Genomic DNA, 72,089 nt, shown 5'->3' with positions numbered 1-72,089 from the left:
ATTAGTCAGTCAGTTCGTGTTCCTTATACCATTTGCAGGTTAAATCTTACACAGACGTGATTTAGTAAATCCTACCCACGCTCTTTCCACCTTTTACCCATTACTGTAACAGAAACTCTTGTACAGGATAGGAATGGTCAAGGAAAAACTTCTTCAAATTGTTTGTGCATCCCTTTTTGTGCTAAAGACAAATCTGACGTGCAGTAATGAATATCTTTTTCCTTCCGATATTGTAACTATGTACGTCATTGTTCATTTCTAACTGCAGTAGATTATTTATAACAGGCATCATGGGGGAACAAGTATGCTCTGAAGCAGTAGTCAGAATGCCCAACTTCTTCAACAGCTGTCTACAAGTTTTCATGGCTGATATATATATATATATATATATATATATATATATATATATAAAATAAAAAATTCAATTCTTCTAGTTTTCTATTACACGGATGATTGTTTACTTACATGAGGAATAATAAGAACCTAAAATTGAGCCGTGGGGACTTCCTTACATGATTTCTGCTAAGTCACAGTAATATTGGTTGAATTACTAAGTATAATATTCTAAATTCTTTTGGTTAGAAATGACATTATCCATTGGCTGGCCATACAGTCATTCCTTTAGAACTTAAATTTACCTACGAGAATACTGTAACTCACGTAGTCAGACGCCTTAGACAGGTCGCAAAAAATAGCATCCAGCTCTATTTTATTCTTTAATCCGTGTAACATTTACTATATCCGAAATTAGGATACATCGAAATATCTGTCGCCAGGCGATGTTAAGAATATATACCTGTAATTTGGCAACTCAGTTCCTTACCCTTCTTGTATATGACACTCAGCTGCACTTTCTTTCACTTAGTTAGTTAGAATTTCTTGTATCTTTTGCTGGTTAAATCGTATATAGACGTCAGTAATTCCTACCAACCACCTTTCCACATTTTACGCATTACAGTAATAGAAGTTCTTATACGGAATATTCGGAAATAGTGGCGGGACAGCATAGTATAATTGTGCTTTGGTCGCTATGGTTTGATGATGTTCCGATTGGCGGTGGCGCTATACGTAGTATTCAAAATGTAAATGGCATTCTCAATAGAGCAACACTTCTGCAATTCAGACTGCGATTTGTTGAGGATATAATTGTTGTAGCTCTGGATTTTGCGCTGGGGAAGAGATTCGCAAACATTGGAAGCTAAGTAAGGGTCCAGTACCGTAAACAGCTCTTTGTAAAACTGAAATGTGGTCCCAACCGGACCTCTCGATTATTTGATTTCACCACTTTCAGCTACTTCTCAACGCTAAGGATTATTATTGCTAACATACCATCCATCTTCTTTTTCTGGTGTCTTCGTCCTGCATAATCACAGGATCGACGTAATTATTTTAAGGAAATAATTTAAGGGAAGGCCAGACGCCCTCTATCCCTGCACCCACTGGACGGGAATATCTATACGCCAGTTCCCTGAGTTCAGTGTTACTAGTGTGAAAATGACTTATTCTAAATCTTTACGAATCCTGTGACTGAGACAGGATTTGGATACCAGCCCGGTATCCACGTTCTAGGAGTGTGTGACAAATCTCCAAGGGGTATGTGGGAAATGGCCGGTAGACCGACTCTCGTCGTTCAAGCGCAGTGATGATTTGATCCGAGTCGGCCCGAATCCATGTCCCGGGAATGGTGCTCTAACACGCGCGGTTATCCTGACGGATTATTATGTCCACTCAAACGATGGTGTATCTGTACGATCCTCCTGCATTAATGATATCTTAGATGCTAAATTTAAAACTTCAGCTTTCTTTTTGCTGTCTTCTAATGCCACACCAGACTGATAGATGAGTGACCCACTCTCATGGGTTCTTGGTATTATCTTTCGCTCAAGGTTGATGCGTCGTGCTTTGATATTTTTACCGACGCTGCTAACTGTTGCCTGTGACGTTTCTAAGTTCATTTCTCACCTGAGAGTGCAATACTTTCTGTTTTGTTATTAAAACACGGTGGGTCTTTTCCGCCCTTAATCCGCTTACTCAGCACATACTTCTCCAGAGCACAATTTTCAGTAAGTTTAAACTTTGTCCCCAATTGCTCTACGTCCTTCATTTTCGAACTAAATAATTCTGTTCATTGTCTAAGTAGGACGTTAACAACTGTTTATCTGCTCTTTTCATAATAAATACTCTCTTTGTTCGTAGATTTATTAATTTTCTTGTAACATTGTTCGTTAATAAGGTATGAACACCAGTACAATTTCTTTAAATATAACTCTACGTTTTTTATACGGTAATATCTTCCTCTCTCTAAGTTTTTAATTTAACGGTTCGTCCGAGGGGCGCTCAATAAGTATCGCAACACAATTATTTCTCGGCCAGTTTGTGCTTCAGTTTCTATAGTTTCATGTAGTTCCGATGGGCGGCGGCGCTATACGTAGTCTTCAACATGGCGTCTGTAACGTTACACGCAGAGAGCTGTCACTGAGTTTCTTTTGGGGGCGAACAAGAGCATTTCAGATACTTATACACGCCTATGAATGTCTGCGGAGAACAAAAGCACGCTGAGTCGTTGGAAAGTTGCCTGTCGTCAGAACAAGGTCACACAAACCTGTCAGATCTCCCGCATGCCATCCGGCCGCACACAAATGTGACTCCTGCAATGTTGGAACGTGCGGGCACTCTCATTGGAGATGATCGACAGATCACAAACACCTCCGTGGCAAACTGGACGTCTCTGTTGATTTAGCTGACATATTCGTCCAGTAGTTTGGGTAATCAGAGATGTGTGCTGCTGCGTAGCTCGACTCTTAATACTGGTCCACAAAGAGTAACGAAGGACAATTTCTGCTGAGCTGCTTGCGTTTTTTGAGGTGTATCGTGACAATTTTTTGTCGGCCATCGTCACATCCGATGAAAAATAGGTTGATCACTTCAAACCGGAAACGACATGGGAATCCATGAAGTGGCACCACACCACATCTCCTCGAAAGAAAAAGTTAAAAGCCCCACTGTCAGCCGTAAAGTCATGGCGACAGCCTCCTGGGTCCTTGAAGGGATTATTCTGTTTGACGTCCTCCTTCAAGGTGCAACGATCAAGTCTGAGGTGAGCTGTGCTACCCTCAGGAAATCGAAGAAACGACTTCAGAGTGTTCGTCGCCACGCATATGAAAACGAACTTCTAATTTTCGATGACATTGCAAGGCCTCACACAACTCTACGCATCCGAGATGAGCTTTCTTGAACTGTTCTTCCTCATCCAGTAGAGTGTTATCTTTAACCAAAATAGTGGAGAATAATGTGATGTCTTCGGATCTCAAATAAAACCAACTTGCTTTCAGAAAAACAAAGTCTTGCATCACTTATTCAACATCCTTCATCGTTTACCATTCACGTAAATATGGCGTTATTAAAAACTTGCAAAACACAAAATTGTCTTTGACTGTGCTGTATATCACACAGGTCAAGTGTAGAAGCTAAGGTAATTTGACCACTTGCCGGAGTTGACAGTAACATGGAAATAAGTAAGATGCGTATGTTATTCAGTCACGTCTTTAGCTGAAAGTTCTCTGCCGTGGACTACGTTGAACTCACAAAACCTTCAGATGCAGATGGTTATCTGGACAAATGCTGTAAATTTTTTCTTGTTTTTCCATTTGTTTACGGTCAGCCCTAGGTAGTGGAAGAATTGCGTTACCCCAGGCACCTGCAGTGTGTCCTAGTACAGAAAAGCCTGTTTTGTGTTACGCTCTTAATACCGTCATGTTAACGTGGGAGATAAACTGAGATTTTACTGAACAGGTCTAGAGCAGAGAAAAAGGAGTACTGAATAAATAATGCAGTCTGCAGCTTCAAAATACGTACATACTGTTGCTCATATCTTCGTAACGAAGAAAGTTAGAACAATGTCAGTCGTCGTCGTCGTCGTGTCGTTGATGTCCGACTGACAGATTAACGACATTTGCTTCTTATACGTTTAAGATTGATCCTGGACAGAAAGTGATTGAGGTGGGGGCAGGGCTGTGAAGCCACATGGGATACTCTGTGTATATATTGCCTGACAAAAGAAGAGAAGCACACAGAAGACGCGGTCGGATGGTAAGGTAGCTGCACATATATGCACGCCATTGCTGCTTATGTAAATTGTTTTGTTGTCATTCTCTGTGACAGGTAGAACGCTCGCCAGGGTAAATTACTATTGGTTTTGTTTTGTAGTTTAACAGGCCTCGTAGGATATATAAGGACTTGAACAACGTCAGATGTTCAGTAAGTAAATCAAAGGACACAGAGACGAGACACATTCAAGTGAGACAGAGTTAGCAGCACAAAGAGTTTTAAGGGTCTCCATTTGGCTGTCTGGTCGAATAATTGACGATTCAGATTTGTGAGGCATTCAGATGTGAGAATGGTCCGATACTGGACTGCAGGCATAAACGTTATCAAGGTGTTGGTTGATGACGTCTGACCACGTTCTCCACAAATCACATCGTAACCCCTTCTTATCGGCCACTGTCATCTGAGAATAAGTGATGACTCCCTCTTTTGTATCATCCCCCGTCTTTGGACTGGGACAAGCAGCAGCTACACTAGGGAATTACCGTCGGTGTTATTGCAATGTGCTGACTAAGCAACTTTGATCTTTATTTGATCATTAAACATTGTCATGTGGTGTGAATTTCACATGTCCTAAACATGTAAATATTATGTCATCAATGACCTTGTATCTATAATGTCATCAGTGACCTTGACATATTCATTTGTAACATGATCAAAGACACTGAAAGAATTAAAGAGAGACAGAGATAGAGAAGGGGGAGGGACAGCAGGTTATTGTGGAGTATAAATCAGAGATTATAACGATGACAGTAATGCTCATTATGGTGATAATGGTACAGATATGGAAATATTGTATATAATTTTTCGACGTTGTATGGACACGTAAACTGTATCACCTTGCCTCAAATATGTGTCAACTTGCTCTCAAAACAGTATAAACGTGCTTCAAAGATCCGTCAGCTTGTCCTGTAAATGTTTTAACTTGTCCTTATCCGAAAATATATCAGTTTGGCCCTCCCCGCAAAAGACTATATCAACTTATCCAAAACTTGTTCCAACTGAGAGAGAAAATCAGTTTGCGTCTCTGTTGTGCATTACAACATAATTGGCACAGTGTTGCTTTACGAGGTTTCTGGATAGGTACTTTGGAACATGGCGCAGAAAACTCGATGCACTCAGGTACCTTTGAGCATTTTTTTTTATGTGGAAATATTGCAGTGTAATTGAATGTAACTCGAAAAACGCTGTGCTTTGATTGCATGTAAAATATTACCTGCAAACTCCATCTTGGCTGAAAACAATTGCCTTCTAGCACCATCCTTTAAATTTATAGTTATCCAACACCTTGGATTTTTTATTGTGACGTTATCTCCTGCCTGTAATTTTTATATTCCCCATTCAACATTTGTGACTTGTAAACACCCTGCTATCAGTCATCTTTAATTTTTTTTCTAAATTTTCTTCCATCAGCCTTCTTTTAATTGTAAAATTCCAACCATCCACTGTCTTCGAACAGCAGTCCCCACTAGCAGCGGGACAAGAAGCCCCATACATATAAAACACACATCAAAAAAAGTTTTGCATCATCCTGGTTCCCAGAAGTCCTGAAGATAGACGTTGACTGTGGATATTGTATCACAAACACAGCCCTTTGACTGTTCAGATCTGTCACTAAACTCGCCCAAAGATGTAAACAACCATGCAAGAGCAGCGACTATTAGACGGATGGGGTCCGACAGCCGATCAGTCCCTGTCATTCCATCGGGAAGGAGGTACGCGGCTCGTGTTGTCTGTAGTTCAATCATGCCTAGATGTCAATACCGCTGTTAGAGCACGTCCGCATTGTTAGTTTGTGCCAAGAAGGGCTCTCAACAAGGGAAGTGTCCAGGCATCTCGGAGTGAACCAAAGCGATGTTGTTCGGACATGAGAGAGATACAGAGAGACAGGAGCTGTCGATGACATGCCTCGCTCAGGCCACCCAAGGGCTACTACTGCAGTGGATGACCACTACCTACGGATTATGGCTCGCAGGAACTCTGACAGCAACGCCACGATGTTGAATAATGCTTTTCGTGCAGCCAAAGAATGTCTTGTTACGACTCAAACTGTGTGCAATAGGCTGCATGATGTGCAACTTCACTCCCGACGACCATAGCAGCAATGACACCATGCAGCGTGGTGCAGAAGGGTCCAACAACATGCCGAATGGACCGCTCACGATTGGTATCACGTTCTCCTCAGCGATGAGTGTCGCATATGTCTTGAGACAATCGTCCGAGACTTGTTTCGAAGCAACCGGTCAGGCTGAACGCCTTAGACACACTGGCTAGGAAGTGCAGCAAGGTGGAGGTGCAGCAAGGAGGACTTTTTCCGGGGGTGGCATTACGTGGGGCTGACGTACGACGCTGGTGGTTGTGGAAGGCGCCGTAACGGCTGTACGAAAAGTGAATGCTGTCATCCTACCAATAGTGCAACCATATAGGCAGCATATTGGAGAGGAATTCGTCTTCATGGAAGACAATTCGCGCCCTCATCGTGCACATCTTGTGAATGGCTTCCTTTAGAATAACGATATAGCTCAACTAGACTGGCCAGGATGCTCTCCAGACATGAACCGTATCTAACATGCCTGGGATTGATTGAGAAGAGCTGTGTACGGACGACGTGACGCACCAACCACTCTGTGGGGGAGCTACGCGGAATCGCCTTTGAGGAGTGGGACAATCTGGACCAACAGTACCTTGTGGATAATACGCCGCGACGAATACAGGCAAGCATCAATGCAAGCGGACTTGCTACTGGGTTCTATAGGTAGCGGTGTGTGCAGCAATCTGGATCTCCACCTCTGAAGGTCTCGCTCTGTGGTGTCACCACATGCAATGTGTGGCTTTCATGAGCAATAAAAAGGCCAGAAATGATGCTTACGTTGATCTCTATTTCAATTTTGTGTACAGGTTCCGGAACTCACGAACCGAGCTCAAGCAAACCTTTTTTTTTCATATGTAGTACCGTCTCATACATAGACTGCCATTAACACCACGACAGAGACGGCTTTGTTTGGAGTCGTGACTTGACTGGGAATCGTGCCGGCTGATAGAATCCTTCACACTGTGTCCAGAAATATTCTGTAATTATCCACTACAATGCGCGACCGTCGTTGACGAGTATGGTGAAGAGTTCGGGAGAGGTCCCATTCTTCCAGTTTTTGGGAGAGGCAGAGCAGTGATACTCCTTCCGGCGTGCTATGAAGTGGATCCGACTATAACTTCAGGTCAAGGCCGGTAGCAACTTAGGGAACTCCAGGATCCCTGACTGTAGGTTGGTGTGTCATGTGCCGCCATTGTCATCGTATTAACTCTCATGTGGCAGTACCGTGGTGCCATCTTTCAACACGACAATGCTCGTCCACACAAGGCATGTGTCTCTACCGTTTTTTTGATGCTGCGGTACACTCACTAACAGCAAGGTTCCTGGATCCATCCCCGATAGGTGTATGGCAAAAGCTCTGACATAAAGTCACTCGTAGTACCAGTACACTGCTCATCGTGGAGTAGTTACCGCAATTGATGGTCGGCTTGCCTCTGGACAGGGTACAAAGGTATTATGATACCTTTTCGCCACGATTCAGTGCACCTATCCAGGCAGGCCAGTTCAACGTCATAGACGTAAGTGGGCACCTAGTAAAAACTTTTTTTAAAAAATTTGAATTCTCTTTGTAATCACTGAAATAACATCAACAACCTCTCAAGTCGTGAAGTTCCATTTCGTTTCTTTCTCCCCTTCTGTGTGTTTCATATTCTTTGTTAGGCAGTATAATTTCGTTACTGGCTGCGTGTAGGATGACATGTTTTTCAAAACTAGTAGCGATACATTTTAATAAATTCAATAATTAACAATTCCTGCTTGTGGTTTTCACTTTAAGTACTGCCTTTTTCTTCCATGCCGATGTCAGTCGGCATCAAACGAACTGGCATTCTGCATGGAACTCAACTGAACTAGATTGAATTTTTCACTCTGCTGCTGCAAGTACTCTGTTTTAAAACATCCTGACGGACTAAAACTGTCTGCACAACCAAGATTCGAATACCGAACCTTTCATTTCGGGGGCATGGTCTTACGGAGTGAGATATCCTGGCGCTGCAAACCACCCACCCTTATTGCTTTACTTCCACCAGTTCCTCACCATTATTTCCTCAATCAGTATGAGGAGTCCCCACAAACGGCGAGTTTCTGGATTTAAGTACTGATGCACACATCTTTAATCGGCCAGGAAGTTTTAACTCCATTCAAAACTACAATATATTTATTTATGTTTGAATCTGGTGTTCAGCAGTAGTAGTATTTTAAATACTGTATGTGATGTCTGTCCTTTCGCTCATGCCACTAGGGGTTAACGCACAGAGGGATTATGGACATTGAACATTTTTGCCAGTCGTATATTCTAAACTGGGTCTTTTGCTTACTAGGCAGGCGCTCGGACCACTTTTTTTTAAATCTCATTTTGTTCACTTTTGTTCGTTGCATCTACTCAGGGCGGACATCGTAAGACATCCGTTTAAGTTCGTTTTTGATCGATTAACTCAGTTTTTTATTACAGAGGCAGCTAACCCTCTCACCGAACACGCTGAACTACCGTGCCGGCAATTTTACTCATTTTGTTCGATTTAGTTCGTTGCGTTTGGTCGGGGTGGACGTCACAAGACATCCGTTCAAATTAATCGTTGGTTCCTTAACGCAGTTTTTTTATTGCAGAGAGCACGCAGTCCTCTGACCGGACACGTTGTTCGTTTTTGTTAGTTGCTTCCGCTCGGGGCGGACGTCGTAAGACATCTGCTGATGTTCGTTGTTGATCGAGTAACTCAGTTTTTGTCTTACAGAGAGACGGCCGCTGTCCCTCTAACCGAACACGCTGAGCTACCATGCCGGCGACCACTAAACCATCCGGACACAGGAGTCACCGCAGCTGCACTGGTTGTAGTATCACGCCTCCCGTCAGCTCAATTTCTCAACTTACCTACACTCTACTACTGTCATGCCCCTTGCTCATTACCTTCACTACTTGCGGCATATCGTTAATTCCCGTAAGAGTTCGAGTCTGCTGTGTATTGGAAAATTTGATACAGCTGGCGCTATGAATTAAGACACAAAAGAATTAAAGGTATTGTCTGTGAGTGGGCGTTGATCCTAATCGATGATAAAAGTTGATTTTTTTTTGTCAAAACGGGATTGGAACCTGTGTCTCCTTCAGTGCAGATAATTGGAAATTTGTGGTAAGGACCGAACTGCTGAGGCCATTGGTCCCTAGGCTTACGCACTACCTGATCAACTTTAACTTACGCTAAGAACAATCGGCCGTTGTCTAGGGACGCCGGCACGGTAGCTCAGCGTGTTAGGCCGGAGGATTAGCTTCCCTCTCTAATAAAAAAACAGAGTTAATCGATCAACTACGAACTTAACCGGATGTCTTACGACGTTCGCCCCGAGCAGATGAAACGAACACAAGCGAACAAAATGAGATTAAAAAAAAGGGAGGGAGCGTCTTTGATTCATAATCAAAACGTCTTCGGTCCCGGGTTCGATCCCCGCCACTGCCTAAATTTTGATAAATAATCAGCATTGGCGGCCGAAGACTTCCGGCATAAGAAGTCAGCCTCATTCTGCCAACGGCCTTGTCAAAGAGGGCGGAGGAGCGGATAGAGGTTCAGGGCACTCTCTTGTCCTAGGGGTGGGAAATTGCCCCTAAAGGCGGGAGAATCAGCAATCATCAACGACATGAGGATGCAGAAGGCAATGGAAATCACTGCATTAAAGACACGTAACGTCAATCCGCAGCACATGTGGCCTGTAGTTGAAGAAGTGTCATGATGATCTCTCCATTGGCAAAAGATTCCGGAATAGTCCCCTATTCGGATCTCCGGGAGGGGACTGCCAAGGGGGAGGTTACCATGAGAAAAATTTTGAATAATCAACGAAAGGATAATGTTCTACGAGTCGGGGCGTGGAATATCAGAAGCTTAAACGTGGTAGGGAAACTAGAAAATCTGAAAAGGGAAATGCAAAAGCTCAATCTAGATATAGTAGGGATCAGTGAAGTGAAGTGGAAGGAAGACAAGGATTTATGGTCAGATGAGTATCGGGTAATATCAACAGCAGCAGAAAATGGTATAACAGGTGTAGGATTCGTTATGAATAGGAAGGTAGGGCAGTGGGTGTGTTACTGTGAACAGTTCAGTGACCGGGTTGTTCTAATCAGAATCGACAGCAGACCAACACCGACAACGATAGTTCAGGTATACATGCCGACGTCGCAAGCTGAAGATGAACAGATAGAGAAAGTGTATGAGGATATTGAAAGGGTAATGCAATATGTAAAGGGGGACGAAAATCTAATAGTCATGGGCGACTGGAATGCAGTTGTAGGGGAAGGAGTAGAAGAAAAGGTTACATGAGAATGTGGGCTTGGGACAAGGAATGAAAGAGGAAGAAGACTAATTGAGTACTGTAACAAGTTTCAGCTAGTAATAGCGAATACCCTGTTCAAGAATCACAAGAGGAGGAGTTATACTTGGAAAAGGCCGGGAGATACGGGAAGATTTCAATTAGATTACATCATGTTCAGACAGAGATTCCGAAATCAGATAGTGGATTATAAGGCGTACCCAGGAGCAGATATAGACTCAGATCACAATATAGTAATGAAGAAGAGTAGGCTGAAGTTCAAGACATTAGTCAGGAAGAATAAATACGTTAAGAAGTGGGATACGGAAGTTCTAAAGAATGACGAGATACGTTTGAAGTTCTCTAACGCTATAGATACAGCAATAAGGAATAGCGCAGTAGGCAACACAGTTGAAGAGGAATGGACGTCTCTAGAAAGGGCCATCACAGAAGTTGGGAAGGAAAACATAGGTACAAAGAAGGTAGCTGCGAAGAAACCATGGTTAACAGAAGAAATACTTCAGTTGATTGATGAAAGGAGGAAGTACAAACATGTTCCGGGAAAATCAGGAATACAGAAATACAAGTCGCTGAGGAATGAAATAAATAGGAAGTGTAGCGAAGCTAAGACGATATGGCTGCAGCAAAAATGTGAAGACATCGAAGAAGATATGATTGTCGGAAGGACAGACTCAACATACAGGAAAGTCAGAACAACCTTTGGTGACATTAAAAGCAATGGTGGTAACATTAAGAGTGCAACGGGAATTCCACTGTTAAATGCAGAGGAGAGAGCAGATAGGTGGAAAGAATACATTGAAAGCCTCTATGAGGGTGAAGATTTGTCTGATGTGATAGAAGAAGAAACAGGAGTCGATTTAGAAGAGATAGGGGATCCAGGATTAGAATCGGAATTTAAAAGAGCTTTGGAGGACTTACGGTCAAATAAGGCAGAAGGGATAGATAACATTCCATCATAATTTCTAAAATCATTAGGGGATGTGGCAACAAAACGACTATTCACGTTGGTGTGTAGAATATATGAGTCTGGCGACATACCATACGACTTTCGGAAAAGCATCATCCACTCAATTCCGAAGACGGCAAGAGCTGACAAGTGCGAGAATTATCGCACAAAGAGCTTAACAGCTCACGCATCGAAGCTGCTTACAAGAATAATATACAGAAGAATGGAAAAGAAAATTGAGAATGCGCTAGATGACGATCAGTTTGGCTTTAGGGAAAGTAAAGGCACGAGAGAGGGAATTCTGACGTTACGGCTAATAATGGAAGCAAGGCTAAAGAAAAATCAAGACACGTTCATAGGATTTGTCAACCTGGAAAAAGCGTTCGACAATATAAGATTGTGCAAGCTGTTCAAGATTCTGAAAAAAACTGGGGTAAGCTATAGGGAGAGACGGGTCATATACAATATGTACAACAACCAAGAGGGAATAATAAGAGTGGACGATCAAGAACGAAGTGCTCGTATGAAGAAGGGAGTAAGACAAGGCTGTAGCATTTCGCCCCTACTCTTCAATCTGTACATCGCGGAAGCAATGATGTAAATAAAAGAAAGCTTCAGGAGTTGAATTAAAATACAAGGTGAAAGGATATCAATGATTCGATTCGCTGATGACATAGCTACCCTGAGTGAGACTGAAGAAGAATTAAATGATCTGCTGAACGGAATGAACAGTCTAATGAGTACACAGTATGGTTTGAGAGTAAATCGGAGAAAGACGAAGGTAATGATAAGTAGTAGAAATGAGAACAGCGAGAAACTTAACATCAGGATTGATGGTCAGGAAGTCAATGAAGTTAAGCAATTCTGCTACCTAGGCAGTAAAATAAATGACGGACGGAGCAAGGAGGACATCAAAAGCAGACTCGCTATGGCAGACAAGGCATTTCTGGCCAAGAGAAGTCTACTAATATCAAATACCGGCCTTAAGTTGAGGAAGAAATTTCTGAGGCTGTACGTCTGGAGTACAGCATTGTATGGTAGTGAAACATCGACTCTGGGAAAACCGGAACAGAAGAGAATCGAAGCATTTGAGATGTGGTGCTATAGACGAATGTTGAAAATTAGGTGGACTGATAAGGTAAGGAATGAGGAGTTTCTACGCAGAACCGGAGAGGAAAGGAATCTGTGGAAAACACTGATAAGGAGAAGGGACAGGATGATAGGACATCTGCTAAGACATGAGGAAATGACTTCCGTGGTACTAGAGGGAGCTGTAGAGGGCAAAAAACTGTAGAGGAAGACAGAGATTGGAATACGTCAAGCAAATAATTGAGGACTTAGGTTGCAAGTGCTACTCTGAGATGAAGAGGTTAGCACAGGAAAGGAATTCGTGGCGGCCCTCATCAAACCAGTCAGTAGACTGATGACAAAAAAAAAAAAGGGCAACATACACCCATGGGCTATGGAGGACTCGAACCTCCGACAGGGGGAGCCGCGCAAACCGTGACAAGACGCCCAAGACCGCACGGCTACCCCGTGCGGCAGTGCAGATACACAAGAAACCCGAACTCTTACATCGTCGAAATGCGCAAGTAATGGGCACCACATCAGCAGTGTGTGGATAGGTCGAGAATTTGATTCTGACAGGAGGTAGGCGTAGGTTAGGGTAGCCTTTGCAGCTGCGATGACTACTGTTCGTGGATGAGTTAGTGGTCAGTGTATCTGCCAGGTAACCAGGAGACAGGGGATCGAGTCCCAGTCCGGCACAAAATTTCGTCTTTTAACATTGATTTTAATCAAAGGCCATTCGCAGGCAGTGTGTGCAATTCATTTGTGTCTTGACAGTAATATTGTTTGGCGGCCGCGGTGGTCTAGCGGTTCTAGGCGCTCAGTCCGGAGCCGCGCGACTGCTACGGTCTCAGGTTCGAATCCTGCCTCGTGGATAGATGTGCGTGATGTCCTTAGGTTAGTTAGGTTAAAGTAGTTCTAAGTTCTAGGGGACTGATGACCACAGATGTTAAGTCCCATAGTGCTCAGAGCCATTTGAAGTAATATTGTTTAAAATAACTTTTGAGTCATGAATGATGAGTTATATCGTGTTGTTTCCTCCGACAGAAATGCCAGTTGTTCCTCGCCTTATTAATTTAATGTCAACAACGTGTTAACCATATTGTTTTATATTGCTTGAGAAATTGATGTGTAGACATGGTTGTAGGGGGGAACTGAACGAGTCATGTCACTAGGTAGTCACGCCCAACAGTAAAACACGTTGTTACCAGCATTGCGAGCAATGGGAAATTATCGCCGCAAACGAATTTACCGACAGCCGAAGCAACTTGCTGTTAACGTCATGAAACTTATTGACCATGAGAAGAAGAAACGAGTGATTGTGCAAAATGTTTATGTTGTACGAGTTGATGGCGCACACGTTATAGTGCCGTGGACCCCATATTGAGCGGAGTGGGATCCAAATATCTACTTGAAAGAAAAGTGCGTTCAGTCAAGTCCCACTCATACTACGAATAGATGTTCCTGTAAGCAGCCATTGCTGTAACGATAGTACAATACGGAGAAATAAGTACTTTGTGAAAACTTCACAGATGTTGCTCTGAACTGATCTTGAAGGTTAGCAAAGAAAGTCTGTCAGTCATCAAATTGAAACGAAATGTCATAATTTCGGAAATGGTGCATTAGAGTTGAGTTTTATGAAAATTAAAGCGTCAGGATCAAACAGTCTCGTGGCTTTTTTAAACGGATGATGGATTCGTACGTATTATAAATCTTCACTCGAAATTACCTCAGAGAACGTGATGGTTCGGACAGGTTTTAGTAGCTTGACAATTCACGTGAGCGCTGCTACTGTAGGTGTACACTGCAGGTACACGTCGTGAGTGTTTTGTCCACTTTATGTCTCGTACAGTTGCCCCCTATCGCAGAATATCTTCCATGGTAGCTAGGTCCAGTGTTAACACCTGTCACGATTATAGCGATGTTCTGGCATCCTCTGGATATGCTGAATGATTCCGTTTTATTCCGCTTTATTGCCACGGTGAAATCCTTGCCATGAGAAGAAGAGACGAATGATTGTGCCAATGGAAATTTACGAGCAAAATGTTTATGTTGTACGAGTTGATGGCGCACACGTTATAGTGCCGTGGACCCCATGCGATGCTTATACTCAATCCTGTATAAACAAAAGTGCACTGTCAAACTATGTTATGTCAATCTCTGTACACTCTCCCTCTGAGGCCGACCTTTTCACGCCGACGACTCCAGCTATCCTGGAGCCTCCGTTCTCGACGTTTAGGCAGTTAAGAGACCGGGAAAAGCAACTCTTCCTTATAATGGCATGAAGTGGAAACCTACTGAGACGCGAGAAACGGTCATTCACCCGATCACACGCAACGAGCGTATGCGAAGAAATATATGATGGAATATTGGGTCTCAGCATTATTGCGCCACATTACATTATACCTTTTCTCCCAGTGTTACGGATGTAAACTTTCGGCGCTGCCCCCTGGCCATGTCTTCAGTTTGCTTTGATGGGCAGTGCTAGAAGTTGACGGTAACTTGTTTGTTTGTAAGTAAACACGTAACAACTTGAAATTGATTCTTTAATACAAGCCGGGTCTGGGACACAGTGGTTCTAGGCGCTTGCAGCCGGATCCGCGCAGCTGCAACGGTCGCAGGTTCGAATCCTGCCTCGGGCGTGGATGTGTGTTATGTCCTTGCGTTAGGTTTACGTAGTTCTAAGTCTAGGGGATTGACGACCGCAGATGTTTAGTCTCATAGTGCTTAGTGCCAGATGAACCATTTTAATTAATAACTTTTCAGATGTAACCTAATTAATTTATAGGGCAGCTGTAGGCTTGCAATTGTACCCTATATAGCATCAAGGTCAGTATATCTACTATAGTTGGAATGGACATTTCTAAGCATGTGGCTTTTATTAGGCGTTTTCCGAAACTAAGGTCCGTTCGGTCGCCAAATGGAAACCATAGTGAAAATCCGTTAAAGCTTTGTATAGGTGTGTTTGGCAGTGTCACTAGTGTGCCCACTAATTACATCACGTCTGTCTTTTCAGTTCTGAGCGCAAAGTGAGCACGTAAAAATGCCAAGTATGAGTGCCCGTGAGAGATTTCTCCTGTTCAGATGCAGCCAACACAAGATAACTGTCACTCATTTCCTTCTTCATAGCAGGGGCACACTGCAGGGGCAATGACGACGCCCCTGAAGCGTTTTTGATGGGAAGTCTTTGACTGCCCTCCATACAGCCCGGACTCTGCTCCCTCTGATTTTCATCCCTCCCGCTATGAACTGCTGGCTGTGAAGTCAACGTTTGGCACAGACAAAGAACTGCAGATTGGCGTCTAGAATCGGTGAGAAGTGCAAGCGGCTGCCTTCAATGACTATGGTATTCAAAAGTGGTACAGCACCCCAACAAATGTTTCAGACGGAGGTGCGACTATGTACAGACTTGCTGGATGGGGTGGCTAACTATCGCAAATAAAACATTTTTGATTTTCATTGTGGTTCCCATTTCGCGACCGATCGTAATACACCCCTTGCGTTCCGAAACTTGCCTTAAAATGTCTCAATTTTGGTTAATAACAGCATCAGACTGAGGAAATTAGGTACTGGAAATAACACATACAGCTTAAAACACTTAAGAAAGACAAAGCCTCCGGTCCAGGTTGCGTACTATTCAGGTTTTAATCTGAGTACGCTGGTACAATTGCTCCATACTTAGAAAACAGATACGTCCGCTTGCTAGTGGACAGATCTGTCTGAAAAGACTGAAAAGTTTTTCATGTCAGATCAGTGCCGAAGAAAGGAAATAGGAGTAATCCGATGAACTAACTCGTGTCACTAACGCAGATTTGCATTATGAGTTTGCAACATAAACTGTGCTCGAACATTATGAATCACCTCGAAGGAAACGACTTATTGACAAATAGCCAACACGCATTCAGAAAATACCGCTCTTGTAAAACTTATCTACTTGTCGTTCTTTATTTTCACGGAGTAATGAGTTCTATCTACAAGGCACATCATATTGTTTCTATATTTTAAAATTTCCAGAAGGCTTTTGACACCGTTCCTCACAAGCGGCTTCCAATGAAACAGAGTGCTTATGGGGTGTTGTCTCAGTTGTGTGACAAGATCCGTCACTTCCTGTCAAAAAGGTCAGTTCGTAGTAACTGACGAAAGGTCAGCGAGTAAAACAGGATTGCATCTGGCGTTCCCAAGGAAATGTTACAGTTCCTTTGTTATTCCTGACCTACGTAAATGATTAAGGAGACAAGCGGAGCAGTCCTCCTACATTGTTTGCAGATGATTCTGTCATTAACCGTCATGTAATGTCATAAGATGATCAAAACGAGTTGCAGAATGATTTATACACTAGATCTGTATAGTACAAGAACTAACAATTGGCTCTAAATCACAAAAAAATATGAAATCATCCACATCGGCATAAAAAAAAGAATCAGCTACATTTCATTTACATGATAAATCACAGAAATCTCAAAGTTGTATATTCATCTAAACACTTAGGGATTAAAATTACGTCTTACTTAAACTGGAACGATTACATAGATAATGTCATGCGGAAAGCAAACGAAAGACTTCTGTTTATTGGCGGAACACTTAGAAAATGTAACACTTTTAGGATAGAGACTGCTTACACTACGATTGACCTCCCTGTTATGGAGTATTGCTGTGCGGAGTCTGATCCTCATCAGATAGCATTCACGGAGGACACAGAAAAACTTAAAAGAAGGGCAGTTCGTTTTGTAGTATCGAAGATAGAGTGCCTTTGATATGATACACGAATTGGGATAGCAGTCACTAAAATATAGGCGTTTCTCGTTGCAGCAGGATCTACTAATGAAATTTCAGCCACTACTTTATCCTAAGAGTGTCAAAATATTTGCTTGACATCTAACTGCTTAGGGAAAAATGATCATTATAATTAAATAAGAGAAATTAGAATTTGCATGGAAAGATTTAAGTGTTCGTTTTCTTCACGCTTTTTTCGAGAGCGGAACGGTAGAGAGGTAGCTTGAAGGTGGTTCGATGAATCCTCTCACAGACAATTGTGAGCTTCAGAGTAGTCATGTAGGTGTGGAGGTAGATGACATGTTTTTTTCCTGTTACGGACCTGATTTCATTGTCAAGATTTTATGATCGGCGAACAATGATAGGTATACTAAATACGTTATTATGAAACAGTTACATGAGGAACTGCTTTCAGCAATTGTATGTTGCGGTCTGACGCCTCCTGATAAAAGGAATTAGTTTGATCAGTAACGGGCGGTGGTGTACAAATTTCGTGATGGAAATCACACGGAACGTGGCCTTGGCAAAAGCAAGAAGACTCCTCCGCCTATGGCGCAGTGTGTTCCTTCAAGTAACTTCCTAATTGGAACGCCAATTAAATTAGCTTCCCGGGACGCCACATCGGCTCCCATATAGAAAGAACGTAACTGTAATTGGCTGGCTTTTATAAGAAAATTGCAGTTACCCGGAGTTGGAAGTTGGCGCTCTACCGGTTGTTGGAGTGCACTTCATAAATGGTTTGAAAGCTGAAAAGGTACTTACGAAAATTCTTTCTCATGCATCGTAATATAGACCTTTTATTTTCTACAAATCGTAAAATTAATGTTAAGAAAGCAAATGACTGAATAGTACTTAAAAACTCGTAGTGCTTCATACTTTCGAAACCGATGCTTCTGATGCTGAAATGACAGAAGGAAGCAAGATTTATAGTTTAACGCTCCATTAAGCTGGATTTAAGAAAGGCTGGTGTACCACATCGGCCATGCCTTAACCACAGCAAACGCCACGAAATTCACTTGGAGTGATTTACGGAATTCGTAAACCTGTATTGCCAGGCGGGAATTTGATCCGTCGTCCTACCTAATGTGAGTCCAGTTTGGTAACCACTGCGCCACATCGTTCCGTGCAGGTGTTTTCCAGTCTTATAATTGATCTGAAATTTTTAGGACGGCACTGACAAAATGGACAGAAGTCTTATTGGCTCGATACCTAGCGCTATCTCAATGGTCTTCGTAATCACAGACATTGGTTACTGTGGCACATACAATAGTTGCTTTTAATAGAAATGACGAACATGTCGTTATGTTTATTCGATGAAATTAAGCAATCACTTACAGCTGAACCATATACTTAGGAATGGTTACCGGAGAGGGACTATTTTCTGAAAGTATTTGTATGGAGTGTAGCCATGTATGGAAGTGAAACATGGACGATAAATAGTTTGGACAAGAAGAGAATAGAAGCTTTTGAATTGTGGTGCTACAGAAGAATGCTGAAGATTCGATGGGTAGCTCACATAACTAATGAGGAGGTACTGAATAGAATTGGGGAGAAGAAGAGTTTGTGGCACAACTTGACAAGAAGAAAGGACCGGTTGGTTGGACATGTTTTGAGGCATCAAGGTCTCACAAATTTAGCATTGGAGGGCAGCGTGGTGGGTAAAAATCGTAGAGGGAAACCAAGATATGAACACACTAAGCAGATTCAGAAGGATGTAGGCTGCAGTAAGTACTGGGAGATGAAGAAGCTTGCGCAGGATAGAGTAGCATGGACAGCTGCATCAAACCAGTCTCAGGACTGAAGACAACGATGATGACCGGAGAGACAGACTTGTTGTTCAACCTATGTACCTCCAAATGTTCCGTACCCGTCACAGCTTAGTGGTTCTGTGTACTCACACATCGATATCGGCATGCATGCGACAGCTTGCTTTACCCAGTATCTTCCAACTGGCAGCGCATACAAACGGTATTTTTCATGTGCATATACCTCAGTGACACTTGTTTACCGAAAGGTTCAATCGTTCTGGATACCCCTAGCGCTAGAGACCATTCGCATACCCAGCAGAAGGGATGTCTTATATTAACTTTTAGAGTGAAAAAGTCTGAATATTACACACTTGCTCCAGCTTGTGCAATTGGAACAGATCGATTGGTTTACCTGTATTAAACGTTGTCTACTGTGCACCTTAAAGGAGATATGGAGGAACCATCTACTTAATGGGCGGCTCCTGAGAAAGCCAGAAAAACATGATTTTTGTGTACCAAAACCAGCCTGAAAATTCCAAGACGGCTACCCGCAGCAAATGGCAGAAATTCTTAGAGTACATTCCCAATTATCCGACGTCAAATAATCTTGTAAATTTCCTTGATGCCATTGTCCTTTTCCTAGATACATTGGTTCATAGTAACCCCACTTGTAGACGTAAAATGTGCACTAAAATCCGGTTTCTGTCGACAACATTGTTTATAAAGTGACGTAGATCGGTGAAATATATTGTAAAGTGTCTCCGCTATCATCAGACAGCATCTGTGGGGTCGCTGCCTGCGGCAGAGGAATAAAGAGGAGGAGAAGGTGGAAAAGCAGTAGACTCCGTGATGGTGAGGGAGAGGGTCTATGACAGTCACAACGAACAAGAGAGAGATATAGTGACAGTGGGTAGAGAGAGCAGCGTCTGGAAGGAATGAAATACTAACAATAAGAGAGAGCAAGAGGGAGGCATTGACAGTGAGAGGAGATAGTAGCATTAGGTCAGATCGAAGGGTACTGTGGCTAGGAGACGGGATACAGTGGCAATTAGAGAGACGTATAATGTCATGCATTGGTCTGAATGAGTCAGCGAGAATCGACAAGTGCGAGTGTATGGGCATGAGAGACTTACAGCGATAGAACAGTGAGTATGACTTACAGTTATGGGAGTTTGTGGGACTGAGAGGTGAGCTGTACATTAAAAACAGCGTTAATATGCCAAATTATCTGGAAATATTTTGAAAGGATCTGAGGAAATTACAGTAAAGCAGGTAGTTTCTCACTTTTCTGTCAGAATCCTTCAATAAGCAGGAGTATTATATGCTTTCTTTGTCCTCCGATAGGAACATTCTTCCGTTGCTCTACATTTACATCTACATTAGTGCTTATATCTATGTTCTTCAGAATCCGCGTACTGTGGATTGCGGAAGCTACTTATACCGTTAGTAGATTAACACACACCTGCATAAAGGTAACTGACTAGTTTGAAATCAGGCACTTAATTCTATTTCTTTCCGTCAGAGGTCTACCGATACTTCTTCTTCGGCCATTTGAGTGGTGTTATGCACACCACTACGATTTGCTGTAGTGTTACCATCTGTTTATCTCTGAGTATCACCCTTAATGATTTTCTGCGTGAATTTTAAATTCTTTCGCATTTAAAGGCCATCATTCAAAACGCTAAGAAAAATCATCTAGCGTTTTGCGAAGAAGCTATAATATGAACACCAGGTGTTCATGTAATTTATTTTTTTATTTAATTTCTTCTTTCTCCACTAGTTTCATACTTTCATATGATTTCTTCTAGGGATATCTCCCAAGTAAAATGGTCTGAAGGGCGCAGAATATGTCAAGTAATAAGTGTTTTTTTTTTTCTTTCTTTACTGGTTTGATGCGACCTGCTATGAACTCTTCTCCGCTGCAAACCTTGTCATCTCACAACAGCAGTCATGAACTATTTCCTAGGTTGTTTTCTTGTCTGTGTGTTCCGCTAGAGTTTTGACCCTCTACAACTCTATTCTAGTACACTGGACGTTATCCCCTTATAAATTAACACATGTCCCATCATCCTACCCCTTCTTCTCAGTATTTTCCATAACTACTTTCCTCAGCGATTCAGCTGAGAAGCACCTCATTTCATACCTTATGAGTCCACCTGATTTTCGATTGTGACAAAATAAAATACTTATAGCCGTCCTGATGATTTTATTTTATTTTGTTGCAACCTGTTTCAACGCATCAGTGCGTCATTTTCAGGCTGTTGTTGATGTGGTACAGATTGATACGATCCCTTTACATATAATCAGTTGCAGCATTACTGGATACGCAGATAATGTTGCAGCACTCCAATGTTCTTCTGTAGCACTACATCTCTTATGCTTCGATTCGCTTCGTTCCCGATACTTCCACAGCCTATGTTTCAAAAATACATAATGTTTTGTTGAAAAAGTCTCAGAAATTTCTTCCGTCGGAAGTTCGAGTCCTTCCTCGGGCATGGATGTGTGTGTTGTCCATAGCGTAAGTTCAAGTAGTGCGTAAGCTTAGGGACCGATGACCTCAACAGTTTGGTCCTTTAAGACCTTACCACAAACTTCCAAAAATTCTCAAAAATTTCTTCCTCAGTGTAAGTCCTATTTTGATGCCTCTTTCTTAATATATTCCCCCGGTGTTAGTCTACTTTTATGTGCTCTCTGCTCCGTTCATCATGGGTTATTTCCGCTGTGGTAGCAGAATTCTTTTATTGGATCCACTTCGCGCTCATCAACTCTGTTACTATATTTCGCTGTTCTCGTTCGTGCCGCTTCTTCGATTTACTCTCAGTCCATATTATGTGACATTATACTATTCATTCCATTCAACACGTTCTCTAACTCTTCTTCACTTTCACTCAGGATACCAAGTCCCCTAACGAATGTTATCGTTGGTATCGTCTCACTCTGAATTTAGTCCAAATCCTGAACACTACTTTTACTACACTGATCAATCCCTGCCTTACACAATTATTATTTTGATCCGAGCACTTCGTTCTAGGTCTTCCAGTCATATTATTCCCTCCTGGTTCATGTACTTATTATATAATGCTCGTCTTTTTCTGCAACTTATGTATATTTTTCTCAGAATTTCGGACATCTTGCGCCATTTTACATTGTCGAATGCTTTTCCCATGTCGATAAATCCTATGAGTGTGTCTTGATTTTCCTTCAGTCTGTCTTCGACTATTAGCCGCAACGCCAGAATTTCCCCTTTGGTGCCCTTACCATTTCTAAAGCCAAACTGATCCACATCTAAGAGCTCTTCAGCTCTCTTTACCATTCTTCTCTGTATTATTGACAACTGGGATGTATGAGCTGTTAAGATGACTGTGCGATAATTCTCGAACTTGTCGTCTCGTGTAATGTTCGGAATTCTGTGGGTGATGTTTCTCCGACAGTCTGACAGTACAGTAGTCACATACATTCTACACATCATCTTGAACAGTCGTTTTATTTCAACTTCCTCTAACGATTTTAGAAATTCCGATGTAATATTATCAGTTCCTTCTACGTTCTTTGAACTATAAATTCTGATTCTATTACTAGATCACCTATTTCTTCCCTAAGGACTCATATTTTTTCTTCCCTCGCATCATCAGAGAAGTCCTCTCCCTCATAAAGGTCTTCAATGTACTCTTTCCACCTATCCGTTCTCTCCTCTACATTTAAAAGTGGAATTAACGGTTGCATTTTTAATGTTACTGTCATTGATTCTAATATCACCGAAGGTTCTTTGGACTTTTATATACACTTAGCCGGTCATTCCGAAAAATGTTTGCTTTTATACCTGACCTATTGTTACCGTTGTTGGTTTGCTGCTCTGATGAGAATAGTTCTATAACCGAACTGTTCACAGTAACACACTCTCTGTCCTACCTTCCTATTCATAACGAAACCTGCTCCTGTTATACCATTTTCTGCTGCTGCTGATATTATCTGTTATTCGTCTGACCAGAAATCCTTTTCTTCCTTCCATTTCACTTCACTGACCCCCATTAGACGTAAACTGAGCCTCTGCATTTCCCTTTTCTCATTTTCTACCTTCCCTGTCACGTACAGATTTCTGACATTTCACGCCGCGTCTCGCATAAAGCTATTCTTTCGTTGGTTATTCAGTCGTTTTCCCATGGCCACCTAACGCTCCCGGAGATCAGAATGGGTGGGTAGTCACGAATCTTTTGCCAGTAGATTCGTCATCATGAAACTTCTTCAATTGGAGGCCACATGTCCCGTGGATATACGTCATGTATCTTTAATGGAGTTCTTTCTGTAACCCTTTGCAAGTTAATGCCTTTGCTGATTACTCCTCCTTTTAGGGGAATTTTCCAAACCCAAGTGGAAGGGAGTGCCATGAACCTCAATCCAAGCATGCTCTATCTCTGACAAGGCCGTTCGCAGAACGAGGATGGCTTCTTTTGCCGGAAGTATCAGCTGCCATTGCCGATGATTTTTATTCAAAAATTAACCAGTGGCGAATTTCTAATCCGAAAATTTATGATTACTAGTCAAAGATGCTGCCCCTGGACCATGGGTTAATTAAGAATAAAACAACGATAAAAGAATTAGGTGATAATAGGTAAATTAGATGAAATAATGAGATACAGAAAGACCTAGTAAGTTTTGCTGTTTGGATAGCTAAACAGCAAAGGTAAAAGTGGGCAGGATGTAAGAAACCGTTTAGAGAGATAACTTTCCAAACAAAAATCATCATTATACATACATTTAAGTATTGTGGAATCATTTGTAGCAGTATTTATGTGGAGAGCAGCTTTATACCGAAGTAAAACCTACATCATTCATAGAAAGACAGGATAGAGTAAATTCTAAAACGTGCTGCCGAAAAATGCTTAAGATGAGCTGGTTATATCGGATAATTAATGGAGAGTTACTACATGGAATCGAGGAGAAAAGAGATATATGGCGATGTTTAAAATATAAAGAAGGATAAGTGTGAGCTCCGAATTACTTAACAAGATATTGGGGAACGAATGCCACTCAGAAACTACAAAATTCCAAAGGAGTCAATGAAAAATCCAGGATTCAAAATGTCACACCTTGTTGTAAAGTAAACTTTAGAAATACAATAATATAGATCTATAAGCTGGAGCTTAAAATAAGCTATAAGAATGATATTATACAGCACCAAACCCTGCTGCTTAAAATATTCCGTAATGTGAGACCAGCTTCGATCAGAAACCTGAGTCCAGTACCTGTAGTAGTAACATTATGATGATTTAAAAATTGAAAAGAATGTTTCCGAAATGTATTAAAAATTTAAGCAATATTTACAGCTGCTGTTAAATATATACTTGAAAAGGAACATAATGTCAAAAATGTTACACTTATAAATAATGCTGAACCACACAGAGGAAGATGCATAGAGTGCATTGCCAGGAAAGTGCTTTTTGACAGTGATAGTCTGCTTTCTATGTGCCTCGATCTGTCCATCCTAGGTAATTTTACTGCCTATGTAGCAGAATTCTTCAACTTTGTGATCCTTAATTCTGATGTTAAGTTTCCCATTGTTCTCATTTCTGATACTTCTCATTACTTTCGTCTTCCTTCGATTTACTCTCAGTCTGTATTCTGTACTCATTAGACTGTTCATTCCATTCAATATACCCTACAATTCTTCTTCACTGTCACTGAGGACAGCAGTGTCATCAGTGGACGTTATCATTGATAATGTTTCGCCTGGTATGTTAACCACATTTTCCAAGCTTTCATTCATTTCCGTCACTGCTTCTTCGTTCTATTGATTGAACAATGTTGGGCGTAAGATTACTATCGTCACAGTTCGACCCTATAGTCCTCAGTGCAGGACCATAAGGTAAATTGTACTATGCAATGGCTGACGTTGATGGCTGCACCACTGGAAGGTGATTGTTTGACGTTGCTTCTCCAGACTGCAAGGCAGTAGCCCATTCTACAGTGATTGCTGACTTAATCCATTTCGCCAGCCGGAACTGTGGTGTTTACCTACACCCTGACCAGGCATGTTGTTGAGTAGACGTTCGGGGTATCACATAGCCACCATGTCGTAAGGCTGAAGTGGTGTACCGGATTTCTAGAACGTTCTTGGTTGCTGAACGGATAGTCATACTGACAAACTGAAGCCGTTCAGGTTGGTGTAATGCTGAAACCACTTTCTGCTAGGTGCCGGCCTTACCAAGTGGTGACCTGCATGAACTGGCTACCCACAATTGCACTTAAATGCATAACAATGTTCAATGGACTGCCGAGTAACAAAAAACGTATTGAAAGTTTTCAGGATAAGTTGTTACGTGGTGGGTACTCATCACTGAATGAAACTACGTTAACAGTATTTTAAGATTGGGTATGTTTTCTGCTAATTGTTATTCGTATTCTTCACTGTTTTATTTTATCTGTTCCTTGAATATTTGTCAACATATAGCACTTAATTTTGATACATAATTTTCACCTGCAATTTTTCTGTACTCATAACGTTTGTTCAAATGTGCAGGATAACGGATTGTGATTAAAACTTGTCTAGCATTAAAAGACTTATTATTGAAATAGCAGCTTACACTGACATATAATGTCATTTTAAAACATTGTTTGAAGTTGTCTTCCATAGTAGACATGCATGGAGCAGATTAGGGTAAAAAGCTATATCTCACCAGTTTTCGAATTGAGGACCGCAACAACAACATCACAGAGATATCTAGAGTACTGAGCAGATAACAGAATCATCGGCGAAGTACGTGACCTTCTCTGATTATCCATTTATATATTTTGAGAACATCTGTGATGCTTCAAAACTAATGTATCACACCGACATCATTTTAGATGGTGCTGAACATTCATCATGTGTAAGGCAAATATTGCACTCCATCAAAATGTCACCACCGAGCTAGGCAAAAAATTTCTCTAGTTTCGAAGGAAAGAGATTAAAATACCCACCCGAGCGCTCTTATATTATTTGTGGTTTTGCTTATAACTTAAAGTGACTTATCCTGTATGAAGTAGATGCAGTATGACACCTGTTTTAGGTAATTATCGTAAATCGTTTTGTATTCGTGTGTTTATTATAAGTTTCCTTTCATTTTTCCTGATATTTTTCGACTCGCAATTATTTTAAGTTAGAATTGGTTGACTTCTCCTGGAGGTCACAATAATTTCTATGATTTTCTAGTGTGAGCTGAAAATGAGACGCTGAGTTATTTGGTACATTACGCAGTAGAGTAATAATTTTGTTTATTGTTCAGTTAATTTGTGGTATTCCATGAGGGTGATTTATGTACATAGATGTAAATTACCCATCGCTTCTTTTCTGCAGAAGTTGACCCTCGAACGACACATCGTCATGAATGTGCCTAAAAGTAGTATCTAAGTCGCCATAGATTTCGATCATAATAATATCCAAAAATATCCAAGCAGTCTTGAGTCCAGGTCGCCAGTATGATCCGGACATTATGATCAAATACTCCTACTTGTTCAAAGTCAACTGTCTTATACAGGGGGCAGGTTCCGAGTTGATGGAATCTTCGTGAGATACCAATCGAAAGGACGAGTCAATAGCAGTGACGTTTAGGCAAGTGCCACACCTGATGTCTACTTGGAAGTCGCAAAGTGTTTCCTCCCAACAGATGTGTGCTAAGTGTGAGCCATACCACTACTTTAATTCTGAGCAATTATCAGAAAAAATGTTGGACCAAGACGTCCTGCATTAGAAGTCAGAGCCGTTGTGCCAAGAGAAGGGGACGAGGGGCGGACACAGGTTCAGGGAACACACATATCCTAGGGGTGGTAAATTGCCCTTAAGCCGAAAGAAGCAGCAATGATCAACGGCATGAGGATGTATGTAGAAGGCAGTGGAAATCACTGCGTTGAAGACATATAATGCGTATCCGCAGGACATCTGACCAGTAATTCAGAAAGCTTAATGATAGTCTCATCTTTGGCAATAGATTCCGAACTAGTCCCCCATTCGGATGTCAGCGGGACGGGGGGGGGGGGGGGAGGATATGGCTATGAGAAAAATATTGAATAACTAAAGAAATGTTAAAGTCTTACGAGACGTGGAATATCAGAAGTCTGAACGTCGCTGAGATGCTAGAAAATCGAAAAGGGAAATGCAGCGGCTCAGTCTAGATGTTATGTGAGTCATGGAAGTGATAAAGAAAGAAGACAAGGTTTTCTGGTCAGACGAAAATAGGGTAATATCTACAGCAGAAAAAACGGTACAGTGGGAATGCGATTCGTTTTGAATAGGACGGTAGGGGAGGCAGTTCAGTGCTAGGTTGTTCTCATCAGAATCGACAGCAATCAACACCGATAGTTCAGGTATACACGCCGACGTCGCAAGCTTAAGATGAAGAGGTAGAGAAAGATTATGACGATATTGAAAAGGTAATTCGATGTGTAAAGAAAGACGAAAGTCTAACAGTCATGGGTAATTAGAATGAGGTTGTAGGGGAAGGAGTAGCAGAAAGTACTGCAGTAGAATATTGTTTTCGTAATAGGAACAGTAGAGGAGAAAGAAAAAAATGGCTCGGTGCACTATAGGACTTAACTTCTGAGGTCATCAGTCCCCTAGAACTTAGAACTACTTAAAACTAATTAACCTAAGGATATCACATACATCCATGCCCGAGTCAGGATTCGAAACTGCGACCGTAGCAGTCGCTCGGTTCCAGACTGTAGCGCCAAAACCGCTCGGTCACATCGAGGAGAATGACTAATTGACTAATTGAGTATGAGAATAACTGAGTACCCAAGTAATTAATAGCGAATGGTCTGTTCAAGAATAACAAGAAGGGGTGTTATTCTCGGATCAAGCCAGAAGATACGGGATGATTCCAGTGAGATTACCTCATGGCCAAGCAGAGCTTCCGATATCAGATATAGGACTGCAAGGAATACCAAGAAGCAGACATAGAATCTGATCACAATTTAGTGATAATGAAAAGTAATTTGAAGTTTAAGAGCTACTCAGGATGAATCGATGCGCAAGGAAGTGGTATACGGAAGTGTTACAGAATGAAGAAACACGCTTGATCTTCTCTGAGGCTATAGATACTGTGATAATGAGCTGCTCAATAGGCAGGTCAGTTGAAGAGGAACTGATAACTCAAAAAAGTGTAATCACAAACGTGAGAAACGGAAATCACAGATACGAGAAAGGTAACTGTGAAAAAATCAAGGGAAACGGAAAAAGTACTTCCGTTGATCGAAGAGGAAGGAAGTACAAAAATCTTCAAAGGAATTCAGGAACCTAGAAATAAAAGTCACTTAAGAATGAAATAACTAGGAAGTTCAGAGAAGCTTAGGCGAAATGGTTATCCTTTTTTTATCGTATTGCTGGGCCCCCCGTCGGGCAGACCGCTCGCCTCTTCGGTGACCTGCAGTCGATGAGGGCGATACGATGATGATGATGACAGCACAATACCCAGCCCCTGGGCGGAGAAAACTCCCCGACCCAACCGGGAATTGAACCCGGGCCCAGAGGATTGACAATCCGTCACGCTGACCATTCACTTACCGGGGGCGGGCAATGGTTGCATCAAAAGTATGAAGTAATCGAGTAAGGGATGATTGTCGGAAGCACTGACTCAGCATATACGAAAGTCAAAACAACCTTCGGTGAAATGGGAAACGAAGGAGACAGTGAAATGGGAATTCCACTGTTAAATGCTCAGGAGGGAACGGATAGGTGGAAAGGTGTATGAGTGGGAGGACATGTGTGGTGGCGTGATAGAAGAAACAGGTAGTAGACGGAGGTTTTCGCGTAATTCCCACCGCACATCCTTTTTACCTTATATGCAGTTTAAATGACATAATATTTTAATAAATTTTGCGACCACTACAGATGAAATACGATTCTCACTATTTGTTTCTGCAGTTGAAAATATTTTAACATTATGCACTTTGACCTATTATGTGCGGATACGCACAACACTGTAAGATTTCCTGCTGTGGACGTACGATCTTAAATTTGCATCTATTTTTATACAATGCTGATGTGACTCGTTAGATATGGAACATGGTATCATTACTGTAACTGATTATGGAATAAAAAAATGCCCTTAGCTTCTTTCATCTGTTGAATGCACTGAAAATTAATCTTAATACCTGTACCGAGCTTACAGTGTATTATGTTCGCTTACCGTAAAAGCTGCAGTGGATTTTTTTTTCTTTTTTCATATAAATAACTGCCACGACTAACATGAGGGCATGAAACTAAAATTAATGAAATTAGATTTTTATGTTATTAGCCAGAACAGGTATTGCACAGCAGCCTTTGATCACACACAAGTCAAATTTTATCACTAATGAATTATTTACGTAAAAAACAACATAATAGCAGCTGCCCATGTCCACCTGAAAGTGACATAATAAAATCCACAATTTCCCACTGAAGTCTCCAGGAAGCGCAAAAAGAGATGTACTGTTACCTGTCCGCAATATTGCGGGAAAATTGCTTTCATTCAGTTTAATTTGAATTTGCCGCGGCAGCGGTTCCCGCGATCGCTACACGGCTCTGCGTCATGAAAAATTCCTAATATGCTGAAAACGGCTAAGAATGTGGAATGAAATCTTGGCCAAACTAGCAATACATTATTGCAGGTAATTTTAACAATTTCTATATTAAAAAAATCAACATAAATTGAAAGTGCACACCTTTTACAAATATCAGCCTCCAAAGGCGTCTTTCTCGAGTAAAGGACAAACGAAGGCTACCTAAGCATACAGGCGAGCTTCACAGGCTCTTTCAATTTAAACGGCTACAAGAAGACAGAGACTGTAATATATTAACCCATTTATAGGCAATTTAATATGCATCTTTGTAATTATTTTTAATTATCATCGTCTGCTTCGTACATACATTCGGCGACCACAGACGTTGTTTGTGAAACATTGATACATAAATATTGCACAAAAATAAAAATGAAAAATTGTTATTTCCTTTTATACATAATATACAACCATTCATACAGTAATGAAATAATAATGTTACAGATAAATGTTTATTTTTATTATTTTTCTTTATATATTATAACGATTTCGAAATGTCTTGCCAGGAGACGTCACATGGAGTAGAGGTAACAACTGCAGAGAAAAACGTATGTTTTTGGTGGTGTCCGGATACTTTTGATCAAATAGTGTATGTATAGAGCTGTAGCTCCCTGATCAGATAATTGACCTGAGTGATTGTTAATTATATTAAAGTGTCGTTAATCTATAGAAGAAAAACGTAAAGATTTATTCCAGTTTTGCTTCTGTTAAATAATGATACCACAATAAGTCAATCACTTCTGTCACACTTTGTTTGAGTTAAGGTAAATTTAATTAAAACATCACTGGAAACGGATACTTAAAAATTAAAACCATAATTTTAAGAAATACGTAGTTCAATATTATTGATGAAAGTGCTTTGTTTGGCTTCGTGATTCATATTTTTTGATGATTCGTATTCCGGCGTCGTAACTGTGTTTAATATTGAGCGATTTATTAACGTACATTTATTCAAATATGTGAGATGTTGAAACTCGGTACGTTTTGCGAAGTTAATGAAATTAGGTTTCATAGGTAAATGTTGCAGCGAAAGTTCAGTTTTGACCATTGCAGATAGATTTCACCAGGGAAAGATTTCTGTGACTATTTTGTGCACATCTTTCTGAATTATTACAGCAGAATTTTTGTTTACATTTTTCTCTGCTGTCTTGTAAACTTTCTTTCTTGCTTATGTGTGCTGACTATTACGTCATCACACATTTGATCAGTAAGTTGCGCGGTAAGTGCTCTTCTTAAATCCGACTGAATAATGGTGGTGGTGGTTAGTGTTTAACGTCCCGTCGACAACGAGGTCATTAGAGACGGAGCGCAAGCTAGGGTTAGGGAAGGATTGAGAAGGAAATCGGCCGTGCCCTTTCAAAGGAACCATCCCGCCATTTGCCTGAAACGATTTAGGGAAATCACGGAAAACCTAAATCAGGATGGCCGGAGACGGGATTGAACCGTCGTCCTCCCGAATGCGAGTCCAGTGTGCTAACCACTGCGCCACCTCGCTCGGTCGACTGAATAATGAACAGACATTTACTAACACGACAGGAGGCAGTGCTTATAAACAACTTGATTGATTTATTGTCGGTCACCAAAATACTACCTGGTACTTTTTCGTTGGTTTTAATCGTGTGCGATCTACTCTAAAACAATTGTTAAAATTATTTGTTGTGCAATTTTCACCACTAAACAGTTAATTACTTTGAAGAAAGTTCCCCTTTTTTCTGATACGATAAGGCTCACGTGACCATGGTTAGTTTCCTATAGCCTATCGGAGAGGGAAAGGCTACACAGCGACTGTTACCAGTCGTGGTACTATACAGTAACAAGTGTTTGAGTCTATTTACATGCAGTAAGTTACCTTCACTTGAAGATTAATTAGTATTTCCTGCAGGAGGAGTCGATCCTTTACTGACTACCGTGATTTTCGCCAAAATTTTGTAGCTCTGCGACTTGTCATACATAAAACGGTGAACATTTCTATATTGTTATTATTCGCCAGCCCCGGCGTCTCATGGGTACTACGAAGTAAGTGTAGCTTAAAGACTTTTATAGCATACCTGCAACAAATCATACACAAGGCGCTACCTCATGAATCAGTGTATCTATTAGTGAAAACAATATCAAAATCCCTACAGTAGCCCCTAAGATTAACCTTGTAGACAAAAAGAACGTGACAGGGGCCCTTAACTATAATACATAAAGATATCTGACTTTGCCCGAATAAGTAGATATTCCATTCTCCTTCGCCCTCTCTTCGTCCCTCCTTCTCCCCATCCCCCCCCCCATTTTCTCTGTCCATCCACCTTGCCCCTTCTTTCTGTCCATCCACCCCATCCCCCTCTGTCTATGTGCTCTTTGCCCCTCTAAGTGAATCTATTCCACCCCGCTATCGATTCCTCACCCTCTCTAGGTCCGTGTTACCTTTGTCCTTTCTCTGCCCATCTCCTCCTTCCCCCTTTCTCTGTCCATCTCGTGCTACTCCATTCATCTCTTCCACCTCTCTTTATCACGTTCTTTTTTTGTTGGTTTGTCCATCCTCTCCTCTCCCATCTCTCTATCCATCTCTTTCTCCCACTTCTCTTCATCTATGTCGTCCTTCCTTTTCTTTGTCCAGCAACTCCTTTCCCATCTCTCTGTCGTTCTTTTCCTCCGCCTATCTCGTTTTGACCCTCCTCATGCCTGAAGCTTCTTAACCATGGTTTTGCCTGTGGATGCACATGCCACATCTGTTTCAATGTATTTCTCTTATTTCACACGTATATGTACACATAGTTCAACTATAACTCTAGCGAATTTCACACTGCAGTTTTTTTAAGCACCTCATGGTTTATCGTGTCTTATCTTCTGAACTGTTGTGCAACGATTTAGTTTTGGACATACAATTACAACCATATGTGATAGCTGAGAGTTAGCAGCAAAGATGTGATAAATGTTAACGTCATGCATGACACAGGAGTTTTTCACGCATGTCAGTGTTTGTGACGTCATATCTCCTGAACTAAATGTCGTAAAATGATATTATTTTGTAGGTCAATAAAGATACATATGGGACACGCTTTGTGAAATGTATTGCGAATGCAGTTAGTAGAAAAGAAGTAATATACCAAAATGTTGTTCTTGATGCGGCTGTTTCATTGGCTTGAAATAATGTATATGGTTTGTTGCAAGTCACTAAGCGTTTTCATTCTGAAATACTGGGTGAATACAGTCTGGCTGTTTATTCACCGTGAGATGCGCATGCATTCCACGCACGACAACACCCCTTTGAAAGGTAGACGGCTCTAACACCCATAACGTTTCTTTCCAGAAAGTAGGTGATATGTACACCAAGTACAATTGAAATCTGATCAGCGGCTTAGGAGGAGATGATGAACATACATAGGCATATTTTTATAGTAATTGTGGATAGCTATAAATAGATTTTGGTCAAGCTTCTTTGGAGATGTGGCAGCTGTTTATTGCCCATTACCTCACCAGCTCACAGCTCTCATCAGCGGCAAATGATGTAACTCCAAACACCAATTAAATATGGAACAAACCAGAACATATATATTAACAGACATAGTTACTATAATATATATATATATATATATATATATATATATATATATATACTAATATTCATCATAACTCCCCCAAGAACAATGGACCTTGCCGTTGGTGGGGAGGCTTGCGTGCCTCAGCGATGCAGATAGCCGTACTGTAGGTGCAACCACAACGTAGGGGTACCTGTTGCGAGGCCAGACAAACGTGTGGTTCCTGAAGATGGGCAGCAGCCTTTTGCAACAGTTGCAGGGGCAACAGTCTGAATGATTGACTGATCTGGCCTTCTAACAATAACCAAAACCGCCTTGCTGTGCTGGTACTGCGAACGGCTGAAAGCAAGGGGATAATAAGGCCGTAATTTTTCCCGAGGGCATGCAGCTTTACGATTAAATTATGATGGCGACCTCTTGGGTAAAATATTCCGGAGGTAAAATAGTCCCCCATTCGGATCTCCAGGCGGGGACTACTCAAGAGGATGTCGTTATCAGGAGAAAGAAAACTGGCGTTCTACGGATCGGAGCGTGGAATGTCAGATCCCTTAATCGAGCAGGTAGGTTAGAAAATTTAAAAAGGGAAATGGATAGGTTAAAGGTAGATATAGTGGGAATTAGTGACGTTTGATGGCAAGAGGAACAAGGCTTTTGGTCAGGTGAATACAGGGTTATGAATACAAAATCAAATAGGGGTAATGCAGGAGTAGGTTTTATAATGAATAAAGAAATAGGCGTGCGGGTAAGCTACTACAAACATCATAGCGAACGCATTATTGTGGCCTAGATAGACACGAAGCCCACACCTACTGCAGTAGTAAAAGTTTATATGCCAACTAGCTCTGCCGATGACGAAGAAATTGAAGAAATGTATGATGAAATAAAAGAAATTATTCAGATACGGAAGGGTGACGAAAATTAAATAGTCATGGGTGACTGGAATTCGGAGGTAGGAAAAGGGAGAGAAGGGAATGTTGTAGGTGAATATGGATTGGGGCTAAGAAATTAAAGAGGAAGCCGCCTGGTAGAATTTTGCACAGATCACAACTTCATCATAGCTAACACTCTGTTCAAGAATCATAAAAGAAGGCTGTATACATGGAAGAAGCCTGGAGGTACTGACAGGTTTCAGGTAGATTATACAATGATAAAACAGAGATTTAGGCACGAGGTTTTAAATTGTAGGCCATTTCCAGGGGCAGATGTGGACTCTGACCACAATCTATTGGTTATGACCTGTAGATTAAAACTGAAGAAACTGCAGAAAGGTGTGAATTTAAGGAGATGGGACCTGGATAAAATGAAAGAACCAGAGGTTGTACAGAGTTTCAGGGAGACCATAAGGGAACAACTGACAGGAATGGGGGAAAGAAATACAGTAAAAGAAGAATGGGTAGCTTTGAGAAATGAAGTAGTGAAGGCAGCAGAGGATCAAGTAGATAAAAAGACGAGGGCTAGTAGAAATCCTTGGGTAACAGCAGACATATTGAATTTAATGGATGAAAGCAGAAAATATAAAAATGCAGTAAATGAAGCAGGCGAAAAGGAATACAAACGACTCAAAAATGAGATCGACAGGAAGTGCAAAATGGCTAAGCAGGGATGGCTAGAGGACAAATGTAAGGATGTAGAGGCCTATCTCACTAGGGGTAAGATAGATACTGCCTACAGGAAAATTAAAGAGACCTTTGGAGAAAAGAGAACCACTTGTATGAACATCAAGAGCCCAGATGGAAACCCAGTTCCAAGCAAAGAAGGGAAAGCAGAAAGGTGGAAGGAGTATATAGAGGGTCTATACAAGGGCGATGTACTTGAGGACAATATTATGGAAATGGAAGAGGATGTAGATGAAGATGAAATGGGAGATACGATAGTGCTTGAAGAGTTTGACAGAGATCTGAAAGACCTGAGTCGGAACAAGGCCCCCGGAGTAGACAACATTCCATTAGAACTACTGACGGCCTTGGGAGAGCCAGTCATGACAAAACTCTACCATCTGGTGAGCAAGATGTATGAAACAGGCGAAATACCCTCGGACTTGAAGAAGAATATAATTCCAATCCCAAAGAAAGCAAGTGTTGACAGATGTGAAAATTACCGAACTATCAGTTTAATAAGTCACAGCTACAAAATACTAACGCTAATTCTTTACAGACGAATGGAAAAAGTAGTAGAAGCCGACCTCGGGGAAGATCAGTTTGGATTCCGTAGTAATGTTGGAACACCTGAGGCAATACTGACCCTACGACTTATCTTAGAAGATAGATTAAGGAAAGACAAACCTACGTTTCAGACATTTGTAGACTTAGAGAAAGCTTTTGACATTGTTGACTGGAATACTCTATTTCAAATTCTGAAAGTGGCAAGGATAAAATACAGGTAGCGAAAGGCTATTTACAGTTTGTATAGAAGTCAGGTGGCAGTTATAAGAGACGAGGGACATGAAAGGGAAGTAGTGGTTGGGAAGGAAGCGGGACAGAGCTGTAGCCTCTCCCCGATGTTATTCAATCTGTATATTGAAGAAGCACTAAAGGAAACAAAAGAATAATTTGGAGTAGGTATTAAAATCCATGGAGAAGAAATAAAAACTTTGAGGTTCGCTGATGACATTGTAATTCTGTCGGAGACAGCAAAGGAGTTGAAAGGGCAGTTGAACGGAATGGATAGTGTCTTGAAAGGAGGGTATGAGATGAAGATCAACAAACGCAAAACAATGATAATGGAATGTAGTCGAATTAAATCAGATGATGCGGAGTGAATAAGATTCGGAAATGAGACACTTAAAGTAGTAAAGGTGTTTTGCTATTTGGGTAGCAAAATAACTGATGATGGTCGAAGTAGAGAGGATGTAAAATGTAGATTGGCAATGGCAAGGAAAGCGTTTCTGAAGAAGGGAAATTTGTTTACATTGAGTATAGATTTAAGTGTCAGGAAGTCATTTTTGAAAGTATTAGTATGGAGTGTAGCCATGTACGAAAGTGAAACATGGACGATAAATAGTTTGGACAAGAAGAGAATAGAAGCTTTCGAAATGTGATGCTACAGAAGAATGCTGAAAATTAAATTGGGAGATTACATAAATTATGAGGAAGTATTGAATAGGATTGGGGAGTAGAGAAGTTTGTGGCGCAACTTGACCAGAAGAAGGGATCGGTTGGTAGGACATGTTCTGAGGCATCAAGGGATCACCAATTTAGTATTGGAGGGCAGTGTTGAGGGTAAAAATCGTAGAGGGAGACTAACAGATGCATACACTAAGCAGATTCAGAAGGATGTAGGTCGCAGTAGGTACTGGGAGATGAAGAAGCTTGCACAGGATAGAGTAGCATGGAGAGCTGCATCAAACCAGTCTCAGGACTGAAGACTACAACAATAACAACAACAACATTCATCATAAATCTATCTCTTACTGAAAACCACATCGAAGTCTCTACAGTAGTTCCTGAGATTAGCCTGCACAAACAGATCAAAACGTGTGGCACTGAAGTATAGTATGATTTAAAATTAAGTGAAGTCTTAAGTGATTTTGTTCCTGTTGCTTATAATACTTCAGTGACTTCGCAGAAGAATCACAGCTGAATTAGCACCGCTTGTTGGGATAGCTCTCAGCAGTTTGTGTCGTCGCTTGGCAGTCGCAGGAGATTCGTCTTGCGGCTGTACACGGAAATTTGCGGGACGCCGCGCGCTGTCCTGAAGAGACTGGAGGGGAGGCCAGACAAAGTGAAGCGCCCTTAGAGGGGTCCCCCGACACGGCATCCGTCGGTGCTGACAGTAGCACTCAGCGTAATGGAGGAGCGCGGACGGAGGAGTGGACAACCGCTGCCTAACCCCCTCCCTCACCCCCTCCCCACACCGCCCACTCCAACAACCGCCAGTCAGGCCAGCCCGGACTTCTTCCATTCGCGTCACAGACCGCATCCGCCGCCCACACACTGATCGCCCACGTGCCAGTCCCACATCGTTTGCGGTCGCCGCTTGAATCAGTTTGGGCAGGCCTGTTCGTAGCAACAAAGTGACGAACCAAGTCTCGCTCCTGTGGAACCCACAGTATTTGTCCTCCATTGCTTGCTTTCGTCAATTTGGAGTTTGCGGAAGTCATGTATCCGAGTTCTACTTTGGCAATAGGTGTGGATTCTGATTATGCTGTGTCCATTTCTACAAAAGCTATGCAAGTGATGTGTAAGTGCATACACTGAGTACATATTAGTTAATGGGTGAAACTGGGCTATAATAGATGAAAAATGTTGCAGTGAACAAGAGTCCCCAAAAGACTATTTTACATGAATATTGCGAATGCGTACTTAAAGCAGCTACTGCTGTTAGTACGAAATATTGTACAAATGTGTTTGAAGTACCAACTTCTCGATTATTTCTCCATCTAATTGGGCCAAATATGACTTAAACCTCCGTGCTCATCATGAGTCTTAGTATCAGCATTATGCCCTGGTGAATGTATCGTTATGGCTGTCAGGTTTTGGTCTCCAGGGAACTTGAACGACTGTATCTTCCGTTTCTGATGCAAGAAATTTCAGGATCACTTGTGGATGCTCTCATTACGCATCGTTGCGGAGTGCAGTACATGGATACTGATATATCGTCACATTTTGTTGCTATAAGTCGCCGTCTTACAAGTCAGTATGGTGCAAGATGGCATGGTGCAATTCATAACTCACTGCAGACACAACTGTAGTACTGGATCAAACTCCGTGAATAACACTCAGAAGACCTAATTTAACAGATAAAGTCTGTGAAGTACTACTTATTTCCAGATAAGAGTCCATTTTACATTATTTCCAGTTCTGCTATTTCTTATAACTGAAGTGAATGTATCAGTGCTGAAGTATGTACGGAGTAAGGAGCTAGCCGTAGTTTCCCACACTGATTAGCAGAGGCTGTTGGCCACCTCCCGCTTTCAGAGCTAGTGGCATGAGGTGCCGAGCCTGAAATCACTCTTACTTCAGCAAAGATATACGTAGGGAAAGTCATTTATTTTGGAGAATATCAAACAATTTTCATATAATTAATATATTAATATTAATTATATAATATTAATAAATATTTGTTAACAAAAGTTGCCTTATGCCACTAAGACAGTAGGAGGAGTCTACGAATCAGTCACACTATCTTTCAATAATTTTACAATGCCAGGAAAAGTTGATATTAATAAATTTGGCCGAACCGAAGACTTGCGGTCTTATACAAACTATAAGACAGTACGCGCAAGTTACAGACTGTGCACCATAGTTAGCAGTGTCTGTAAGTTGTCTTTCGATCTAGTCATGCGATACAACGTAGTAAGCTTATAATCAGCGTGAACAAGTTGATGCTGTGGGTTAAATAAAAGCATCGTGATGGCATTCTGTGTACAAAAAAATTATTTCCACATTAAACTTCTTCCTACTTCATTAAAGAAAACAGACAATAATATTACACTCTCAGAATCCGACGGAGCTGCTACAGCTCCGCAAGGGGACCTAAAACTACGAGAGCATCTAAACGTAACAGGCAGTAAGAATATCACTCAGACAGTTTAAGGACGGACTGGCTTAAATATCGCCAAACAGGGGTGTGAAAGCGTGGCCAATCATACTGCACGCCACTTTTCCACTATCTACTGTCTCATTGGCTAATTTGAGACATATTTGGAAGTTTGGTGTGAGTGGAGGTTTTTGCAAGGTGTACAGTAAAATGTAACGTGTAATGTGATGACGTATTATTGTATTCATAGTTGAGGTATGTCGTGGGTGAAATCTCAACCGCATTACATACAGACTTAATCGAAAAGTTTGAATTTAAAACACATTTGTACCAATTAAAATAACACTGATACTGAAGTCTGGGACAGCTCATAACGATACATAAATATTTCGCAAAAGGCTCGTTTGCGTATCCATGTTTCTGCAATGTTTCTGCTTCTGCTATGGGAAATTTCCACATGCGGCAGTTTTCACTGACTCATTAATTTCTTTTCAGGAATATAGAAGATATCTCGTATTTATTTCTACAGTGTCCTTAATTGCACAGCGATGCTGGTCCTATGATATTTCACTGCCTCGGGTAATCACGAAATGATATACGACAACAGTATTGTGATGCAAACGCCAAGTTTCTGTGGGACAGTTATTAAAATGTCTTTCGCAATGAATACGATAGAAATTCTAATAAACTATTACGGGGGCGTCAATTTAAAGAAAAGTCTTGGGGTTTGGTAGTCAATTTATAAAGATCTCGCGAGCATCTCACATTCTAGAGGTGGAAATTTGTGGAGAAAGCTCTTTTTGCAGAGTAACAGCACGATTGGTTCAAATGGCTCTGAGCACTATGGGACTTAACATCTTTGGTCATCAGTCCCCTAGAACTTAGAACTACTGAAACCTAACTAACCTAAGGACATCACACACATCCATGCCCGAGGCAGGATTCGAACCTGCGACCGAACAGCACGGGCTCTCAAAAACAAATCAGCATCGAAGGCCGCAGTTGGCGCTATAAGTCTAATTTGTCTGTAAACAGCACTTCGATGGCAAAACTACTACACGGTCTGGAGTTCAGTCACCCAGTGAGTCTAACAACACAGCTCACAACACCTAAAAAGTTGTCTGGATAGCTCGTCGAAATGCAGGGTGCTTCAAAAAGAATGATCCGATTTTTGACGATAATAATTACGAAATGAGAAATGTGTGTTGTTTGAATGGTCATGACTTTGAGTTTAAGAAAATCGCCATTAGGTGTCAGTCAACGTCTCTTATCCGTTTGCAGTCAGTCGGAAATAAAATGGTGTCCGCTCAATAGACGTTTTGTGTGCTGCAGTATGCAAAGATTGAGTCGGTAATTTCGGTCCAGTCTGTTTTTCGTCGGAGTTTTGACACTGATCTGCCTGCATACCAAAACATTCGTCGTTGGTATCGCCAGTTCGAAGACACTGGACTGCGCGTAGAGTCATGGTTGATCTCGCACTACTGGTGATGCGGTGGAAACAATTAGGCAGACATTTGAGCGGAGTTCACAAAAATATACTCGCGGTGCACGCAGAGAGACAGCAAAGCCGTGTGCGACTGATTAGTGAGTGTTACCAAAGTGTCGTTTGGTCGGTAAACAATGCAGACTACTGCAAGCACACCAGGATAGTGACAAAAGGAACCACCGGCCGTAGTGGCCGAGAGGTCCTAGGCACTACAGTCTGGAACAGTGGGACCGCTACGGTGGCAGGTTCGAATCCTGGCCCGGGCATGGATGTGTGTGATGTCCTTAGGTTAGTTAGGTTTAAGTAGTTCTACGTTCAAGGGGACTGATGACCTTAGCAGTTAAGTGCCTTAGTGCTCAGAGCCATTTTTTTGATAAAAGGAACCGGGTTGACTTCAGCAAAACTCTGCTAGAGGGCGAGAAGACAATACATTTTTACAACGGTTAATATTCAGTGATAAAGCAACATTTCATGTTAGCTGTAAAGTAATCCGACATAACTATCGGAGATGGGGGACTCAGAACCCTCATGACGCTACTGATCACGGAGAGATTCATCTAAAGTGAACGCCTATTGCGCTATTTCTCGTGAAGATGTGTGCGGTCCTCTCTTTTATTGAGGATAATACATGACTGGAAAGAGATCTCTTCAAATGATACAGAAATGGCCTTTTCCACAACTTGAGGGGGCGCGGATGACTTCAGTTCCCAACAAAATGGACCTCCGCCACAGTGGCACAACAACGAAATGTGCCAGTTTCCCAGTCGCACTCTGTCTCGAACATGGATAGGGCGCACGGGACCCCGAGACACTGCTATGAGTTCTTGGCCTTCAAGATCGCCAGAGCTGACCCCATGTGGCGTTTTTCTTGTGAAGTTGTGTGAAGGAAAGCGTGTTCGCCTACTCTCTACCTCATGACATAGAAGAAGTGACGAAGAGAACGACGGTCGCCATAACTTCTGTAAAAGCAGATACAGTGTGTGAAGTTCATGAAGAATTTAGCTTTCTTCTAGATCTTCGTACTGCTGCATAGCTAAAATTTTAAGATTTTGTATTTTTCAGTTTATCCCATGTTTGTGGTATTATAAATACGGAGTTTCGAACATCCTGTAAATGCGTAAATTAGAATCGAAAATTCGACTGCACATTTGAAACCATCCCTTTAATACAAAGAAATTTTGTTCCATGATGCTACTCCAGGCGGGTGTAAAATCAATGTGCGCAAGGGAGAATAATAAACGCTAAAATGAAGATTTGGCCCTCTCTGACTAATCCTTGAAGCAGATCCTAGGATCTCTTAATTCTATAAATTACAATATAAACATAAATGAATGATGAAGGCAACTAATCCTACTAAATGAGAAACGTTGTTCCTGCTTATATATTTATTGTAGATTTAAAAAAGAAAAAAACTTTTATATTACAAAGATTACATATACTAATTAAAATTAGTAATCAATTGCACAGCTCGGCCCCTTATTATGACTGCGTGGTCTAATATCAATAACTCGAAATGACTGACACCATCTACGTACCAAGCACTGGAAAACACAACTTTCGAAGACGATCTACGGTGGTGTGGAACATCAGTGCAAATCATCATAGGTGTTCGGCTTTTATAGTCCTAATAAGCCGAAACAATATGCGATGTCACCGTATGTACTGTGTCCAGTGCGTCGAAGTGATGGTTCTCGTACTCGTCTGCGAGGATGGAAGAACTCCAACCACAAATAAACTCTTTCAAAGACGAGGACGATAGAAGGCGGTTCTCTGACTAATATACTCTAATACTGCCATCTCCTGTCTGTGTTCTACACACGAGAAACGCGAACTCCCATCCACAAGAACGGAGTTCATGTAACGTCTCAACTTAAGTATAGGCAGAAGAAGTGCTCTGAACTACTGAGCGCTGCGTACTCAACGACGAATTCCAACCTGGAGGTGAACTCCAGAATCGTATCGGTTCACAACAGTACAGTGGCTAACTGTTCTACCTATAAACTCTTCTGAGAGCAAAGACAGCAAGTCCGTGCATACCAAGAAAGCGGTTATCGTGCGACCGTCACACACGGGCACTCATAAGGGAAGACCTCGTTCTCCACCGCTGGCTTCCCAGCAAAACTCGGCTCCCCACCATGGTAATTCCAAAAACGAATCATATTCCCGAAACCACGGAATATTCTCCCTCTCTTCAGATTCTTCCGGACGCAGACCAACCATGTTCTAGTCTTTTGTCGTCCAGCGCGGTAAGTTTGCGTGGAAAAACCTATATTCGTACAATGGTACGCTTCTGAGTAAATCTCCTTGGAAATAACCGAGCCCACGTCGTTTCCGAGGAGCCGCTTCTTCGTTCCTCTCACCTGCGTCAAAGATTTTCAGCGTTCGGAAGTATTAACCGGTTATACTTCCGGCCACTACTACGCTAGACGACGGCAGTCACTCTCATGTGCTCCAGAGCTCAGGTGCCACGACGTCTGTCTACCTACTTCCTGTGTTTATGCAGGACCGACATCTGTGCGGTCGTTCCACCCAGAGCTTGAGTTCTGCCTGCCATTTCATCTCCACTGGCGTTCAAACCTCTACTAGTATAGGCAGTCATCCATTACGCTGATTTTATAATAAATACATTCCGTCAGTTTCCATGCAATAAGCGTTAACAATTATTTATAATATGTACGTGACACTGTCACTCTCCTTTATATATTCATATTTACGATGTACAACCTATCACATGATACCTAATTGTGTTTGTAGATTACAGCAAAGTATGTGGATGGGTTCTCGTAAGGTGCGAAATTATAGCCACCTTACGTAGTTCAAAAATGGCTCTGAGCACTATGGGACTTAACAGCTGTGGTCATCAGTCCCCTAGAACTTAGAACTACTTAAACCTAACTGCCCGAGGCAGGATACGAACCTGCGACCGTAGCAGTCGCACGGTTCCGACTGTGCGCCTAGAACCGCGAGACCACCGCGGCAGGCCCTTACGTAGTAAAAGATAATTAATTACAGTATACATCAATTACATTCATGAAACTGGTACCGATACGGGCTCTATTGAAATTAAATGCTCATAATTTACAAGTGATTGCTACAGTGTAATAAATCGGTCACCACATAAATTAGCTTGACAAATTAGGATTACCGAATTTTTTACCAAACATTGATCTCCTCAATATGCTGAGTGTAGTGTGAAAACCAACTGCCAGTCCTGGGATTTGATGAAATCCCAAGTAATGCCTTTCCTTAAGGTAATTACAAATTCCACATTTCTTCGGGACAGTTGGTAGCCACATGTGGCGTTGAGTGTATAACCCTTCTTCTTTAGATCAGTGGCCCAACATCTCAGTCGACAAGCCGAGATGTAGCACTCAACGTTTTGACAGTTTAGGGGCCAGTTACTGGCACGCTTCGTTCGTCAGGAGTTGGCGGCTAAGAGTCGTCTGATTGACCACAGCAGACGATGTTTTCCGACTCTGCTATTGGCAGAAAGAAAGAGGCAACGTAATAATACGGCTAGCATAATACTGCAGGTGGTGGTGGTGAGGCTCGCGGTAAGGTGCAGCTGAAATATCACTTCGCAGTTGACAGATCCATAAAAACTAAACCAATGCTGAAAAAGGCGTAAGGATTCTACGGAAAACGTGGTGAAATTCGAGTCCATAATGATGTCGCATTTATGCTAGTTGTGAGAGAAATGCATATTTGAGAATTGGCATGATGATAGTGATTATCAAAGAGCACACTAGAATGAAGTTAGATGTTTGTTCCCGTGAGTGTTCGTTGGTCGCGTTATTCGGAGGACAGTTTTTAAGAAACTGCAATATTCTCGAGCGGTAGTGTTGAGAACTTGTAAAATTTTGAGCGACTGCTACTTGGATTTGGGTATTTCATTCAGTAAATGGATCATATTGAGATACGTTTCAGCACTTAGAGTAGAGCCTTAACTTATTAGCACAAACACCAGACTTGGCATGAAGGATTTTAACATTCGAGCACCAGCTCTGGACTTCCTACATTATTAATAGTTAGCCATGATTACTTTGTATTCAACAGTAACGTGGTGGGCTGCACTTGGCGACTTACTGTAATAAATTCAGTTTGTCACTGTGAAGGTACACGAACTTAAAAATAAAATAAAATTTATTTTGAAACGTAAACCAGTGAATGTATAGAGCATTATTAACTTTCGGCACCGTCCAGAATACTGACTGCAACTACTAATTTGTTCAGAAATCAGGAAAACTCTTCATTGGATGATGTAACAGGTTTCTCTTTGTACCCTAGACCTCACCATGGCCAACAAGCTAAAGTCGGTCTCTTATGTAACAATCCTCGACTTGCTACAAGTTGATAGTAAATGGAGATGGCAAGTACGCCGTAGGCTCAAGCTATACTTGTGTGCAGCCTTTGTGCTACATCCTTCAGTGACCAAAGTTGCTGCTATATATTTCGTATATGTACCACACGAACAGGGAAACGTGGAAACTTAAAACTTCAACAAACTTATTGAAAGGAAAAATATATAAGGGTAACACCACTTCTAGAAACAACTTCTACAGATGAACATGCTTTAGATTCAGAAGGATTCACGGTATATTAAAGGAAAAACCAGGAAAAACAGTTGCCAAGAATGGACGCCAATTTCTAACAGGTTTCATTGTAAACAAAAACATATTAAACTCAATAATAACATTTAAATGAGTTCATAAAGTACTTCTCACACTAATATTTAGATCCTCAAACAAAACTTACACTGTTTTAAACAGAGAGAAATGATAACAACAGACCACAGAATAAGGAGAAGGAAATATTTTGGCAATTTGTGTCAAACACAATATACCACATTCCACCAAAAAACTCAGTATTATTACTTGGAGACTACACAAATTGGCAAACAAAGTCAACAGAGGTCCATAGTAGGGAAATCCTCTACACGTATAAGGAAAAAAACTCTTAAGCTTGTGCAGACAGCATAACAGAACTCCAAAATCTAAGTTCTTGGAAAAACTTTCTAGGAAACAAACTACATGAGTACCGCCTAGTCCAGTTAGTGGTGAATAACAACTCTGTTATTTTGCTACGATTAGAAGTTATGCAATGGAGGCAATCAAAGACCAATTTGCCAAGTGCTCCGGTCTCGAATCTGCTCATTGTCTATTATTAAATTTAAGGTTAGACCAATATTTCGAGAAAAGAACCAATAAAGATCCTGGTAAATGTTTGGAACAACTTCAAAAAGATTTCATTTAGACAACACAAGAAATTATTACTCTTAAAAAGAAATGGAAACATTCCTGGTGGACAGATTATTGTCATGAGTTAATTACAAAATAATGAGCCTGGATTGTCTGGAATTTAAATAAAAATGATATGAGTAGGGTAAATATGCATCAAAATGTCTTAAAAAGATCAGACTATTGCATATAAAATATGAACCAAAATCAATTGAGTCACATCTTGGGCAGAATAGCACAAGAAACTTTCCAAAACATTAAAAAATAGTTTGAAGGAGTACACGCTACCATGTTCACGGTTTATAAAAATGGCTCTGACCACTATGGGACTCAGCTGCTGTGTTCATTAGTCCCCTAGAACTTAGAACTACTTAAATCTAACTAACCTAAGGACATCACACACATCCATGCCCGAGCAGGATTCGAAACTGCGACCGTAGCAGTGGCACGGTTCCGGACTGCGCGCCTAGGACCGCGAGACCACCGCGGCCGGCCACGGTTTATAGATCCAAAAACAAGGACGACTGCACATAATAACACTGAGAACTGTACAATACTTGTGGACTACTTGAAAGACCTACACAACTGAGAGTACTAAAAGAGGAGTTTCGTTTTGATAATTTAACCCAAATGCAACCAGACTCAAAGCTACAAACATAGGAGGAAATCAGAGAAAGCACACATCAACTTAAAAATAACAAATTATCAGGAGAAGACAATTTAGTTTCTGAATTGTGGAAATACTTCAGTGACATTATTCTGTGTCTAACAAAATTCATTTATTAAGTCTGAACGACAAACAACAAACCAGCAGAACGGTCATCGGAATTAATATATCCAATACATATAAAAGCAAAGAAAACTGATCCTAAAAATTGTAGAGGTATCTACCTCTGACCAATAACATATAAGATCTTGTCCATGACAATTTTGAAGAGAGCTGAGGGACTATTTGACCCAGAACTGGGGGAATATCAATTGGGATTTATGGAGGGAAGGTCTTTTGCAGATAAAATACTGAATCTAAGGAACCTAATAGAAATTAGGCAAATAGGAAGCTTTAAATGTGAGAAAACTTTCTAAATATTAAAAAGGCATAATTTTAAAAAAAGCATACAACTCAGTTGTAACGAAACAGAGAAATAAACGTTTTAAAGGAATTTCGATCTGATAATGAAACAATGGAAATAATTAAGGAAACTTTAATGAACACAGCATTGAAACTCAAATTTATGGGGGTACTTAGAAACATTTTGAAATAAAATCAAGAATAAGACTACGCATTAGAGAAGGTAGTGAGAGAATGGAGCAAACCCATCAATACCAAGTGTGTTCAACTGGGAGGAAATCCAAATAAATTCACAAAATTGTCTAGCTTGATAGGTTACATGGCACTATTTAGTGACTGACTGGGTAGTGCCAAGGAACAAATCACACAACTACAGAAAGAAGCAGACAAAATGGATCAAAACATCACCCTTCATGGCAAATATCAATGATGATCCTCCATATTTTAAGATTCAGTACAACACAATAATAAAACAAACTACTTTAAATACAGTGCAGAATGTGTAACAAGCAATACGAGGGACCAGTCAAATTTGCCTCACAACCCACATTGACGATTACTTACCAATGACAGTTCCGAAAGAAAAGGCAGATAACGATATTAAAAAACTCAATGAAATATCATGCTTATTGAAATATCCATTGCAGAAACCAAAAATTCTACAATTCAAATGATTATCATATAGTTTTCACGTATGCCAAACCAAGTTATCTGTTCCATTACAAATTATGCAGTTTGAGGCACGGAAGAAACAATTTTGGTTTGTTGCAATTTTCCAGTATCTGTTCAATAATGTACAAAATTTAGTTACTTTTAAATTATTTAGCAAGAAACTACAGTACAACGATATTCTGAAAGACATTTAGAGTGGTTTCATAGTTTACTCATATCAGTAGGACTAAATATAAACGAGTAAACGGAATTTAAAAAGATGAGCTCTGACGAGGAATCACGTTGTAAATTGCATTTGCTGCTGGCATTAGTCGATGAGCGGCTCCAGCGCAATCGCCAAAATTAACGATTGACGGAAATTCTCCCATGCTGTCCTATCAGTTACCGTAATTCTGACCCGTATCGGAACCGGTCTGCATGAATTATGAAAATTGGTACTCACTCGATTAAATGCCATTTCAAAACGCGTCATTCTGCCTGGCGACGTTTACAGTAAAGTGCTTGTTTGACAATCGGAACTAGGCCAGCACGATTATTAACCGTGACGAAGTAACAAATGTAGTCTGTCGTGCAGTGGAAACAGTTTTACGAATCGTTTAAATTTTCAGTTATCTGCCGGTGAGAGAGCGGACTGCTACGTTACTGCTTTGTTAGTTGAATTTAGACTCAAGCTGGTACGCTTATGTTCATTAAATTAATCGATGTAAATTCTACACTTCAATAGCACAGACCTGTGCATCATTTGCTATGTACATTGAACTTCCTTTTCAGCACGTAGCAAAGTACCTTACATACAGGAATAAATGTCTTCCACTTTACAATTTTACATTTACCACAGAGTATATGTACTACTGGATAATGTTTTATGCGAAATGTAGTAAAAAGTAGAGAAATCGTCATTTACCGCTTTACAACAGTATAATTATAATCTAGCCCCAAATACAAACCACCAAATTTAGCGTTATAACATGAACTGAGCTATTTAATCCACTAATTTGAATTTTTAAAATGACAGAAAAGGGTAATATTATTACCAATCACTAAACAAGCAACGAAAAAAGTTTTTCTATAAGAATATTTAGGCTTGTTACTACTATAACACCACACAGGGTGTTTGTTCGACAATTTACTCAGTAACATTGGACGCAAAATAGCAATCGATAATTTACTCAGTAACATTGGGCGCTAAATTGCCATCATTAAAGTACTTTTTAAAACGGATGTTTATTTTACATTTCTACTGACCAGCAAATATAGTTTTTCATAACTCTAGCGTGCTGGGTAAATTAGGACAGCAACTCATTCTAGATTGTGATGAAAAAAGAGGCAGCCAGAGTTGCTACTAAAACTGACGTTTATTTAGTCGGTGATCGGTGATCGATGTCAAGCTATGCATAATCACAAAATAACTTAGCAGACGTTGGTTGGTTTGAGAAAGAGCATAATCCGAAACCGGTCACCGACTAAATAAACACAAATTTCAGTTGAAACTACAGCTGTTACTATTTCCATCACAAATATAATTTTAACTGCATATGCCTCACTGCTCACAAAGCAGCAATGACGAATTGTGACTCCACACAGCTAAAGCACACCAGTGTCCAGTGTACACAGAAGAGGACCACTGTCACTGTGACCGAAACGATGGTGTAGCTCTTTTTGCATTATGGCGAGGTTCGATATTCAGAAAACCTTTATCTTAAATATAATTTTGCTCCTCCAGCACCTGACTTGTTTTGGGGGAAGTCCATGAAGTACAAACACAAAATATAAGAAACAAGGCAAAATAAGGAGATCATTAAATCTACAGTAACAACCGAGAACAGTTTATTGTCACTTGCTATATAACACCATCTGTTCTCGAATGCCATATGTAGTTCGACTGTACAAGGGAAGCAATTTTGCCAATAAGTGGCGTCACAGAAAGTAATGCCTTTGACATCAGGCATAATCGCTGTATTGCAAATATTCATTAAAAGCTACATATGTAATTTAGATTCTATGTATAAACGAAAATTAATAGCTAACAAAACGGATCAAATTTGTGCCAACAAGGAAGTAAATTTGGCGCTTTTAGCTGCTAGAATTTACGTGTAAGAAAGTGGAGCGTATGAAAATAGCTTAGTACTTAAATTTCAATCAGTTATATTAAAGCGATAGTACATTGAAAAATGAAGTTGTAATGAAATCAGTTATATAGGAATTTTAAAATTTGGAGGGAGCGCTGAACCACGGATGTTTATGGCTGTTAAGAGGAACCAGTGACGTATACGGTCTAGGAGCAATATGTAGTACAACATCGAGAGCATCAGTTATTGCAATTATACTACAATACCCCAACAGGATCCGCTTGCTTAGTACTCAGTTCCGATTCGAGCACCGAGCCGGAAGGTTCTTGTTTATTTCACTTGCCGCAGCCTTGCTTGTGTGAAGTTTTCTTTGTTAGTGTTGTTCTGTCTGCCGAGTGAGTCGTAGCGCCTCCGCTCCGCCTTGCTCTCTGCTTGTGTTCGTCTGCTTCCAGCGACGTCGGTCGCTCCGCTATGGCTACCATGATTTCCACGTGTACTCCACGAAAAAGCTTTACTTTAGATAAAACAACGCTGCACGTGCAGCCTGGGTCTCTAGAAATCCACTATTGACTTTTCGATAAAATTCATGTAAACTCTTATCAGGTCCATACCGCTTATTATGGTGCAGACGAGAACGTGTTTTACGTGAAATTTGGTGATCCCCTTCACGTTGAAAGTTTACTGTCACGACATGGTTCTCAATCCCCGTTCAAACATCCCGATAATTCAGTTAGTATGGTGTCACTCGCAGACACTGAGATCGAATATATCAATGTTCCAGTGCTCAGCCTCCAGTTGGAAGTTGATGCCAACTTTCTAAAGGACATATTAACTCCTTATGGCAATGTGAAAAACTTCCGTCGTAACGCTGGTCTACTCAACACAGATTACAGTGTTACAGTGAATTCTTTCCTTGGAACTGCGTGTCAAACGCAAAATTCAATCACATTTACAAGTGTGTGGTTACTGCGTTCGTGTCATGTATACTGGTCAAGAGGGAACCTGCTTCCTATCTATTGAATGTGGACACGTTCAGTCTAAACGTATTAAAGCCGTCATTAGTGCAGAGTAACAAATTGACGTTTGCTGACCTTGTTCCTTCCCCCTCCCGCCGTCGGACCTGCTTCTACTTCGGATCATAAAAAAATGGTTCAAATGGCTCTGAGCATAATGGGACTCAACTGCTGAGGTCATCAGTCCCCTAGAACTTAGAACTACTTAAACCTAACTAACCTAAGGACATCACACACATCCATGCCCGAGGCAGGATTCGAACCTGCGACCGTAGCAGTCGCGCTTCGGATCATAATGAACATACAATCAGTTATGATAATAGTGTCAATGACTTTCAACCTTCCCTTCCCACAGGTTCAGAATCCTATTACCCCCAGGATAGACCCTGTAACAGTGACAAACAAGAGAAGTCGCACTCAGGGTGGTGACGCTGAGTATCTGGCTGTGTCTTCTGCGCCAACCTCCTCTTCATCGAATGTGCCCCCTGCTCCTCTCGATGCTACCATACTTCCCGTCTGTGGTACAGTGAGTGGCGAAGATGTTATCTCCACCATCCCTACTGCTCGCGAAGTGGCTCATTCTGAGTTGCCTGTGTGTGGAGAGGGAGCGGAGCTCCCCCCCCCCCTTTCATCTACGTGTCCTCCTTTACTGTCTGAGCCGATGCATTGTCCTCCTGCTCCTTCGTCTTCAGCTGCTGATGGTTTTCCTGAATTTGTCGACTACAGTAACTCACGAAGTGAATAAAATTAGTAACAACAGTTGCATTGGCAGTTCCACAGAATGCTTCTGCCTTATTGACTGTAACTGCATTACCCTAATTCTGTGGGCAGGAATCTGTGCCAATGACGCCTCCCATACCTTCTCGTGTAGATGACGCCATCCCACGTAGCCGACAGAAACAGGTTGTACAACCTGACCGTGCGGTGGCACGTAATAAATCTAAGAAAATGGGTTGCGGTGACGGGGGGAGGGGGGGGGGGGGTCTGGTCCCCCGATGTCTGACTCCTCTGTGGATACCGCAATCGACCTTGACTCTCAGCTGTGTGCCTAATTCTGCTCGGACATCCCGTAAATGCCTGTACAGGTGTGATCAATGACCCAAGCCTACGCGTTCCTTTCCTTAAACGGTAATCATGTGGAATCAGAATTGCAACTACCTTTCGTTATGATTCATGTACGGACAGCCGGCCGGTGTGACCGAGTGGTTCTAGGCGCTTCAGTCTGGAACCGCGCAACCGCTACGGTCGCAGGTTCGATTCCTACCTCGGGCATGCATGTGTGTGATGTCCTTAGGTAAGTTAGGTTTAAGTAGTTCTAAGTCTAGGGGAGTGATGAACTCAGATGTTAAGTGCCATAGTGCTCAGACCCATTTGAATCACGTACAGACCTACACTTCTTTAAGGAGGTGTTATTTAGGCATTTCTCCTTACCAGTTTTTCGTGTGATCTTTAATGTAGCACCCGAATATTCTACGGGGACCGCCGTATTCTTTCGCGAAGGCATTCCTGTCGCTGAGGTGGAGATTTTTGATCCTGGCAGGGGCATAGGTTCTCAACTTTTTAATCTTACCATGGTTCTTTTATATGCTCCTTCTGGCACTGGTTGCGCAGTGGATCGTTCGCGTTTTTATAAAGAGGATATTGTTTATTTATTGCACAAGAGTCCTCAGGGTATTCTATTGGGTGGTGATTTTAACTGTGTGTAGCGTCCAGCGCAGATCAATCTCCAAATTTTAATTTCTGTTGGAATTACATGAAGAGGTCTGGATATGTAAATATCCGACGTTAGTTATATTTACTCACTTTACTGCGACTTCTAGTAGCCGGATAGATAGGTTTTAGTTATCAGATTGCCTGTACAACTGCTTTCATAATGTTGAAGTCATCCCAGCTCCCTTTACGGATTACTGTGTTGTGACTACAACCACCAATCTAGAACGGCAACCAGTTGCATTGTTTCGCACTCCGTGGATGTTAAACGTCGCTCACATAGCTGACTCTCTCAAGACGTGATGCGAGCCGTGTGGGAGCGTACTCTACGGTTCAGTGCGAAGTACTCTTCTATCCTTGACTGGTGTACAAAGCTGGCATAATCGAGGCTCAGGCAAATTTTGATGCTTTTTTTGTGCTGCCAAAATGCGAGACTTTCGGAGAACTTACCAATATTACCATTCCATCCTGCGTTAACTTTATGATGCTGCGGATCACGCCTCCTCAGCGAATAGCGGATGTTAGTCGTGTAGAGGCAAAATTGTTGACCTTGAAAAGAATAGAAACGGGTTTAAAAATACGAGCCGGTCGGAGTGACCCAGCGGTTCTAGGTGCTACAGTCTGGAACCGCGCGGCCGCTACGGTCTCAGGTTCGAATCGTGCCTCGGGCATGGATGTGTGTGATGTCCTTAGGTTAGTTATGTTTAAGTAGTTCTAAGAACTAGGGGACTGATGACCATAGATGTTAAGTCCCATAGAGCTCAGAGCCATTTGAACCAAGTTATTCAAAACAAATATCTCTGAAGTGTATCGTCTTGTGATTTCTAAAGACTGAAAATTGCTGTGTTTAATCTAAACCTGTCCTGAATAACAGCGAAGAACGTTTATGTCATCATATATTTTCTTCGTTTGCCCACGGTTGTGATTCGCATGTTACTTTTTGTTACGCGACGTGTTAGGAATATTTTCATCATACGCGTAAAAGTGCACACAGCTTTAATCGAACCTGCATCTTTCGGAAACGATAACTCTTAATCAGTACAATTACGCGAAACCGTCTAAATCGCAACCGTGATCACCAAAGTGTTTCGTGGACCTGATTTTTATAAATGTGTAGCGAATAGCATTGCACCATCGCTTGCTCGCAACAATTGAAAGAAAACAAAACAGGAACCGAACAATTTTAAATTTTAATGCAGTCAGCGTTACGAAATCTGAACGACGTAAGTTTATTACTTGAATATTAACAGGAAAGGAATTATTAAATTTTAATGATTAAATCATAGCAAGAATTTAAAGCATTTTAGCATCATTATTTTTCTTTGCATTAGTAATTGAGTATTAAATACCATCATATTTATTTTAAAGACAGTGCGTAAATAGAATTGCCATCGTTTATAATTATTATTATAGCAATTCGCCTTTAGACAGCACGCTCCGTCTGTATTATCCTTTGTTGATGGTGAAAACTACCTTTATAAATTAGCCTTCAGCACATAATTCTTAAATTCTGTGTTACGAATTGGAACGTTTTTCTTACCGTTTGATATCTCATTACAGTATGTGTTTCCATTCTTGGAGCATCCTTGGAAATGAAAACAGTACTTCAGATCTCGTCTTTTGCGGTCAAAGCTCAGGAATGGCCTCTTTCCGGTTTCCATGTCGAGTGCATACTTTTATTTTGCCAATGAAGTTAAAAGCAGGGGACATTCTGTTGCAGAGAGATTCAGTCTGGGTCTCTGCTCTCGTTTACACTTTGGACCCAAGCCCAACTGTGAAACATGCAGAGTGTTTCCTACGACGTCCATAGCGATTTGAGCAACGCTGGCCGGGCAGCCACCACGCCACGCCGCGCCGCCGCAGCTAATCGGCGCAACCAACAGCCGAGGGAACAGGCCGCGCCTGGGGCGCTTGCCAGGTTGCAGCTAGGCCGGGGTGCGTGGGCCGTGCCAGGCTGCACAAACAGCGCGTTAGCCGCCTCACTGGCTCCCCACACAGCGTGGCACGCGCCGCTTTCCGTGAGCTACCTCCCAGCCACGTGCTGCACAGCGGGCTGCGTTAATTCATTCACCACCCACCTGCGCTGTTTGCTTAGAAAATTTGTAGTTGCAAACATCATACAGGGTGTTACAAAAAGGTACGGCCAAACTTTCAGGAAACATTCCTCACACACAAAGAAAGAAAATATGTTATGAGGACGCGTGTCCGGAAACACTTACTTTCCATATTAGAGCACATTTTATTACTTCTCGTCAAATCACATTAATCATGGAATGGAAACACACAGCAACAGAACGTACCAGAGTGACTTCAAACACTTTGTTACAGGAAATGTTCAAAATGTCCTCCGCTAGCGCGGAGATATGAATCCACCCTCCATCGCATGGGATCCCTGATGCGCTGATGCAGCCCTGGAGAATGGCGTATTGTATCATTGCCGTCCACAATACGAGCACGAAGAGTCTCTAGATCTGGTACCGGGGTTGCGTAGACAAGAGCTTTCAAATGCCCCCATAAATTAAAGTCAAGTGGGTTGAGGTCAGGAGAGCGTGGAGGCCATGGAATTGATCCGCCTCTACCAATCCATCGGTCACCGAATCTGTTGTTAAGAACCGTACGAACACTTCGACTGAGATGTGCAGGAGCTCCATCGTACATGAAGCACATGTTGTGTTGTACTTGTAAAGGCACATGTTATAGCAACACAGGTAGAGTGTTGTTGTTGTTGTTGTGATTCTCAGTCCTGAGACTGGTTTGATGCAGCTCTCCATGCTACTCTATCCTGTGCAAGCTTCTTCATCTCCCAGTACCTACTGCAACCTACGTACTTCTGAATCTGCTTACTGTATTCATCTGTCTCCCTCTACGATTTTTACCTTCCACGGTGCCCTCCAATACTAAATTGGTGATCACTTGATGCCTCAGAACATGTCCTACCAACCGATCCCTGTTTCTGGTCAAGTTGTGCCACAAACTTCTCTTCTCCCCCATCCTATTCAATACTTCCTCATTAGTTATGTAATCTACCCATCTAATCTTCAGCATTCTTCTGTAGCACCACATTTCGAAAGCTTCTATTCTCTTCTTGTCCAAACTATTTATCGTCCATGTTTCACTTCCATACATAGCTACACTCCATACAAATACTTTCAGATATGACTTCCTGACACTTAAATCTATACTCGATGTTAACAAATTTCTCTTTTTCAGAAACGCTTTCCTTTCCATTGCCAGTCTACATTTTATATCCTCTCTACTTCTACCATCATCAGTTATTCTGCTCCCCAAATAGCAAAACTCCTTTACTACTTTAAGTGTCTCATTTCCTAATCTAATGCCCTCAACATCACCCGACTTCATTCGACTACATTCCATTATCCTCGTTTTGCTTTTGTTGATGTTCATTTTATATCCTCCGTTCAAGACACTATCCATTCCGTTCAACTGCTCTTCTAAGTCCTTTGCTGTCTCTGACAGAATTACGATGTCATCGGCGAACCTCAAAGTTTTTATTTCTTCTCCAAGGATTTTAATACCTACTCCAAATTTTTCTTTTGTTTCCTTTACTGCTTGCTCAATATACAGATTGAATAACATCGGGGAGAGACTACAACCCTGTCTCACTCCCTTCCCAACCACTGCCTCCCTTTCATGTCCCTCGACCCTAATAACTGCCATCTGGTTTCTGTAAAAATTGTAAATAGCCTTTCGCTCCCTGTATTTTGCCCCTGCCACCTTCAGAATTTGAAGGAGAGTATTCCAGTCAACATTGTCAAACGCTTTCTCTAAGTCTACAAATGCTAGAAACGTAGGTTTGCCTTTCCTTAATCTTTCTTCTAAGATAAGTCGTAGGGTCAGTATTGCCTGATGTGTTCCAACATTTCTACGGAAGCCAAACTGATCTTCCCTGAGGTCAGCTTCTACTAGTTTTTCCATTCGTCTATAAAGAATTCGTGTTAGTATTTTGCAGCTGTGACTTATTAAACTGATAATTCAGTAATTTTCACATCTGTCAACACCTGCTTTCTTTGGGATTGGAATTACATTCTTCTTGAAGTCTGAGGATATTTCGCCTGTCTCATACATCTTGCTCACCAGATGGTAGACTTTTGTAAGGACTGGCTCTCCCGAGGCCGTCAGTAGATCCAATGGAATGTTGTCTACTCCGGGGGCCCTGTTTCGACTCAGGTCTTTCAGTGCTCTGTCAAACTCTACACGCAGTATCGTATCTCCCATTTCATCTTCATCTACTTCCTCTTCCAATTCCATGATATTGTCCTCAAGTATATCGCCCTTGTATAGACCCTCTATATACTCCTTCCACCTTTCTACTTTATCTTCTTTGCTTAGAACTGGGTTTCCGTCAGAGCTCTTGATGTTCATACAAGTGGTTCTTCTATCTCCAAAGGTCTCTTTAATTTTCCTGTAGGCAGTATCTATCTTACCCCTAGTGAGATAAGTCTCTACATCCTTACATTTGTCCTCTAGCCATCCCTGCTTAGCCATTTTGCACTTCCTGTCGATCTCATTTTTCAGACGTCTGTATTCCTTTTTGCCTGCTTCATTTACTGCATTTTTATATTTTCTCCTTTCATCAATTAAAGTCAATATTTCTTCTGTCACCCAAGGATTTCTACTAGCCCTCGTCTTTTTACCTACTTGATCCTCTGCTGCCTTCATTACTTCATCCCTCAAAGCTACCCATTCTTCTTCTACTGTATTTCTTTCCCCCATTAGTGTCAATTGCTCCCTTATGCTCTCCCTGAAACTCTGTACAACCTCTGATTCTTTCAGTTTATCCAGGTCCCATCTCCTTAAATTCCCACCTTTTTGCAGTTTCTTCAGTTTTCATCTACAGGTCGTAACCAATAGATTGTGGTCAGAGTCCACATCTGCCCCACAGGTTGAATATCCCGTATGAAATCATGATAACGTGCTCTATTGAGCGCAGGTGGAAGAACATGGTGCCCAATCAAGACGTCACCAACAATGCCTGCCCAAACGTTCACAGAAAATTTGTGTTGATGACGTGATTGCACAATTGCGTACGGATTATCGTCAGCCAACATATGTTGCTTGTGAAAATTTACAAATTGATCACGTTGGAATGAAGCCTCATCCGCAAAGAGAACATTTGCACTGAAATGAGGATTGACACATTGTTGGATGAACCATTCGCAGAAGTGTTCCCGTGGAGGCCAATCAGCTGCTTATAGTGCCTACACACGCTGTACATGGTACGGAAACAACTGCGTCTCCCGTAGCACTCTCCATACAGTGACGTGGTCAACGTTACCTTGTACAGCAGCAACTTCTTTGACGCTCACATTAGGGTTAGCGTCAACTGCACGAAGAACTGCCTCGTCCATTGCACGTGTCCTCGTCGTTCTCGGTATTCTCCAGTCGTGAGTCATAGGCTGGAATGTTCCGTGCTCCCTAAGACGCCGATCAATTGTTTCGAACGTCTTCCTGTCGGGACCCCTTCGATCTGGAAACGCGTCTCGATACAAACGTACCGCGCCACGGCTATTGCTCCGTGCTAATCCATACATGAAATGGGCATCTGCCAACTCCGCATTTGTAAACATTGCACTGACTGCAAAACCACGTTCGTGATGAACACTAACTTGTTGATGCTACTTACTTATGCGCTTGATGCTTGTACTGTAGAGCAATGAGTCGCATGTCAACACAACCACCGAAGTGAACATTACCTTCCTTCAGTTAGGCCAACTGGCGGTGAATCGAGGAAGTACAGTACATACTGATGAAACTAAAGTGAGCTCTATCATGGAAAGTAAGCGTTTCCGTACACATGTCCACACAACATCTATTCTTTATTTGTGTGTGAGGAATGTTTCCTGAATGTTTGGCCGTATATTTTTGTAACACCCTGTATTTATCTTACGACCACTTCTGGTCCTGTAAGTTCGAGATTTCGCACTTTGTTTCTGGAACGATTGCGTGAGCTTCATCTATTTACAAGCGATGTAACTAGAATATTCAAATGAACTGTTTTCGTATGAGCTTCGGGCAAAACTTCGCAACCAGCCATGGGATATGTGGGTTAGCCACGGACGTAATTGTGTAGCTGAATGCCACATGAGTCTACAATGCGGCGTTCGCCCGTCGTTGGTTCATTGCGTTGACACTTCGTGTAGCGCAGTGCCGAATTTCCAGTATAATTCAAACACTATAAAACTATTTGTTGGATGATGCGACAGGTGTATGATTCTCCGCTACTTGTCAGATATGCAGCAAACACTAAGGGGAGATTTACTATCTTTTGGTTCAAAAAATCTATTTGTTTTGAAATGCATTTTTGGATCCATAAAATTGTTTAGAATCCACCACTCGAACGGTTTTTCTGAATACGGAACGGAAATGTTTCTTATCGCGGTTGAACAAAAAATGCACCTGCCAGATTTCGGCCTTCTCAACGCATCAGTTTTTTTTTTTTTTTTTTTTTTTCCGAGGACGAATTATTGTACCTGTGCTTGGGAGGAAACATACAAAATTCAAATGAAAGTTTGAACGCGTGTGTTTGGAAGTTAGCCTCCAAGCATTTGCATTCTGGTGCGGAGACTGTGGAGAATGCGACTTTCATGGCAGTAGGTAGATTTAACGAAGGATGTTCAGCAATTCTGAAGACCATGACAACGATGGATGTCACTCTGGGACTATTCGACACACTTAACCAAGCAGCCGAAAACCGCTTGTCACCGGCCGTATGAGCGGCTCTGGAGTAGCGCAGGATGGACTAGATCGAGCAGAACGCCTTCTGTGAGGAAGAGGATGGACTAACTTATGGACTCGGAATAACCGATTGAACGTACGTTGCATTTATATTTAGTCAAAACTTCAAATGCCTTTTTTTTCGAAATGATATTTTTATCGCGCGGTATGCTAACTTCCAATCTACTGAACCGATTGGCATGATTCTTTGTTTGCGACGAAGCTAACTAATTTGTCTATGAGTTGTACCACTTTTATTCCTATCCATCAAGTATAAATATTTTCACTTGGCTGACGAAGTCGAAAAATCGATGAAAAGAACAATATTTACCACGCTAGGTGGCGCGGTGGTTAGACACTGGACTCGCATTCGGGAGGACGACGGTTCAATCCCGCCTCCGGCCATCCTGATTTAGGTTTTCCGCGATTTCCCTAAATCACTCCAGGCAAATGCCTGGATGGTTCCTCTGAAAGGACACGGCTGACTTCCTTCCCCATCCTTCCCTAATCCGATGAGACCGATGACCTCGCTGTCTGGTTTCCTTCCTAAAATAACCCAACCCAACCAACAATATTTATTTTTCAAATGGCCGCCATTTTTTTTGCTACTGTCCAAATAACTTAAGCGAAGTACAACTCCTAAATAATCTTGTATAATTGGCTAACGTCAACTCAATTTTGATTTAAAACGAGCCGGTTGACCTGTGACATACCGTTCTTGGAGGTCAACATCGAAATTTTGTTTCGTTCCGACGGTACTCCCGCCTTTGCCCTATGACATGGCCGCTCAAAAAATTTCCAGTTTGTAGAGGAAATATCACTAAACATTTTGATGAAATTTGACATTTATATCTATCACACATACCGAAAAAAAAAAATTCTCAAGAAACATGCTTTTTTCGGGCCAAAGATAGTAAACATCTCCTTAAATTCGGCCATGCATTCATAAATTCTAGACTTGCTAGGACTTTGATAGGAAACAAACCAGAGTTACTGAACACAGTCTTTCGAAATGCCTTCACAAAAGAAGTAAACATTTCATAACTCGAATCAAGAACAGCTGCCAACATGACTAACGTAGAAGTAAATATCCTCGGAGTAGTGAAGCAACTTAAATCACTTAATAAAAGCAAGTCTTCTGGTCCCGACTGTATACCAGTTAGGTTCCTTTCGGAGTATCCTGATGCATTAGCTCCAAACTTAACAATCATATACAACCGTTCGCTTGACGACATTTCCGTACCCAAAGATTGGAAAGTTGCACAGGTGACACCAATAGTCAGGAAAGTTAGTATGAGTAACCCACTAAATTACAGGCCCAAGTCGTTAACGTCGATATGTAACAGGATTTTAGAACATATATTGTGCTCGAACATTATGAATTATCTCGAAGAAAACGGTCTATTAACACACAGTCAACATGGGTTTGTAAAACATAATTCCTGTGGAACACAACTATCTCTTTATTCACATGAAGTGACAAGGGATTTCAGATCGATTCCGTAATTCAGGATTTCCGGAAGGCTTTTGACACTGTACCACACAAGCGGCTAGTAGCGAAATTGAGTGCTTATGGAATATCGTCTCAGTAATGTGACCGGATTTGTGATTTCCTGTCAGAGAGGTCACAGTTCGTATTAATTGACGAAAAGTCATCGAGTAAAACAAAAGTGATTTTTGGCGTTTCCCAAGGTAGTGTTACAGGCCTTTTGCTGATCCTTATCTATATAAACGATTTCGGAGTCAATCTGAGCAGCTGTCTTCGGTTATTTGCAGATGACGCTGTCGTGTATCGACTAAAAAAGTTATCAGAAGATCATAACAAACGGCAAAACGATTTAGAAAAAATATCTGAATGGTACGAAAAGTAGCAGTTGAGCCAGGATAACAAAAAGTGTCAGGTCATCCACATAAGTGTTAAAAAGAACTCCTTAAACTTCGGTTACACGATAAATCAATCTAATCTGAAAGCCGTAAATTCAACTTAATACTTAGGTATTACAATTACGAACAACTTAAATTGGAAGGAACACATAGGAAATGGTGTGGGGAATGCTAACCAAAGACTGCGTTTTATTGACATGACACACAGAAAACGTAAAGAGACCTACTAAGGAGACTGCCTACACTACGCTTGTCCGTCCTGATTTAGAATACGGCTGCGTGGTGGGGGATACTTACCAGATAGTACTGACGGACTACATCGAAAAAGTTCTAAGAAAGGCAGCACGTCTTGTATTATCGCGAAATATGGGAGAGAGTGTCACAGAAATGATACAGGGTTTGGGCTGGAAATCGTTAAAATAAAGGCTATTTTCATTGCGACGGAATCTTATCACGAAATTCCCATCACCAGCTTTCTCCTCCGAATGCGAAAATGTTTTGTTGACGCATAGGGAGGAACGATCACCACGATAAAATAAGGGAAATCAGAGCTCGTACGGAAACATATACGTGTTCATTCTTTCCGTGCGCTATACGAGATTGGAATAATGGAGACTCCCAGGCACTTAAATGTGATTTGAAGAGTATCCATTTAGATGTGGAATCATAGGTGGCATTTACGGCGCAAAGTGAACCATTATCTCTGGGCAGCTGATAACTCTCATCCTTCAGCGACCAGCGTTGCGGCTATGGGAACACGTATGTACAGGCTGAAAAGTATTTAAACTGACAATCTCTGGGAGGTTGTAGAGAACATCAAAACAAATATTTCCCCTAATGTCATTTTTTCCTATTAGGATTATTTAAACCGGTGAAGGCCGTATTGCGCTCTTCAGTTGTTAGAGGTCGTATTACGATCTTCAGTTGTTGGCGTATTACGCTCTTCAGTTGTAGGCAACTGCTGTCCACCAGTGTAGTAGCGCGTTGTTTCTGTTTACTAGTGGAGCGATACACCTGGAGTGCGTACACTGATATGGTTGCTGCGTACTACGTAGCGCACGACAACGGACGAGCTGCACAGAGGGTTTATCAGCAACAGTATCCTAATCGCCATATCCCGCATCCTACGACCTTTACTGCTGTGTGCCAGCGTCTGCGTGAGACCGGGTCATTTAGCAGATTACCTGGACAGAGACGGCGTCGCACTGTAAGAACGCTGCAATTTGAGGAAGCTGCCTTGCATCATGTGGAGCGGGTGCCTTCAATCAACATTCATAAAATTGCACGTAACATGGGGACGAATCAGACGGATGTAAGAACAGTCCTTAGAGAACAATTTTTATTTCCATTTCACCTACAGCGTACCCACAACCTGCAACCAGTTGGCTATCCACCCAGAGTCCAGTTTTCGGAGTGGAACCTGGAACAGTGTGAAATGCATCCTACATTTCCATCCTCGGTGTTGTTTACCGATGAGGCAACGTTGGGCGTGATGGAGTCTTCAACATTCATAATTCGGTATAAACTACATGCCACAATTAGTAGTGTTCATCAAGTTCAAAAAATGGTTCAAATGGCTATGAGCAGTATGGGACTTAACATCTGTGGTCATCAGTCCCCTAGAACTTAGAACTACTTAAACCTAACTAACCTAAGGACATCACACACATCCATGCCCGAGACAGGATTCGAACCTGCGACCGTAGTAGTCCCGCGCTTGCAGACTGAGCCCCTAGAACCGCGAGACCGCGAGAACCGCTCATCAAGTGCGGTTCTTCGTTAATGTGTGGGCCGGTGTTGCTGGGGACTCTTTAATTGGGCCGTATCTGCCACCTAGGCCATTAACTGGCCGGCACTATTACAATTTTCTCGCATGAGCATTGGCAGAATTTCTGGAAGACGTCCCGTTCTCTACAAGAAAGCGCATGTGGTTCCAACATGACGGGGCGCCGACGCATTTCAGCCGTCTTGTGCGTCGACTCCAGGACCGACGGTTCCAAGAAATGTGGATTGAAAGAGGTGGTCGTGTACCATGGCCTGCTCGATCCCCAGGTATGTCCCCTCTGGACTTTTTTGTGTGGGGAGAGATGCGTAACCTTGTTTACGCAACTCCTGTTGCATCAGAAGAGGATCTGGTTGCCAGGATAGTAGCAGCAGCTGGAACAATTCAGGATACTCCTGTGGTTTTTGCCCGGGTCAGATAGAACATGATCGGACGGTGTAGCCTTTATTTACGAGTCCATGGAGACATTTTTGAAAATCTACTGTAATATAAACTGGGTTGTGTTAATCTGGTATATCTTGGTCATAAAAAATTTTGAAAGTTGTTTGTTGGTTTAATTGATTTGCCGCCAGAGAAATCTTCCTCTACTGGTTTAAATACTCCTCATAGGAAAAAGTGACATTAGGGAAAAATATTTGTTTTGATGTCCCCTACAACCTCCTAGAGCTTGTCGGTTTAAATACTTTTCACGCTGTATAGGGTGTAAGGGATATCTAAGTTTCTGACAAGAATAATTGACCGAAGATAGGAAACTAAATTGAGTATGTGTTAGATGAAGATTATTTTCGTTTTACGAAAGATAAAGGCACCCGAAGAAGAATTCTGATGTTGCGGTAGATAATGGAAGCAAGACTGAAGCAATATCAAGACACATTCATAAGCTCTGTTGACTTGGGAAAAAATTGCGATTGTGAAAAACGATGCACGATGCTCGAAACTCGGGGGAAAACTGGGATAAACTATAGAGGAAAGCCGCATAATTTATTATAGGTGAAAGGACAAAGTGGGAATAATAAGACTGGAAGGCTAACAACGAAGTGCTCGGTTTAAAAAGGGTGTAAGACAAGGATGTAGTCTTATGCCCCTGCTGTTCAATCTATACATTGAAGAAGCAATGTCGGAAATAAAACAAAGGTTCAAGAGTGGGATTAAACGCAACATGATAGGATATCAGTGCTTAGAGTTGCTGATGACATTGGCTGAAATGGCTCTGAGCAGTATGGGACTAACATATGAGGTCTTCAGTCCCCTACGATTACTTAAACCTAACTAGCCTAAGGACATCACACACATCGAAGCCCGAGGCAGAATTCGAACCTGTGACCGTTGCGGTCACACTGTTCCAGACTCAAGCGCCTAGAACCGCTCGGCCACAACGGCCGGTGCTGATGACATTACTATCCTCAGAGAAAGTGAGGAGCAGTTACAGGATCCAGGATAGGTATTCGAAGTTACGAATACGATCAACTTACAGCTACATAGGGGAATGACGACAAGAAAATTTGTGCCGGACCCATAAGATTCGAAACCAATTTTCCCGCTATACACGAGTGGTCCCCTTAATCGCTTTGGCTATACATGCGCGATTCATGGTCGGACCGAAACTTGCAAACGTCATTAGTCCTGCATCACAACCTGTACTCCTACACACATTATGTAATTCCCATGTAGGGGAGGATATTTTAATTAAAAGTCGCTGCTTGCACGTAAATACGACATTGCAGTGCTTGTGTCCTTCAATACAATTTGGAACGAGATTCGTCCGACGACGCAACATGTTAACAGTCATCAACAGTCCCATGTCGGTGTTGACGGGTCCAGGCGAGGCGTAAACATTTGTGTCATGCAGTTGTAACCCCTCCTCACTTATCGACCTTAATGACAGTGAAAAATTAAACCGCCTGTACCTAATGGGAATTTGGGAAAAAGCAATCGTCACTGAAGTTAATCTGTCGGTAAAGAGGGAGGAAAGGGTTACATCTAAATAAAAGGAAAAATCAAATGGAACTGGTGGAAATTAATTTTGAAAAGGGGTAAAGTTAATAAAGAAAGTAAATGTGCGGCCGTTACGTTAACAATTAACTAGCGGTAATTAGATATTTGAGATTTGGGGGAAATTACGGTCGCCAGTCCTATGGAAAATTACTATAGTAACTGAAAAAGAAAGGTTATTTACACATATAATTAGCACTAGAAGCGTGGCAACTGAAGGTTGACACGTGTAGTGTGAAAACTGAAAGTTTGTCAGAAGTAATAAATTTCGCTACACTCTGACTTAATTTAGCAAAAGAATTAATAAAACCGGAAAATTGAAAGTTAATTTTGTGACTGAAATTAATAGTGAGCTTATTTCTGAAGCACTACGAAATTCAATAAAATAAGAGATTTAACTTTGAACTTGAATTTAATGATTCTGAACAATTAACAATAGTAAAATTTAGTGCGTACCAAGCTGAGCTCTAGTCACAGATAAGCTAAAATATGGTAACAAAACTCGCACTCATAATTTGTGCTTGTGTAAACTAAACATTGTAGCCAGCTATGAATACTTTAACTGAACTTAGAAATTAAAGCAGTGAAATGGAATAATATTACTTTAATGCTGGCGTTTGAATTTCAACGACACTCGGGTTCATTCCGGAAAAGGAAGGGATACTGCTTGGTAATGCAATTGGGACAATGAGCAACAAATATTCATGCTAAGTTGCTGTAATTATAGTTACGAAAATGGAACATTTTGAAAAGCTGAGGTCTGCCATACAGTCCAAAAACTTTACGTGCTTCCTGTCTTCCTTGTTGGTTGATTGAAGGTTTGAAGCCGTCGATCGAGGAGGTGGCGACAGTCACTCATTGTCGGCCGTCACTGTTGCAGAAGCTGGATGTTGGCGCACCTTCTTCTCGACACGGTCACCAGGCGATGTGCGCCAGCTAATGCTTCCAGTCCGCGACACCGTCTCAAAAACTATCATAGCAAGTCGAGCGCAATTACATGCTGCTCAACCCCGAAAGCGCGGCAAGTCGCGAGAGCGTCATACAACACACCTGCTCCACCGCCCTATCCCAGCCAGACTTCCGCTCCCCCCGCTCCACGCGGCAGAGTTAACACTACCAAAGATCCTAAACACTTTGGTTCTCCACACGACCTATCGATGTATTCGTTCGATAGCATAGTTCTCCCTAGGCAAGACCCAGCGTAAAAACACAAATAATATTTACAAAACAACCAATTACACATCGACATAAAAGCATATATATATATATATATATATATATATATATATATATATATATATATATATATATATAGTAAAACAATTACAACATATAAAGACACAGAAATGTCATATCTTGAGGTAACAAAACAAGGAACAAAATTATAGTACAATAGATGGAAATAGGAGGATATGCATTTCGGGCGTTACACAGTCATCAAGGCTTCCGCTCCGAAAGCCCTTATGGATGATGTTTCGTTGAATGGTTCGCACGCTGACACTTGTTGAAGACTCATCAGTGAAATGTGCAGCAGTTTGCGGAAGGATTGCACTTCTGTCTCATTGAACGTTTCTCCTCAGTGGTCGTTTGTCCCGATCTTGTAGGATCTTTTTCCGGCCGCAGCGATTTCGGAGATATGATGTTTTGCCGGATTCCTGATATTCACGGTACACTCGTGAAATGGCCTCAAGGGAAAATCCTCACTTCATCACCACCTCAGAGCCGCTGTGCCCATCGCTCGTGCGCCGACTCCAACACCACGTTTAAACTCACTTAAATCTTGATAACCTGCCACTGTAGCAGCAATAACCGATCTAACAACTGCGCCAGACACTTGTTGCCCACTGCAGCGCATTATTCTGCCTCTGTACTTGATTACACATGCCTATACCAGCTTCTTTGGTGCTTCAGTGTATACTGCTGTATTCATGTCTTTATTTGAACACTTTTGTACTTCCATCTTCCGTAAATCAGTTAAGGTATTTCTCCTGTTACCCTAGATTTCATCGCAGTTACGTCCTTGTACTTATGTTTGTCTCTCTAATGTTTGTCTCTGTAACATCTCTGATCGCCATTTTTAGAGATGCCCACTCCTCTTCAACTGAATCGCCTACTCTAATGTTCCTTATTGCAGTATCGACATCCATAGCAATTTCAAACTCGTGGCGTCATTCCTCAGTACTTCAGTAGGCCACTTCCTTCCACACTGACTCTGACTATTCCCTTGTTTGCCATTTCTCCAATGATTCAAGAAGTTATGAATTTTAAACATTTCAGTAATGGTGTTGTGATGTTCTGCGACACAATTTTATTTGCACGTTGTGAGTAAACTCATCCTCGGGACATTTGTAGAAAGGATACAAACGTCGTGAGGAACGACAGCTTTATTAAATCAAACAATAATGAAACTGGCAAGATTTTATCATGTTAATAGAATATTCCGTCGGTTCTTGGTAGAACAACATTATAATAAATTAAAAGTACCTGTTTTCTTTTGTTATACGATGTTACTTTTATTGTTTATCGGTTTTCGGCTTGCAAGGCCATCTAAGTAAATGTCTGAGTAAACGTCTGAAGATGGCCTTGTAAGCCGAAAACCGGTTAACAATAAAAGCAATACTGTAGAACAAAAGCAAACTGGTGCTTTTCATTTATTGAAACTGACAAGAGTTAAAAACCACATTAAAATGAATGTACCAAAGAAGGTCAGGTGCTTCATACATCAGTGTGAGATCATGTGTGAGTCACCAGCTTCGTATTACACACGAGTAACGCATTTTGACGTTACGTACAAAGTGACAGACACGGCATTAGGAGGAGGAGGAGATAGAAGCGCAACGTGGCGCTGGATGCATGTTACAAGCGAGATAAGGATGCAAAAATTTCTAACAAAAATGCGTATTAAATAGAAAGTTACACAACATCAACGTGAATACGTAATTACAAAATGCCGAATGTAGAGATTTATACCACAAAGAAATAAATGTGTGGTAAAAGATAAGGGATAAAGCAGGTGACGGCTGGGCGTAACAGTAATTATATGTGGTACTACATGTACAGAGAAAAGTAACCTTATGTAACTCAGTTGTAGGTGGAGAAATCCGTTTCGTTTAATCTACTGAGATAAAGTATGTATAACTAAAACGCTAAAAATGCTGAACTGGAGGGAACCAGTTTACTCATTGACGCCTCTATGCATTAACAGTGAGCAAAGTACGGTAGTATATAAATAAAACGAATACGATTTTAATAATCTTCAGTACAGAACTTCAACGTGTACATCGCTCAATTTTCATGGTTTTTGCCATTTTAGAAATGTTCCACATTTTGGTAGCCACTCGAACGAAGTTAGCTACACAAATTGTCTCCTCAGTGGGATCAACAAAAGTAATATCACTCAAATATTCACCTTTCTTCAGTCTAACTGGAAACGAACATTTGTTTCTGTGTTTTAGATTGTCCATCTTGGTTTTAGCTCCGGTGCTCCATGTCTTCCAATTGCACCAAGTCCGCAGCTCGTGGTCGTGCGGTAGCGTTCTCGCTTCCCCAAGCCCGGTTTCTCGGGCTCGATTCCCGGCGGGGTCAGGGATATTCTCTGCCTCGTAATGACTGGGTGTTGTGTGATGTCCTTCGGTTAGTTAGGTTTAAGTAGTTCTAAGTTCTAGGGGACTAATGACCATAGGTGTTAAGTCTCATAGTGCTCAGAGCCATATGAACCAATTGCACCAAGATGAACATCAAGGGACTTCTGCGACTGTTTGAAATTTCCCTCATATGAAGCTATTGAAACAGTCTGTAATATCTGTATGACGAACCACTGAAAAAAATCTGTAACTGCATTCAAGTATATAAATATAAAATAGGCCCTCGAAGAGTACAAAATTTTGTCACCGTAGCAGCGTTATACACATCTCCTGTAGCCAAAGCTAAACTACAATTTACGGAAGTTGGACAACTGAGAAGACTATCAGTTTCGAATTTGACTGCTCAAACGAACCCCAGCCTAAAATACTACAGCATTTTAAACTATAGTAGTATTTGTATTTTAATGTTAGCTATATTCTGACACTTTGACCACCATTTATTACTTCAAAAACTGACACACAAATCACTCAGCTTCAAAGTGCCCGTTATGTATCATACTGAAACGCTGAGAATTAGAAATGCCGTAAACAATACATTACCTCGTGAAGACATACGTCCAACAGCATGTCCAACTTTCTGACAGTGTGTAGAAACTACAGTATTTCAAATGTTGTGAACCATCTAGGAAGCATAAATCAATAGTAATATACACTGCTCAAAAGAGTTGGAACTGGCTATGTTACCAAATTGTATCTTTATCTACTAAAAATTAAGTGCGCAATAAAATTTCATTACCTCTTCGTTCGAATACGTAACAAGAACTGAAATGTCCGACAGGTGTCTAAAACAAAATGGGAACAATCAGTCATCCATTCATCCTGGGTGCTTATCATTGGACTTTGAGAGCTTTAATTACATGTGTGCTCTCCGTGAGCTTCTACAACCGCCTATGTGGCATGCTCCATATAAGACAACTAAGGTCACTCTGTGGTACCCGTCCCCATTCTTCAATGAGAGCCCTCAAAAGTTCTCAGAGAGTCTGTAGTAGAACAGGACGACCGCGAACACGTATACGTCCAGGCTTCGCAAGACATCTCTGGTAGCGCCCGCCAGGTGGACCCTGAATTACCGTGCATGCGGAGGAAATCAGGGTACCGTAATATGGGACAGCCACCATATGGTCTAACAAGATACGTTGGATGTATTGTCTGGCGGTAAGCTGACCACGGACGTCAACATGATCCATACGGTTTACACCAATTATGCCTGCGCACACCATCACAGAACCTATGCCGGATTTGCTGATTTCCTAGACAACATTCGACAGGTATCACTCACCATCAGAGAAATATTGGACTAGTCTGTGAATAGCACGTTTCGACGCTGACAAAGCTGCCAGCTGATATGGCAGTAGAAGGTCTGCAAGTAAGCTGCGAGAAGTTGTCATGTCAAACGGTTTACTCTGACAGGACTTTTGGTTTGTGAAGTCTTTCTCGTAACCAGTTCCTTACGATCTATTCAGACACAGCGGTTCCACTGGATCTTCTGAAATCGTTTTGCAGTGCTCTGGCGATAGACGTACCACGCAGCACCGCAGAAATGAACAGTTATTGGCCTTCGTGTCGGGTTACGATGCGTCGGCGACATTGTACAAAGCATTGCGTACTGACCTGCCTGTCTGTAGTATGTCCACTATCTATGAATGATAAGTGGAGAGACGTTAGCATCTGTAGCAACAGCACGGAAAGTACACTGTTTATGGATTAAATAGACTGCCTTGAAATTTTCACAGCATTAAGATGTCGCATTGCATGTGCTTTGTTGAATAAGATGTCCACAATTGACAGCTGCATCTGAGTATCTCAATACTGAACACTGAGACATCAAAATGGTTCAGATAGCTCCTAGCACTATGGGACTACACATCTGACGTCATCCATCCCCTAGATCTTAGAAATACTGAAACCTAACTAACCTAAGGACATCACACACATCCGTGTCCGAGGCAGGATTCGAACCTGCAAACGAAGCGGTAGCGTGGTTCCAGACTGAAGCGCCTAGAACCGCTCGGCCACAGTGGACGGCACTGGGACAACCGTATTCACTTTCTTCTGAGGGGTCATATGCAAGTGTAATACATAACAACGCCGACAGGTGACGAAGGACTTAGGTTGTTGTAAACACTGCAAGTGAAGGTCTCAGGATGTACAATAAGAGCACCTGCACCGTCTGTATAAAAAAATGGATTTAATATACCGACAATCGATACACGTATTCCCATAATTCTTTTGAGGAGTGTTTATAAAGTACTGTAAATAACTTATGTGAAAGAAATATATATGTTTTATCACTGAATGTGATTAAAAGATGAAAGCTGAAGCCACTGATGTGATATACAGTAACCACTTTGATATGTAGTAATCGGTTTCTTGATATTTGGTATTTGGAAATTACAGTTAGTAATATCTCGCACTCAGATATTTCCCACACAAAAAGCGAGGGATGTTGTTTCACTACATCCATATAGTAGCGTCTGTGGCCCTATTACAAGACGATCCGTGAATATATCATACGTGGAACAAAAACACTTTCTTAATTAAAGTACAAGTGTATTTTATGAGAGAGTTTTTGAATCAAATGAAACAAGTGAACACAAACCCGTGGTAGAAGGCAGCTTTATGAACTGCTTTTACAGTTTCCCGAATACATCGCCAGCGTCCTTCACGTCATTAGCAACTTACGCTGGGCGCTTTCCTTTGATCCTGTAACCGACCTGTTTATGTATTAACGAGCTGTCAGCAGTGAGTGTGCAGCAGTTAATTAAAATTACGCCAGACACTTCGCTCGAATTCCCATAGCTGCGAGCTTAGTCCGCGGCACTTCGTAACAGATTTTTTTAGTCCCTGGGGTATTCATTTTTATTTTCATTCGTATAATTACGATTTATTGTCATTTCAGTAGGGTAAGCAAAATCGCTTTATTTCGATTTCCTTAGTGTCCTTTTTGCACGCTTGGTGTACCTCCTCTGATTAACGTTGATGAGCAACTTTGTCTCTATCCTTTTGTTTTCTCAAGGATTTATTACGAACAATAGATTCTAGTTTACTCTGTGGGTATGTTTGTTTCTTTTATAATTTATTAGATATGGCCCTAATTTTTTTTTATTTTTTTTTTTTTTTTTTTGCGTGTTTCATGTCACCTATAATTTCTCCTGGGAGTCTGTAATTTTCGTGACATTACCATGTGACTGCTCAGTTACATTACCGAATTATTAGAATCTTAACCCCCTCGAGGCTATTATTCATTGGACTGGCAGCTGTTGCGGACTTCACCTTTACGTCCTCAGGGGATTCAGCATTTGGCACTTAATGTTATCTTATCCAAATTCGATCTAGTGAACTCCACGAACTTTAGTGATACTTTGTGAATGACGCAACCAGCCACAAATACATATTGAACGTTTTATTTCAGTACCACAAGTGCTTTGAGGTTACCATGCTCATCTTCAAATGGCTAATAATCTTCGTTATATCGTGTTTCGACATACAGCATCTCGTTTAATTCCACGCTGTACAAGAACACTCGAGTACTTAGTGGCTCCTTACAAGCTGTTTCATTAATAAAAATACGCTAAAGTGCTGGCATTTATTTATATACGATGTAAAATAGCTGTATTCACTTACTTAATTTCCAGTAGGTGGCGATTTTTTTTAATTGTGGTCCATGAGGTGCATGTTGCTGATTTTCATACTGTTTACACGCTGAAAGAAATTACTGTGTCACTCTTTATAATATTCTTATTATCAGCGTCGAGCATCAGACATGTGATATACACTTGATGTTTTTTGTTACAGTGTGAAGACTATCATGAAGCAAAGATACAAAGATATCATTTATTAAATATAGATTAAGGACCAAGCATGTAAACAGAGCAAATATAATTGGTGGTATGTGCCAAATGAGACAGGTTAATAAGAGAAAACTATTTGTACTCTAAGAATAAAAGTGTTATAAAAACACAGTAGGACACACAGTTTTTAGTAGGATTTTCTTCTGTCAGTGGAAATTATTGACGAAATACTTCAAAGCCAATTTATAAGTTACCTGCAGTAAATACAAAATTATAAAGTGCGAGGGTGAGATGAGAGGAACACATCTGTACATCATTGTAGTTTATATTTGTACAATTATATCCTGATGTCTTAAACTGCAGCGATGAGACTGCTATGGGTAGA

The sequence above is a fragment of the Schistocerca gregaria genome, chromosome 4 (assembly GCF_023897955.1).
Source record: "Schistocerca gregaria isolate iqSchGreg1 chromosome 4, iqSchGreg1.2, whole genome shotgun sequence".
Classification (NCBI taxonomy): domain Eukaryota; kingdom Metazoa; phylum Arthropoda; class Insecta; order Orthoptera; family Acrididae; genus Schistocerca; species Schistocerca gregaria.
Note: the sequence above shows the minus strand (reverse complement) of the source record.